This window comes from Ochotona curzoniae, unplaced genomic scaffold, assembly GCF_017591425.1.
Source record: "Ochotona curzoniae isolate NIBS_2020 unplaced genomic scaffold, NIBS_Ocur_1.0 contig_64, whole genome shotgun sequence".
Classification (NCBI taxonomy): Eukaryota; Metazoa; Chordata; class Mammalia; order Lagomorpha; family Ochotonidae; genus Ochotona; species Ochotona curzoniae.
In genome coordinates this window covers 25,199,680-25,271,768 of record NW_024466502.1, presented here as the reverse complement: position 1 = coordinate 25,271,768, position 72,089 = coordinate 25,199,680, and the positions used below count along the sequence as shown (strand labels likewise).

Sequence of the window (72,089 nt, the reverse complement as noted above, 5' to 3'; positions counted from 1 at the left end):
TCCCCTCTAATAGTAGACCCAGCATGCCTATCTTTCCATTCTATAAGTGCACAAAGTACAGAAATGGCAAAAGTCATTGGTGGGAAATACTAGTTCTTCATGCATACATGTTTTGGGGGAATGAAATTGGAAGTAAAATATTTAACATATTTTTCATAAAATTGAATGACTTTTACTGAACAATTATTTTACTGAACATTAAAATAGTAGAATATTAGAATGTATTTTCCCCCAACCAATAATTTCTTCCCATTGTTATCACTCTGTCAAATGGTGAATCTTCATACTTTGTATTCTTATGTATACATGCTCTTGTTTCAGGACAGTTGGACTGGACTATAACCTTCTGACGTTATGAATACAAAGAGATCTATGATACATTGTCTTTTCCAAGTTCTATCCTGTCCTCAATTGTACCAGAGTGTGGTACTAGTACCTGTCAGTGCTCAGATCATGTCCTGAGGTCACCTCTTAGGAAATACATTCCTTATAAAACTTTTTTTTTTTTTCAAAATTCCCAAATCTCGTCACAGTTGCATCTCAGAATGAGGATCAAAGAGGTTTCCTAGATCAAGCATAGAATCCCAAGCAGATTCCTCTTTGGTTTCTCTGACAGGCAACTTGGTCGACTAATGAGCTGTGCTTTACTCCATACTGATCCCGGTTCTGCTTCCTGCTGGCTGCCATGGGCATTGGGAGCACAAACCTAACGAGCTACAGTGAACTGCACTGCTGCTCTGTGATAAAGGCACAAGCTTTCAGGGTAGACCAGGGCCCCAAGGCCAAATAAATTCTGCATCAAAAAAGCAGGTCATCTCATATCATTTGGACGGTTTTTCACCTTACCCATACTGTTCTCCTTTCATGGAAATAATATTTCCACCTATTAGTCATTGTAACGCACTATTCACGTATTCACTCAGTTCTAGAGCAGGACTTTGTGGCCCTTCTCGCAATTGTGTTGTTTCTCTGCTGAGAATTTACAACACAAAAAGCACAAAATGATATTGAAATGTGGGAGTTTACCTCTTACGTGCCAACTGCCAGTATCAATTACTGCACCAAAACAATAACATGGGAAATTAGGGTGAAACAGGAAGATGAGTAATGTTTATATTATTCCGACTAATCATGAAAATTTGAATAAGGCTTATTTGAAATGAGCTATTTCACTGCAGTTATTAATTTGAGAAAAATGAGGGGAAGAAATGGGTGAACATATTTTCATATCAAATCTTGAGTTACAAAAAAACAGGAAACTATTTCACATGTAAGAAATTCTGTAAGATTTTACCAATTTCCCTGACAGCCAAAGTTCCATACTCATGTTTTAGGTGCATTCTCTGAGTCTGAGTTTTGATATTTATAGTTAGGGTGAAAGTGAAGGCATCTCCCGGACAGTTCAATCCATGTGCCTGGCAACGCGTTGTTCAACCTCCCCCTCCTCTCCATTCCTTTTTCCCAAGTAGTAGTAATTTTTCTAAATCTTGAAATCTCTGGATAATTATTTTCTGTCCCTTGACTTTCTGGACTACTTTGAGGCTGATATCATAAATTTTCCACATTTGTGGAGAATATCAGAGAGGGAAGAGAAAGAGTTACATTTCCATTGCTTGGATTAATTCTTTGAATTTCATTTTTAAAACACTCAACATTTCAAAATTTGCTATTTGTTCAACAATTTGCACATCCATACATTAAAGCTAGCTGTTTACCAATTTTAATTTAACTTGATACAACTCTTGAGTGAACTCAGATTCACTAAATTCATCTATGTTTAGATTTTTAAAAATTGCTTTTAGGCTCATTAAAATTTCAGAAAAATATAATCAGTGTTTCCTCTCTCTTTTAGGGTTAATTTCTGTGAGGGCAGAATCATATGCACTGTTGATAATAAATACTGAAACTTTATTCCACTGCTTACAATTCAGTGGTGCTCACTTAATGCTATCAACCAAATTCAGTGTCAACCTTTAAAAAGGAGTCTTTTCCATCTCCCTGAAAAGAGCTTTCTAGTAAAACTTGTTTGCTAAATGACTAGAGCTCCCTTAACAAATAAAACATAAAACTGTTTGCTGCTCTTTTCCTCTGAGGTGATGATAAATTGCTCAAGAGTCAGAGCCTTCGCAGTAATAGCAGAGGAAAATTGACTCTGAGATCCCATCATTTTGTTTACCAGCTGTCTTTACAATTCTATAATAACCCAGCCCACGTTTAAAAAAAAAAACTGTTCAGAGGTAGTAAACTAGACTACAAACAAATGAGCTCTCTGCTAAAATTAGTTTAAGCAGAGGAACAGGCTGGAAAGAAAGATTTGATCCAGAAACTTACCTAGTTCTCAGGCATGACCACACACTCGGTGCTGGAACACAACTCAGGAGCATTACATCATCGTGACAAACTTTCATTGGCTGCAGTAACCCCAAGGATGAGGCAGGCTGTTAAGGTGCTGTGTGAAAACCCATGTTGGTTCCTTCTCAGAGTATGGCCAAAATATTAAAATGAAGACTTTTGCTACATTAATCTATCCATAGCTGAGCTGACGAAACACTGTTAACCATTTCTTAGACGTGTTTATCTCTACTTAATGCAGTAGTTTCATATTTAACTTGTTGAGAAATTTTTTTTTCTTTTTGAAATAAAAAAGCATTGCTTTTTTTCTGATTTGTTCTTACTAAAGGGTGCACAGTGGCTCTCTGTAAATGGCACTATTTCCAATGCTGCTCTGCAGGTCATCTTTCTTATTTTTAAAACTATATTTGAATCAATACTTTCATTTTCCTCTCTATGACTTATTTTTTCCCTTTTAATTTCTAAATAAAGAGGATCAGCACCCACAGATTAAAAAGAGCTCAAGTGTATTTATTTGTTTTGAGAAATTTATTTGGAGCCAGTGCACAAAGTCCTTACTCCCTAATTACTAATTTTCATTGTTAGATTTCTTGTCTCGTAAATCCTATGAGTTATTTACATCGTGCGTATTGCCATGGTGACTTACAAACCAAAACCACGCATAATCTGGGTGTTTGTGGAGCTATAAGTGTCAGACTGCATGTGATAGAGTGAGTATCACCTTGTACCACCTCTGAATCCATTCCCTTTACTTGTGTGGGAAATCATCTGATGTCTTGGAAAAAAGCTCGTATTACTTAAATGGGAACATTTGGACAGTTAGAATCATTGATTAGGAAACGACAGTATTTTCACATTAGGAGTGAGTATCAACATTTTTTTCCTCCCTCTCTGAGCCATACTGTCTCTAAGTCTCTTGTAAATTGCAAACAGCAATAAGCATGATGAAGACAGTGATTGAATCTGAGTCTTTCTAAAGAACTCCATGCTTGTTGTTTCCTGAGGACTTAACTCTAGTGTCTCAAAGACAAGCAGATACAAGGGTACTTCAAAAAGTTTATGGAAATGGGAATTTATTATTTGGAAGCAAAATTTTTGAAATCCAGGTATATGAGTAAGGTCTTTAATAAGTTTAGAAAAAGGCACATTATGAAAAAGAAAAAGAAATTGCAAAGATTCCAAAACTCTTACGCCTATATTTTATTTAATTGGTTGGTTTATTTATTTTAGAAGCTGAGAGAGAGAGGGAGCAGAAGCCATTGAGCTGCTATCTGCTTCACTCCTCAAATGCCTGTAGCAATTATGGCTGAGTAGAGACCAAATACAGGAGGTGGGCATTCTGTCCAGGTCTCTGAGAGGGGCAAGACTTGGAACATTACCAATGCTTGCCAGAATCTTCAGTAGCAGAATACTGGGAGCAGGACAAAGAGCCAGGTACACAAAGAACCCAGTTATTATGATGTGGGTGTCAGGTGACCCAATAGAGGTCATACGTGCAAAGTTGAAAATCTTCCCTGAAGCTCATCCTTTACTGCATTTTTTTTTTCATGAACTTTTCGGATTGCCTTGTACAAACAAATAACCCATAACGTTCTCACTGCTAGGAATGATAAAAATGCTTCTAGTGCATGTTGTACTGCTCAGCTCTGCTGCACATATGCTCTTTTTTTTTTATTTTTTTTTTATTTTTTAAAGATTTATTTTTATTATTTTTTATTGGAAAGGCGGATATACAGAGAGGAGATACAGAGAGGAAGATCTTCCGTCCGATGATTCACTCCCCAAGTGAGCCGCAACGGGCCGATACTATGCCGATCCGAAGCCAGGAGCCTCTTCCGGGTCTCCCACGCGGGTGCAGGGTCCCAAAGCTTTGGGCCGTCCTCAGCTGCTTTCCCAGGCCACAGGCAGGGAGCTGGAAGGGAAGTGGGGCTGCCGGGATTAGAACCGGCGCCCATATGGGATCCCGGGCGTGCAAGGCGAGGACCTAACCACTTGCGCCACCGCGCCGGGCCCCACATATGCTCTTACTCCCCTCATCCTCCAACTCTCAGCCATGTTCCTTGAAGGAGGCCGATCAATCTACTGTACAAGGAGAGGCTTCTAAGACAGCGCAACCTCCAGAGAGTGGTCTATTATTGTCCCTTTGACTCTGGCTTGTGACAAGTAACTGGTGATCATATTTTTCCAACAGATAAAGTAACACTCAAGAGTCAAATCCTGAGATTAGAGTTTTAGATACTTAGGAGCATTTTCTAACAGCAACCAGAAAGCAAAAAGAGAGAAGGGGAGACCTCTTTCTTACTTTGTTGACACTAGGAGAACAGAAATGTTGGGAGAATATATCTCTGCTTAGGATATAAGATATACAAAGTAAAATAAGTCAGCTTCCTGTTCTTAAGATGCTTCATAACTAGGATGAGGTCACATATTAAACTATAGTTACTGTCAAAGTCTATAAAATATGATCCATATATACAAGGATAGTACAAAAATTTCATGGAAAATCAAATTCTAAAATTAAGTCTATTTTGGGATCCAGCACGGTGGCCTTGTTTTAAATCCCCAATCTTGTAAGCACCAGGATACCCAAAGGGGATCAGTTTGTATCTCAGCTGCTCTGCTTCCCATCCAGCTCCCTGCTTGTGGCCTGGGAAAGCAGCCGAGGACGACCCAAAGCTTTGGGACCCTGCACCTGTGTGGTAGACTCGGAAAAGCTCCTGGCTTCTAACTTTGCATGGGCTCAGTGCCAGCCATTGTGGCCACTTAGGGAGTCAACCAGTGGATGGAAGAACTTCCTTTCCGTCTCTCTCCCTGTAAATCGGCCTTTCCAATATAAATAAACAAATAAACAAATCTTTAAAAATTTACTCCCTTTTGATATATATCAAATATATATTCATAGGATATCAATATTATGTGTCTCATATATGTATATATCTATGTATGGAGGCAGGGAGAGAGAGAGTGAAACTTACTAATACGATGGTAAGAGTGGAAAGATTCTATCCTAAGATTCTCTGAGCGCCTCTTACTGGGATTGTATAAGCAGATACCACATACATACCGTATTCATCATAATATATGCTTTCTATGATTGCGTGAAAGTGCTCTCGTAGAAATGATGAACATCTATAAGAGATTGGAAAGGTTCAAGAGGAGGAGCATTTGAGCTGAACTCAGAAAAAGTAAGAGTTACAAGAAGAGAGGAAAGTGAAAACAATACAAAGGCGAAGAATGAATAGCATAGTGTGTTTCAGAAATGGCAAATAGTTTTCTATTTGTAGAAGAAAAGAGTGGTGTGGAAGATAAAGTTAGATCAAGTGATATGATCAAAGCTTGCAGGGTCTTGTCAACGAAACCAAGAAATATAGGTTTTAACCTGAAAGCTACTCTAGGTCATTTGAGGAGCTATAATCAGATTAGTAATTAACCGCATCAGTCTTGCAGTGGCCTGGAATGATTGAGAATGGACTAGAACTAAGGATATTGGTTAGATTATATTTCAGTTAGAATCCTGTCAGGAAACAAATGGATCATTCAAAGGGCTTAATTGCAGAGTTTAATCAAAGGCGTGTGGACAGGACTTAAGAGAATCAATAAAGAATTGTAAAGTGACCAAGAACTCATGGCAGCTAAGAGCTATGACTGCCCTAGGTCTGCTACCAGAAATGGAGCCCAAATGGAAGCCACAGGGAAGGAAACATGAGTATGATAGTAGTCAGTAGATTTTGGCATCGTGTAATACAGAGAAGGGTAGAGACATATGAAGAAAGCACTTGGTGGTAGAAGGACATAGTCTTAAGAGTATGTGTGTGTCAGAGAGAGAGAGAGAGAAGGGAAGAAAGGGGATGAAATAAAATGGAAGTATCTAAGTGTATAATGTATTAACTGACTTTTTGGTCTGAACAAATGGATGAACAGTTGTTCATCAGTGGAAAAGGCTTCCTGGCTTCGGCCTAGGGAAAGTTCTATTTGAAATGTTTTGAGGTACCAAAAAGTAAACGTCAGTTACACATCTGTGTAAAGTTCAAAGAACAGATCAAGAATCCTTCAAGCTTGTCTATTTGGGAGACATCTGCAAAGTCACTGAGGCCACGTGTATAGAGGAAACCACTCAGTGGGTAGTGTGAAGAGAAGGTGGTTGACATGTGGACCTTGGAACAGTAACAGTGAATGGGGCAGTTGGAGTAGAGGGGTGTGAAAGGATGAGTGAGAGAAAGATGGCAGAAGTACCTGTTGATTTGTATGTACTATGAGATTAGGAGTAGTGCTGAAAAAAGTAATTTTAAGAATCAAAAAACTACAACCCATGGGCCAATCAGGCCTGCCACTTTGTTTTTATGTGGTCATTAAGCTGACACATTTAAAAAATACTTCTAAGTAGTTGAGAGAAAAATAGTAGTTAATTACCTATGAAATTATATTAATTTCCTATGTTACAGGGACAAAGAAGAACTCTCACGCACTACTGGTGTGAATGCAGATAAGAACAGTCACTGTGGGGAATAGCGTGAGCGTTACTCAACAAATCAAATCAGAAGTAGAATTACCATAGGATCTGCCAAATCTACTACGGGATATTTGTCTGAATGAATTTAAATCAGGATCTGAAAGAGATCATCATACTTTTATTTTTTATAGTAGCACTACTCACTACAGCCAAAATACAGTCTCAACCATTGTGTTCATTGATAGATGCATGGATAAAGAAGGTATGGTTTACAAACACAGTGGCATATCGATTCAGTTATAACAAAAACACGACCCAACCATTTGTAGCAACCTAGATGGAGCTGGAAATCATAATATTAAGTGAAATAAATCTTGCAGGGAGAGACAGTACATGACTTCACTCACAGTTGAAAGCTTAAAAGGATGATCTTGTGATACCTGTGAGCAGAACAATGGTTCCAAGATACCAGGACTTGGAGGGGCGTGGCAGATGGACTACACAATCACAGCCGTGCAGAAGGAGTGTTGGGATTCTACTATGGAGGGTAATCATGTCTAACAGTATTTTATCATTTAATCTGAAATAGCAGTAAGAGAAGCTTTTTTTTTTTTAGATTTCTATTTATTTTTATTGGAAAGGCAGATATACAGAGAGGAGGAGAGACTGAAAGGAAGATCTTCTGTCTGATGGTTCACTCCCCAAGTGGCCGTAATGGTCAGATCTAAGCTCATGATTTCTCGGGCCACAAGCAGGTAGCTGGATGGGAAGCGGAACAGCTGAAATTAGATCCGGTGACCATATGAGATCCCAGCGTATGCAAGGCGAGGACTTTAACCACTACGCTATCGCAACAGGCCCAAGAGAAGCTTTTAAATGTTCTTATCACAAGGAAATGATAAATACTTGAGAGGTAACTTGTCATTGTGATCAACAGACAACAAATGTATCAAACTATCATACTGCATTCCATAAAGATGTGAAATTATTGCCTGCTAATAGTTTCATACTAAATCAAAATTTCTGGGTTTATAACAAGTTTTATTGAAATATAGTTAATTATAATTTGTTTATGTGTTGCTGGCCTTTATTGAGTATGATAAAACGGAATGCTTTCACATAAATTACATAGCTTATAAAAATCTGGAAAGCCAGGCCCAGTACGATGGCTCAGTGGCTAAATCCTTACCTGACACTTGTGGGGATCTGATATGGGTACCAGTTTGTGTTCTGGATGCTCCATTTCCCATCAAAATCCCTGGTTATGGCTTTGGAAATGGGAGGACGGCCTAAAGCCTTGGTACCCTGCACCCATGTGGGAGACCTGTAATAAGCTCCTGGTACCTGGCTTCAGATCTGTTCAGCTCCGGCCATCATGGCCACTTGAGCAAACCAGTGGTTGGAGGATATCTCTGTATCTCCTTCTCTCTATAAATCTGCCTTTCCAATAAAAATAATAAATAAATCTTTTTAAAAATCCAAGAAACCCCTTTTAGAAAAGGCTTATTGACTCTAGGTTGTTATAATAGTAGTGGTGATACGAATTTTTAGTGGAGGGCATCATGAATAAGTGATAATGAATTAAAGAGATCAAGGATAAATGTCTTTCACAGATCCTTGCTATGAAGAAAATAATCAGGACTAGAGCCTTTGTTGTGGCTTGGCAATTAAAGCCAACACCTGGGACTCTGGCATCCCTTATGGGCAGCAGTTTGAGTCCCATTTGCTCCTCTCTGATCAAGCTTACTGTTAATGTGTCTGGGGAAAAAATGTATGTTGGGCCAAGTCCTCATACCCTTGTCTCTCACTGGGAAAGGCAGATGATTTTTTTTTACTGGCCCCTGGCTTCAGCTGGGCCCATCTATGGACATTGCCACTATTGTGGGAATGAGCCAGTGGCTGAAAAATATGTCTGTCTCTCTCCTTATCTCTGTTCTTCCCCCATCCCTTGGCCCCTCCCTCCTTCTTTCTCTGTAATTCTGCATTTTAAAGAAATAAAAATAAATCTTAAGAAAAACAGAGGGAATTATGACAGTTACTGGTTTTGTGTGTGTGTGTGTGTGTGTACATGCACTATTTTTTCAGTGGAAAAGACTCTCATTTGGTATAGTGTATAAAGCAAGATATTTCAACAGTCAACAAAACAGGAGAGAGCAGGGACAAAGGATGTTTGTAAATTTCCTTTAGGAAACAGGAGTGGGCTGGGAAATTTGGTCCTTCAAATGTGATGTGGAAGAGAAATGATTGAGTAGTGGGTTTTCCTAGAGAGGTAAGAGGCAAAGTCATTTGCAGAAAGATGATGGCACTTGTAGAGCTTGAAACGGGAAGTCAGATGCCTGAAAGCGAGGAAAATGGGAGAGAAACTGAGCAGACACTGAGGAAGTATTACTCCATGCTGACGCCAAATTCAACTGGATTGTCTTTACAGTGCTTGGTGCAGCTGGAGTAGAGACAGGAAACAATCCCATGAATTCAGACTTCAGAATTTTTAAGGTGGGTACTCTCAGGGTCAAATATTAAACAGGCTAAGAAAAAAATGATCACAAATACATGAAAATCTATTTTAAAATTGGAATAATTTGAGATTTCAGAAGCTTAAACGGTGTAAAAAGGCAATGACTGTGTAAGAAAGAAGGAAAGTTTATAAAACACATCAAGAGCTCTGAAATCTAGTGTCAAAGAATCTTTTTTAAAAAAAGTTTTGAAGATTACATTACTAGATCTTAAGAATATGTAATGTAAAAATAAGATCATCCAAAAATTCTTGAACTGGACTCTGGGCAACATGGTCAAGAAAATACGAAACACTCACAGGACCTTAGCAACTAGTGTTTCTTGGCTCCAGCTGTAACCAACATTGAGCAGTACTAAGTTTATATCAGAGACATACTGTTTATGAAAATTCCTAAGTACAAAATTTCCTATGAGGCCAAGAATGTATATGCTTTAAGAGCCTTGAAGGAAAGAGATTGGAAAAAGAATAAGACAGTACTATCACTTCAAGCAGGTGTCTGGATTAACAAATGTGATTCTAATTTCATATGTCAACTTGGCTGGGCATTGATACAGAAACTTCATTTAACCTTATTCTAGGTGTTTCTGAGAATTTTTTTACATGAAATTAACATTTAAATAAGCAGTAACTGAGTAAAGCAGATCAGCCTCTATAACATGGCTAGAAAGAACATATACAATCAGATGAAGACCTTAGCAGAAACAAGTGGATTTTTTTAAGAGGAGAAGGGATTTTAATAGATGACCTTTGAGCTTGATGCACTAAATTGGCTTTTCCTTGAGCTTCCAGCATGCTGCCTAACCTGCACATCTTGAACTTGTCAGTTTCCATAAACATATGTACCCGAATAAAGCATCCCACCATCTCCTATCATTTCTCTCCCTGCCTCATCTCCCATTCCTCTGCTCCCCTCTCCGGCCTCTCTATTTTTACTCTCCACATCGTGTTAGTTTTGTCTCTATGGATAACCCTGAAGCTTGTGTATTTCTCTGTGTGTGTGTGTGTTCCCTCTGGAAAATATAAAGGAATGGAAAAAATGTTTTTCAAGTCAATGGCAAAGAATTTGGAGCTCTATAAAATCTGGAATAGTAAAGAACAATCCTAGAACTGCAGAACTGATTTAAAAATTTTAACTATCATAACATAAATAAATTATAAAAAACTGTTTATATATTTTACCCATTTTCAGAAAAAAACATTTCATTGAAAGACAAAATTATTTTTAAAACACAGTAAATTTCATGCTTTTGGGGAGGACACTGAATATGGCATTCTTCCTTTCCATTCTACTGTCTGAATGAGGATCCCAGTTAGCAAAAAAAAGAGGCACCAACTAGTCACCCATCTTTCTTTTCTTGCATACATGTGTAAAGAGCTGGGAATTCGTGAATACTTGCTTGCCTTTTCTATTACCTGCCTATGTAGAAAATATGTATAAAACATGTTATCATTCTTACTACTATATAATTCTTAGCAGATTTTAGAATAAATTTGGTCAAGTATTTTTGTGCAAAAAAGAACTTCTTTATTGAACTCAAGGAATGCTAAATTTTGAGACTTACCCCAGTTAATTTTCAAACATGCCTTCTGCAATTTCTCCAAAAAATTTCTGTGAGTTTGGAATCAGTTGTTCAATATTTCCAAAATCACTTAGTGTATAAAATCGTCAATTCCACACTTGGCATTAGGTAAAATTATACAAGATGTTTCAAACGTTGCAATTGCAGTTACTCCTTGAATTTGGCTTGGCACTTGTGTTCTGTAGAGGAAGTCTTGTTATTAATTTCAGATGAATATTTTAAAACGGGTATTTTTAGGGTAAATTTGCATTTTTTTCCAGAAAGGTTTGCCTATTTCTCCAGCTTTGCCACCCAATATTCCACTTTTATTTTTCAGTTGCAGATACAATATACATGAGAAAATCGACTATATTTGAAGGTATGAATTTCACTAGCAGTGGAGATGCACACAAAACAGAGGCTTGTTTTACCTAGGAATTACCTCTTTTTAGTGATGGGCTCCTATATGTGGAAAGTTTCCCTGTGTGGAAAGTAGATTTCCAGAATTCATTTCTATAGCTCATTTATTTGAGGACACAATATTTTTAAACTCACCACATATCATATTCTCCCTCACACAGCATCCAAAGATAGTTAAAGAAAAGACATAGGTAGTGGGGTGGTGAGGGGAACCAGCCATATTACTCATAGTCTACATAGACAAAGCTCATGCAATATGAGACAATTTGCACAGGAGCGGTCTATATTGCATATCCACAGGAGCATTAGTGTTTATATATAAATTGCAGTAATAACTAAGTAATCTATAACTTAGAACTTAATGTTTTAATGTAATTTTGCTGTTTATTGAGCATAACAATAGCTTCTATCATATATATTAGGAATAACTGCATTAAAAATGCTTGACCTGGAAGAAAACAGCATTGTAACTGTATGGGAATTTAGCAGGAGACTTGTTAGCTTATTTTGTAAGACCTCAATATTAACTTCAAATACATTCTCCATTTACCATATACAGACTGGCTGAATGAATTAAGTGGATTAAAAAACATGATCTATTTAATTGATGCCTTTAAGAAACACACCTTACCAAAAAAGAAACACACAGAATGAAAGTTAAAGGATAAAAGAACACACTTTATGTTAAAGGAGAGCAAAAACTTAAACAGGCATAGCCATTCTAATATCAGACAAAACAGACTTTAATAAAAAAAATGGTTAAAGTCAAGGAATAGCATTATGCAATGATTAAAGGAACTATTCCATAGGAAGATGTGACTATTCTAATTGTATGTGTTTCTAAAGCCAGGGCATCTGGCTATTTAAACAAATGGCAATGGGCCTAAAGGGAGGCATAGGCTACAATACAATAATTCCAGGAGACACTTCAACATAGTATTTTCATCAATGGATGGATCCACTGGACCAAAAATTAATGAAACAACAGAATGAATCTATACTATAGAACAAATGTACCCAATCAATATCAATAGAGCATTTCATCCCACATCTGCAGAATATACATCCTTTTCATCAGTGTGTGGAACTTTATCAAGGATGGACCACATGATCTGCCATTAAGCATATCTCCACACATTAAAAAAAATAAGATAATATCATGTATCTTTTCTGAGGACAATGGAATGATGCTGAAAATTAGCAATTGAGGAAACAAGAAAATGTGTAAATACATGGAGACAGCACAATGCAACTCTGAATGAACAGCTAGTCACAGAAGCAACCAAAAGGAAATCACTCCTAGGCATAAATGAAGGTGATACACAGCATAACAAAATTTATGGAATCTAACAAAAGATGAAAGCTTATTGCAAACAGGGCCTATATTAGGATATTGAAAAGGCATCAAGTAAATGATTTAACACAGAAATGTGAAACATGACCCTATGTTATATCTTATATAAATATCAACACAAAATGAATCAAATATTTAAATCTATGATCTGATACTATCAGTTTACTAGAGGTAAATATAAGGTAAACATTGCAAGACATTGGCATAGGCAAACTCTTATTGGAAAAGACACCAAAAGTGCAGGTAATAAAGACAGAAACAGCCAAGGGGATTATATTAAACTAAAAGCTTATGTACTGCAAAGGACACACTCAACAAAGTGTAGGCAACCAACAGAGAGGGTAAAAATACTTGCAAACTATGCAACTGAGAAAGTATTAACATTCAGAGTCTATGAAGACCTCAAGAAACTCAATGACAAGAAAACAAAAAATCCACTTAAGAAATGGACAAAACACTTGAAGAGGCATTTTTTTTATTATTAATTACGTTGCATTATGTGATAGTTTCATAGGCTCTGGGATTCCCCCAACCCCTTCTTGTGCCCTCCCCCCATGGTGGATTCCTCCACCTTGTTGCAATATTACAGTTCAAATTCAGTCAAGATTCTTTCATTACAAACATATACCAAGCATAGAGTCCAGCATCTGACTGTCCAGATAAATTCAACAGTTTCTTTGGGAGACCATCTCTGGTCTGAAGGCAGAGCTGGCAGAATATCATCCCGATCAATTAAAAGCCCCAACACAACATCAACAATAATTTACAACATTATGGAATTAATTGACATGGTATTGAGTAACCAATACGTTAAAAAAAACCAAGTTCTTAACCATATCCTGTGACTACTTCATTGACATTTGAAGAGGCATTTTTAAAAGGAGAAAATACAAATGGCCAACAGACAGATTTAAAAAAAAAAAAAAAAAGTTCAGGATCACCAGCCAGCCATCAGGGAAATGAAAATCAACACAACAATGATTTTTTACCTCATTACAGTTAAAACGGCTACCATTCCAACGTTATTTTAAAAAGCTCTAGTCAATGCTGGTAGGGTTGGGAAGGAAGTGGTGCCCTAATCCACGTTTGGTGGGAACATGATCTACTACAACTATTGTGGGACACATTACGGACTTCCTCAGAGATTTGAAAGTGCAATTACCATATGACCCAGCTGTCTCACTCCAGGAATTTACCCAAATGGAATGGAATCAGCATGGGTTATGTTGATATCCTTATGATAGCAGTCCAACCGACAACAGCTAAGACAAGGAATCGACCCAAATGTTCCTGACGGCAAGATGAAAAAAACAATGTGACACTGTGGAATACTACCCAGCCATAACAGAAGAAAATGCTGTCTTTTGCAATAAAACAACAGGACACAGCTGTAAATCATCATATTTAGTGATGAGACAGTCTCAAAAAGACAAATACCATGTTGTCTATGATATGTGGCAGTTAATAGAAGGTACAAAAATGTATAAAAATGAAAAGAAATTTTTGTGACATGATTATTGTTTTTAGCCCTGCTTACACTGATGTGAAACTGTACCCTTTCTTTTTTTTTATTGGATATGTTGTTTAGTGGTGAAGTAAGTCTGTGAATGCAGAGTAGTTAAATTATATTTTTGTGGAAATGGATGTAAGGAAAAGAGGGCTGGTACATAGGAGGTTTGAAGTGGAGGGAGCAAAGTGTGGTTGTCTTCTTAAAGTTGTCCCTATGCAATGGATGAAATGAGTCTCCTTTACACTAATACAAAATAAACATGATAAGATATATGGGTTAGAAAAAATATATGGGATGGAGCTATCATTCCATAGGAAAAGAAAAAAAAGACTACATGTTTGAGTCATTGTTTTTTGGGTACAACATGCTAGGTCTTCAAAAAGCTCCAGTAGGGGAAGGGGAATACTACGCAAAGACTTAAACATTTTTGCAGTGATATCAAGTTTATGTCTAAATTCTGTTTCTCCATAAGTGTTTTGAAGTACCGTAGTATGCATGTGAGATAACACTTAGTTCCCTCAGGGGTTTCTGTCCTATCCAGCGTAGGATAAAACATGATACAAAGCTATTATTGCTTCTTGTGAATGTAGTTACTTCCATAGTGATGTAGGATTGTGCATTGTATTCATTGGGATGTATGGAATCTAAGAAGATGCAGAAGATAAAAACGAGAGAAAAATGCTAAGTGAAATTATTTAAGGTTTTTGAGATAATTATCAAAATGTAATTTAACATTAATACGAACAGTAAAATCAGCTTAGGAGGGAGACATGTTTGGGAAAGTAAAACACCTGTGTGGCAAAGTTGAATAGTGATATGATCCACCTCATGTAAAATAAATGAAAGGAAAACTTACTGAATAATTACTACAATGAAGATGGACTGTCGCGTGGTGTTTGGGTGTCACTGAAGCTCATGTTTTCTGAAACACTGATGGGCAAAGAGCAGGCGCAGGCTGGGCAGTCAAAGAAGCAGGATTTACTCAGACCCCTTCCCCTGCCTTTTTCTTTCCCTGAAAGCTGCATGGTATTGCTTCACAATTTAAATACACCAGAAGCCACTTAAAGATCATAAAGTTGGTTAAAAGCTGTAAGAAAAATGAATGCTTCCTTCTTACTGCATATTTTTGAATATTTTCAGTAGTAATGCTAGAAGCTGAATGTAGCTCACTGGTTGAACATACTATGTAATTTGCTTCTTCTTACAGAGCACATTTCGTTTTGTGTCTTCTCTAACTAATTATAATATGAGATTTATCTATTAATTTCTCCCCCCAAAAGTAAATACAATTATAAGGAGCATATGTAAATGCCAGCTTACTCAGTCCTAAAGGAGCTGGCCCTAAATATACAAAGCATTTTATATCCACTACTATTCAGGTCCAGGAATGCTTCAGTCTCCATTTTTTTTTTTTTTTTACTTCTGGAGCTCTCCTTTGTCCCACTGGGAGCCTTTTCTTTTGTTTATTTTTTTAAGGTATTCCACTTCCAGGCATCGCTTATGAGCTTTGCAATCTCACAACTAATTCATTACAGCTACACACAGCATATGATCTTACAGGATATGACTGGATAAAACACTTGTAGAAGTACATATTTATGGATACGAGAGTATATGTTGTCTCAGTTCCAGATTCCCTGAATGTGTGACAATGGGCGTCTCTTTTTTACCTGTCTTTCCCGATAGATGACTGATTGATTCATTTACTCAACAAAGAACTCTTTAGTGCTATGTAAAAGATCTAAACTGGATGTTGTAGAAGAAATATACTGGACTGTTAACTCATGCTTCTTCTGCAGAAAGCTATGCAGTGTTTAATGGGGGAATGCATACATTGAAAAAACAAACATACATCCTGACTGTTACAGTCTTGAAAATATTTTCTGGTGTGATTTTATGCAAAACTGCTGTTCCATTATTTATATATCCGCCAAGAGTTCCTTGGAATTGACTTTTTTTTTTTTCATGTTGTATTGCTATTAAGTACGAGGACTTTTCTAACTTGCCTGTTAGAGTTCATTTTACCCACTGCTCTGTTTGGTGGCATCTTCTGTGTCTTTCTTCAGCAATGGAGAGGTGGCATCTCCTCCCTCAAGGAAGAAAAACCCATAGCTTGTTGCTTTTGCCAATAACAAAAGATGCTGGTGAGAAAGCTTTTGCCACTGGCATTTTTTTTTTTTTTTACCTAAAACACATCAAGAGAGCCAGGGTGCCTCTCTGTTGGGGACCACAATTCTTCCCAGGTTGATACTCCAGTCATCAGGTTCAGTGTTACACTTGATGAAATAAGCTATCTTGACAATCTTCCCATCAGCCTGAATGATGTCATTCACCTTGATGAGGCCATCAGGCTAGCAAATGGTGCAGTTACTTATGGTCACCAGATGAGGGAATCGTTCAAACCTACAAAGATCTTCCTGACTTTATACACCATGCTCTCGGGTATAATATAATTCACATTAAATAACTTGCTGTCACAGATAACACAATTTCTTTCCAGACTTACCAATGCTGATGACATCATAAAATTGTTAGTGTAGACTATATGAGTTCAGACATTGACATCAAGTTGAAGGAATCCCTACATGCAAATTTTCTTTAATTCTTTGATACATTTTGTCTTCATTTGACAAACTCATTTTTTTTTAACCCATCCAAGAAACCTCGAAGACTTAAATCATTCTGCTCTGCTCATCTTGGTTATCAGCACTTTGGGTACTAAAGATGGAAAGTACCCTGAAATGGAGCCAGTATTGTTATGTGTAATTTGATACAGGTTGATAGAGATAAAAATGGTAACTGCCAAGTATTACAAAAACAAAGCATTAGATTAAACTTATGTCTAGGCTACAGCATGGTTGCTTGGAAAAACTTGGCTGTAATTTCTACATAGAAAAAGCATCCCAGGTATCTTTTCACAGTGTATGAGGTACCCTGGACTCTCAGGGGCAGGGAATAGCGATCTGGGTGGCTGAGAAAGGGCCACATCGTCATTTCATCTGCCCCTGGCAGCTAGAGGTGAGACTCAAAATTTGATAAATCTATACCAGGCTAATTATTAGGCTGACATTTTGAATGACCTATGAATAATATTGCCAAATGATCATTGGAAGGAAAAAAAAAGGGTTCCCCACTATTAATTCCTATTTTCTCTTCTACTCTCTGTTCATATTTTTTTATGTTTTCTTTCTCTCCCCTTAGATTCCATCCTCTTCTTCCCTTCATTTAGTTCATTAGTTCAGCACGTTGACCCCGGTGGTGTAGGAGACAAACCTTAGACCTTCTTTTTTTTAAATGTCAGGTTGAATAGTGATTTAAAGTACTACTTAACATGTTGCTTGGAAGATTTTACTTTCCTCTAAGTGCTTCTCTTTTGTTACTTTTTAATTCACTGTTTACTGTAAATAGAAGTACTATTTGCTGTTTACTACTTACTGTTCTGTTCCTTCTTTTTTCTCTGTTGATAAACTTTTGAGAATTGACAAATTATTTCTTTTGGTTTTAGTAGTTTTGCACTTGTTGGAGAAACCATTCTTTAACTTAGAAAAAGGAGTTTTTTTTTTTTAAAAGATATATTTATTTTTATTGGAAAGTCAGATATTCAGAGAGGAGACAGAGAGGAAGATATTCTGTCCGCTGATTCACTTCCCAAGTGGCCTTAATAGCTGGAACTGCGCAGATCCAAAGCCAGGAGCCAGGAGCTTCTTCTGCATCTTCCACATGGATGCATGGACCTAAGCCTTTGGGCTGCCCTCTCCTGCTTTCCCAGGTCACAAGCAGGGAGCTGGGTGGGAAGCAGGGCCTTTGGGACATGAACCACTGATATAGGATCCCAGGTGTGTTCAAGGCAAGGCTTTTAGGCACTAGTCTACCACACCAGGCTCATACTTTTTTTTTTTTTTTTTTAGTCCTATCCAGATAGGGACCAAGAAATGCATTTTCATTAATGTTATACTTTAAACATTCTGCTTAAATTGAAATGGATATGTAGAAGTATTTACAGAGTATCTCAAGTTCTAGAAAAACCTTTATAGCAAACAAGGAAATACCATTTCTGAGGTATGAAAGATAACCGTCTATCATAAATGAGTGAAGTGCATTGTTGCTACGAGACTATGACCTTGAGAATCTTAAAACCCTCATGTCTTTAGCTTGTTACCGTGTTTAGAGGCATTAAAGAATAAATGTGTTTTAGCTCTTAGGACAAAGGTAATCAGTATGATCTGACACTTGATTTTACTCAACTATTAGAGCACAAATGGTATAATCAGTTCAAAGCTCAGTGAGCATGGCTATTGGTGATTCTTAAGCAACCTAAATATATTTTTTATTTTAAGCAATGGCTGGAACATATATGAGCAGAATAAAATTAAGTGGATGCAATGCTCACTGAACTATGGAGGCTTTGGAGAAAATTTTATGGAAAGCTGCCTACTTCCAGAAAGTCAAACTAAAGCTGATACTTTTGAGCCTTATTAATAATGTTCAGTTTACAGAAACAAGGTTGCTCTGCACATTAACTTACTTATTTATTCTGGAAGCACTAAGTCATAATGTTAGTTTTGTAGATGCTACAACAAATGATCACAATCTTAGTGGTTTAAAATAATGGAAACCTGTTATGTCACAGGCCTCTACATTAGAAATATGACATGTCTCACTAAGTAAAAAAAAATCACGAGGTCTGCATTGATCCATTGCTTTCTTATGCTTCCTCAGGAAAAAAAATGTTTTCTTGCCTTTCCAACATCTCAAGGCCACATGTTTCTTTCCTTTAGAGTTCTTTATCTATATGCAGAACCACAAACAATGCATCTTGCTCTAATTCTTTTTTTTTTTTATGTTCTCGTTTCTCTTTGACCAACAAAAAGATCCTCTGCTTTAAAAATTCACGTGATCATGAGGATTCGGTTGTTCAGCATCTAAGATGGTCTTCTGATCTCAAAATGCACACCCTCAAACCATATCCCCGAAGCACCTTTTACCATATAAGATAATATCTGCACAGGTTTTAAGAAGGAGGATGTGAGGACAATTTGAAGGGACTATCACTGCTTAGTATAACCTCTGTCATCTTTCTCACTTGCCAGGGAAAACACACTAAGCACACCATGCATGTGAAGTAATCAAAGTTCCTACTTCATGGAGATTTTATTATTCACAGGTGCATGATTAACCTGGGTCTTCAAGTGTCTGTGAAGGACGTCTGGAATCCGTACAGGTAACTTATTTATCCATGGACCAAGTTGAACTACACAGCATGAATAAAGACCATGGTTAAGAAGCAGGCACAGCTGGATTTATTACTTAACTGAGACTTGAGATCCACCTGGTCTACTGTTTCTTTACCCAAAGACTGAGAATACTATCAATTGCACAGTGCAGGGCTGTTGTTAGAGATTGAACGACATTGTGGGTGCAAAGCTCACAGAACAGAGTAGGTGCTAAAGAAATATCACTACCCTTCACTAAACATCATATGTCGTATTTTGGCAACATAACTCCAAGACCAAACAAGAAAGCCATTTTCAGTTGGTGTTATTTAGAGGCATAAGGAACATTTCCTTTGTTTTAACTTATCCTTTATAGCACTTCTGGACATTTCAAAACTTCAAATATATTCTTTTGGCTTACGATACTCATTTTTCAACTATCCTCATTAAGTATAAAGCAGTTATCCAAGGAAGAAAAGCATGAAGTTGTTACAAGTAATTGCCACTGTAATTTTGAGTTTGTTTGTCAGAAGAGGCCTGATTGAATCAAAGTCAGGAGCCATTTTCCTGCTTATTTGTTTTGAATGAAATACAGAAGAGAAAATAAGTTTATGCTGTTATACAATTTGCAAGCAGGGCAGGCCTCCAAAAGTGCCAACTTTGGCAGTGTTTAGATTTCTTTTCAGTGTGGGGAGGAAACCTAATGGAGGAAGAAAGTGATGAAGAGGAAATCCAGAGAGATCTGCGGTCACATCTCACTGCTGCACACACATACACAAGCATGGTCCTGCTGTCTTCTCTCACTAGAATTCACTGGTTTAGGGAACTCACCAGATGATAAGGAAAGATAGGTAATTCTATTACCAATGTGGGCACAAACTCTTAGTTTTATTCTAGAATAATACTCCACTGGTGGGAATATTGAATTTGAAAGTATTATTCACACAGGATTTGGAGCCAGATTTCTGAAAGTTTCAGGTTTCTGACGCCATGCCAGACTTAGACACCGACTTTCCTGTCTATAAAATAGAAGCTAAGAAAAGAGAATGGGAACAATCCAGCAGGATTGAACCCCGATTAGATTAAAACCTAGAATTTAGTTCTGAGAATGAGACAGGCAGGTTGTTTATGTTATAACAAAATTCAGACAGTGGAGTGTCATTTCAGTTAAAAAAGAGAAGTTCAAAGACCCAAACTCCTGTTTGATAATGTGATTCCTGTATTATCAGAAGATTTAAAAATTTCACAGGGGAAGACAGTGAGTATGGGCAACACAAAAAGGCCTAATGAATGATCTCACGTAAATCAGTTTCAGCAGGAGTTTTTGGAAGCTTGGTCACTAGAAGTTCAGATATAGACCATAACATACATAATAGTATCAGTGCTAAGACAGGTCCCTCAGAGAGAAATTATTTTGTGGCCAGAGGGTGAAGTCACTAAGATGCAATAGGAGAGAAAGTCACCTGTGAAGGCTGATGGTTAATGCCCCAAGGCTCCTGGGTCTTCAGCAGCAGCATGGACATACATCACTTACATAGATCTCTGATGAAGTTCAGATGAGACATTGACCAAAAAGGATTTAGTGCAGTGGCTGACTCATGGTAAGCAATACATCTTAAGGACTATCATTTATCTTCATGTATCATTCATCAATGTGTCTTAGGGAATATCACTTATTGCAATGATGGTGAGTCACAGAATTATCTCTGGCTTCTTCTAGAAGCTTAGATCTGGGGCTGCCCATTGTTGGTACTCAGGCATATCAGAGTTGAGAAGAGTACAATAGGGCATTTATAATCTCATCACTCTACCGAATTTCTCAGTGCTTTGAGGAGTGAAGCTGGGAAATGCATGAATACCTTCCTACCAAATATTCGGTTGAGGAAATATCTGTTCCTAACATTTATATTGTGTTGGACTGTGGTCCTCACTGTGTGAACCAGCATCTACCTCTTCATGCAGTCATGCATTTGATTGCTTTCTATAAACCATAGTTTTCTGTAGTAATGATCAATTATATATCAATTATTGAATGATCATTCACTATGCAATGGGGCCTGCATTTACTTGGTTATAAAACTGGCAAAAGATAGGGTTAGTATTGTGACATAATAGGTTAAGCTACCAGCTGCAATGTTGGTATCTTATATTACTGCCTCTTGGATTTCCACTGGCTCCACTTCAGACATAATTTCCTATTAATGATCCTGAGAAAGCAGAGACCAACAGCCCAAGTCTTTGGAACCCTGCAACCAAGTGTGAAATCTCAATGAAGCTACTGCTCCTGGCTTCAGCCCGGGTGAGCATTGGCTATTACAGCTATTCGGGGAGTAAGCTAACTGATGGAAGAGCCCTCTTTATATAACTGCCTCTTATTCTATTGTAGCCAAAAGACCGAGAAGGGATCTGTAGCTATCTTTCAAATAAATAAAAACTAATATGTAAAAAAATTGGCAAAAGAGCCACTGGACAATTTGCCTCATTAGAAGGCTTTGGGGAATAGTTTTGAATTGGATTTGAATGCAAATACTGGCTTTCTGCACACTTTTGGAAAATTATTTAACATGTCAACTTTAAGTTTCATCTATAAATGGATCATAGTTACCTTCCATATTTACTTATAAAATTAAATTAGATTTTTCTTTGCTAAATTCCCTCTTGAACTCACTTAAAACAGCCTAGCATATGTAATTAAGTACAGGGATGTGATTTAGCACTGATGAATTTTAAATTGAGATATGGCTGGATGCCTATTTTATTCATCTTCCCCTTCATACATGGACTTTCTCTTTGTGGCTAATGTATAGGTACATAAACAATGTCTCATTTATAATCATGAGCTTAACAACTGCTCTTTTTAATAGCTTCAAAATACTCTTTTATTGCATCAGGACTCTTCAGTTAACCATCACTACATGAGACAACAATGTAATAAAATTGTAATAATTATTTAAGACATGTAAAGATGACTTAAGGAGGTTAAAATTCTGGTTGGAAAAAAGTAATAATTTGCTGTGTTGGCTCTGGGGTGAGGGGAGAAACTTCTGGCTTAATTCTCCCAGAAACTTGCATTACAAAGGAAATAATCTGTCCTACTCTACATTTTGCATCTAGAGACAGAATTTTGCTCATGCTGCCTGTAACAAGCCAAATGAGACTTGTAAAAACAAGAGCATAATACTTTGGTAAATCACAATTAGGCATAATTTGGGAAATTAAGAATGTAAAAATTAAAAATCATGAATATTCAAAAAGAGAATTTCTTACAGTTCTACAAAGAGAGGAGAGTGGTAACTTTTAAAGTGTTATTTCCTGGAGGAAAAAAAAATCCTGTTTTTATCAAAAAGGAAAACTGTGAGGCTTGCACAATGACTTAGTGCAACTATCATAGAAGCACCTATTGATCCCGAGAGTACCACTGAAAACACCATCCTCTGAGTATTCATCATAGCAATCTTGTAAGCCAAATACAGAAAAGCCGATATGAATTCCATTTTCTAAGTGAGCAAATATATGCAAAGACTCATTCCTGCATTTCAGGTGTGAAGTGTACTCCAGGAATTTGATCAGAGAGAGTTGTAAATTTTTATTTGGTTATGTTGGCAAGGGACTATAATGAGCTGTTTTGCTATTACTGCAGAATACTAGTTGTTTCCTATAATCGATTTCTCACTTTTTCAGGGCTCATGACTGTACAGCTAATGAGTGTTTCACGACAGCTATGAGTGACTTTGTGTCTTTGTGCTAACGGGATATCAACAAATGTCACTGTCTTCATCATTAACTCTTTTGTGTTTTCTGGTATTTTTGTTTGTTTTTGTAAAATGGACCTAATCTTGGTTTGCCAACACAAGGGCAGTTTGATGCAGTTTTAAGATAGAAAGAGCCCGAGTCAAGGTCAGTGTTGTGGTGCAGCACGTTAATCCCAATGCCTACAAAATCTGCATCCCGTGAGCACCAGTTTGGGCCACGGCTGCTTTTAGTTCCTTGCTAATGTGCTAGGGAAATCAATAGACAATGTGCCAAATGTTTGGGCCCCTGTTACCCATGAGGGAAACCCAAATGGAGTTCTTGGTATTAGCCTGGCCCTGTCCCATTGCAGCATTTGAGGAGTTAATCAGAGGATAGAAAGACTCTCTTCTCTCTCTCTCTATCTCTCCCCCTTTCTCTCTCTCTCTCTGTAGCCCTGCCTTTCAAATAAGTAAATATTGAAAGACAGGAAGACAGGAAGGAAGGAAGCAAGGGAGGAAGGGTGGGAAGAAGGAAGATGGGAAAGGAGGAAGGGAGTGAGAAGCGGGGCAGGGGAGGGGAGGGCAGGGAAGGGTGGCACAGGGAAGGGAAAGGAAGGAAAGTGAAGGGAAAAGAAAGGGAAGGGAAGGGAAGGGAAGGGAAGTGAAGGGAAGGAAGGAGAAGAGAAGAGAAGAGAAGGGAAGGGAAAAATTTGGACCTATGGAAGACAATGAAACTGACCTACTCTGTTCATTTCTCCTGGACAATTATTTTGTGTTGAAATATAAACTTGCCTTTAGTCAATCAATGTTCTTTCGTTTTTGCTATGTCTACTTAGCTTTTACCTCTAGTAAATGTAATGATTAAATGCATTTTTCTCTGTGATTATTAGAAGGTCTAGGCAACTGAGAAGTCAGAAAACTCAGAACAAGTTATTGAAGTCAATATGTCTAGAGGCACAGGAAAAATAAAACATATAACTAATGTCTTCCTTTGAAGTTTGTTTGTTGGTAGTTAATTCATTAGTAAGTTTTAAAACCAATAGTTGTATAGTTCGGTGGCTAGATTGCATTCCTAGAGTTTTTAAAATATCATTTAAAAATTTTCTGATCTTAAGAGCCATATATTCTAGGAAAGAGACAATAAACAAATAAATTGAAAAAGTGCAAAGAAATTTCTACAGAGTCAGGCCCTTATAATATGTCTCCCCTTGAGTGGGGAAGGAATGGGAGGAAAGGAGGGAGGGGTGGAGAGGGAGTGTTTGTGTCAGGAGAGAAAGAAGAAGCAAGCAACTACACAGGAAACAAACAGGACTAATTAGCATTTACATCCAGTCTCCTAAAGGTATGAAGACATGGAAAGGCTTACAAAATCTGTTCATTAAAGTAGCAGCAGAAAATGTCCCCAATTTGCAGAAAGGTGTGGACATCCACACAAGGAAATAGGTAGAATCCCTAATAGACATGGTCAGAAAAGGTCATCGCCATGACATGGTATAGTCAAACGCTCAGAAGAAAAACATGAACACAATATTCCAAAATTTGCAAGAGACAAATTCCAGATCATCTTTAAATGAATTCACATTAGACTGACCATAAATATTTAAACAGAATTACACAGGCCAAGAGATAAGGGATAGATATAGTACAAGTGCTTACTCAAAAACAACTGCCAACTTAAAATATTTTATTTTAGTAAAGCTCTTATTTATGACTGAAGGTGATATAAGACCATCCAAAATCAGCAAGAACTGAAATTTGTCATAGCATGGACAATCTTACAAATGATATTTAAGTGTGCTGGCATTGTCATAGCAGGTACAGCTGCCTATGACTCCAGCCTGTCATGTAGGTACCATTTCCTATGCCAGCAGCTGCACTTCCAACCCAGCTTCATGCTAATGTTCCCAAGAAAAGTAACAGAAACTGATTCAAGTGTTTGGGCCAGCCCCTACCACCCACATGACAGACCCAGAAAGAAGCTCCTGGCTTTGACCTGTTTCAGCCCTGGGTGTTGTGGAAACTTGGAGAATTAACCAGCAGATGGAAGATATCGCTCTTTGCCTCTCCTTGTAAATCTTACTCAAATAAATGTATATATTTTAAAATGATATTTAAGGATATATTACACACAGAGAGACAATTAGCATGGTGAAAGAATATAAACACAATACTTGCTTAGCACATACACTAAAATTGGAGTCATTCAGAGAAGATTAACATGGCTCTTGCTGAAGAATGACATATATAATCTTGAAGCATTCCATATTGTTATTTTGAAAGTATATTAGATGATGTGAATATTTCAAAGTTCTTACAAGGGATGGATGTCTTGTCCCTAGGGGACATGGCCTGGACTCAAACAGTATGCTGTTAAGAAGCTTGCTGAGGCATTTGAAGCTATTCCCTGGGCACTGGCAGAAAACTTGAGTGTTGACTCCAATGAAGCAAACTGTAAACTTTATAAAGTACATCAAGAAGGGAAGAAAAATTATTGGATTATACATCGAGGCTTAAGTTCCTGCTGTAAAGGACATATTGGAAGCTAATGTTCTGAATACTTACCTAGGAAAATATCCTGCTATCAAAGTGCTTATCAATGCCAGTCACTGTGCTTGTTACAATGGATATGGTTTGGACCAACATGCCAAAACCAGGTGGCAGAACTAAGCCTCTACATGAAAATGAAGACTGGAATGGTGGCCAAAATAGTTGACAGAGTGGCTCCCTGTTCACCATAGATGGAGACTGTATGTGCAGTAGAGATTTATGAACTGTCCAATGTTCCCTTTTCTTAAAGTGAGACATATTTTTTGTTTATATCATCAATGAGATGATGTAATAAAGGTTTTATTATATAAAAGAATGTGAAGGCATAAAACTGCCTAGTAAAAAACAAACAAGAACTCAAAACAAATAGGAGTAATTATAGATAAATGGCATATCCAAGTGAGATCATTATTATAATCAATAATAATAAAAATGAATGTAAACTGCCTACGTCTACAATTAAAAGATACAGACTGGTGGAATGACTGAAACAAGAGACATCTATATATTATCTATAAGATACACACTTCGCCAAAAAGGTACACAAATAATGATAGTTTAAAAATAGAAAGATGATCCATGGAATCAAATTTAAAAATGAGTGGGAATAGCTACAGCCGTATCAGACAAAATAGACCATAAAGCAAAATCATAAAGCAGATACATATGGAAGATGAAGATATGTATGTATATATTTTCTCTCTCTGAAATTGTCTCTCAAATAAGTAAATAAATCTTTTTAAAAAGTCTTACATATAATACAAAAAATGTAAATACCTTGAGTAAATGTAATGAAGGATGTGAAGGATCATTAGAATAAAAATTACAAAAATTTTATGAATGATATGAAAGACACAAAAAAACTTCCATGCATTAAAAGAATAAATGCCACCTTCAAAACGTCCATACTATCCAAGGGGATTGATAGATCCCATGCATTTCCAATCAAAATACCAAGGACACTCATCACAGAGCCAGAAAAAACAATTCTAAAATTCATATGAAAACATGAAAGAACCCTACATATCCCAAAATCTTAAACAATAAAAACAAAGCCAGGCACATCAAAAGACAAGATTTCAAGATTTACCTACAGTGCTGCTATAATTAAAACAACCTGGTACTGGCACAAAAATAGACACGTAGACTCAAGGAACAGAATAGAAACCCCAGAAATTAATCCATGTATCAACAAGCAATTATTCCCAGGGGAAAGAACAGTCTCTTCAACAAGAAAATTGGAACAAGATGTCTACTTATACACTATATAGAAATCCATTCATGATGGACCAGGCATCTAAACTTAAGGTCTGAAATCATCAAATTATTAGAGAAAAATACAGGGGAAATGCTGCAAGAAACTAGCCCAGGGAAAAACCTCTGAGCTAAGACCCCACAAGTACAGGCTTTTAAAGTTAAAGTAGACAAATGGCATCACACCAAGCTTGAATCTGCTGCACAACAAAGGGCATATCAACGAAGAAGCAACTGAAGGGATGGGAGAAGATATCTACAAACTATGCATCTGATGCAGGATTAATATCCTGAATACAAAGACCATATTTTCAAAAAATATCCTAAATATGTAAGGAGCTCAAGAAACTCTACAACAGCAAAACAAACAATCCAGGTAAGAAATTGGTAAAGCATATCAACATTTTTTAAAGGATGAAATATAAATGACCAACATACACATGAAAAAAAGACTCAGGTTCCCTAGCAATCAGAGAAATGCAAATAAAAATCACAATGAGGTATCACCTTGCTCCAGCTAAAATGGCAAGCATCCTATAATCAAAAAGTAATAAATGCTGGTGTACAGAAAAGGGAATCTAATATACTGTTGGTCAGAATGAAAAACGATATAGCCACTATGGAAAACAGGATGGAGACTCAGCAGAAAAGTAATAAATGCTCTACATATTACCTATCACTCCCTCTCCTAGGAATATATCCACAAAAAATGGAATCAGCATATGAAAGAGATATCTTGCTCCCATCTTTATAGCAACTCTCTAATTCAATATAGCTAAGATATAGAATCAATTCAGATGTCCCTCAACTGATGACTGGGTAAAGAAAAGGTGGTATATATATATATTGTGATAAGGTGATGTCATATATATATGATGGATTATTACAGTGCCATAAAACAATCAAATCCTAGATGCATCCAGACGTCATTATGTTAAGTAAAATAACCTAGATACATTTTTTTTCAATTTGTGGGCGTTATTATAAAACATAAAAACTGTGTGAATTTCATATCATTTGGTATGTGGCTATAAATATTTCTTTGCTAAATCATATCATATAAATGAAAATACACTCCTCTAGTCCATGTTGAAAAGGAAATGGAGAGGTGATAGGACTGTTGGAGTATTAGTGACATTTTGTTCTTAATTTAGGTGTCAGTCGTGAGTGTGATCAGAACTTTCATTTTCATACAAAAACTTCATTTATCTTTAAATGTACATGCATTTCTTGGTATGCATCTAATGTTTCAACAAAATGCTGGGAAAAAGTATACATAGGCCTGATACACAGACCTGATAGGCAGCAGAGAGAGGGTCTAAGGCAGAGTGTCGAAAGGCCAGGCCATGCACACCGTTTTAGATAAACTACGGGATATCACACCCAGATTCTATGTGACTTCTGTCTTCCAAGTGTCTCGGGATTGCAATGGATTTTGGTGATCTTTGACATACATCAATTTGCCAAAAGATGGAAATAATGAAATATGCCTCAGCCCTTTAAAATAATTGTAAGCATTGGTTCATAGTTAATAGCTAAGTTTTGGAATAGAATCACAGACATATAAGGGTGTAGAACTACAAGAGAGAACAGCTGAGTGAATGACACAAAAACGAGTAGAAATTTATCCAGCAACAGGCTCAACAAAGAGGTGAAATAGACAAATCTGAGTGTAACTGGTGATTACTCCATCTTTGATCATCACAGCCTACATCTGGTTTTCTTACCCCTTGAGCAGTTATTGCCATTCATGTATTAAGGACCAATCATACCAAAATGAATAAAAGACAGTTCTTTAGAATAAGAAAGAAAGACAAACATTAGGGATTTAAATGAATGCTGTTACAAATATTTTTGGTGGTTCCATCTGTGGAGGACTCAAATACCCGACAACAAGAACTGTTGAGATGATGGAGATTAGGGAGCAAAGGGCGGGTACAAAGAGAAGTCTTCAAATTCCAGTTCTGGGGATGAGAATGAAGCTTAAGTCCACTTGCCACTGGATTTTGATATAAGGCTTTGACATATTTCATACCTTGACTGATACCGTAGGTCAGAAACTGAATAGGACCCATTAAACCAGTTAGTGCATGAAGTGAGGGTATGGGCAGTCTTGGCTGCGGGCTGGGGGTGGTGCTGAAGCAAGCAAAGGAACAAAGACAGAATGACAACTCTTCTGTCGTTTCTTCCATAAAGCCTTTACCAACCACTCATCCTGGTATGGTGGCTTATCATGCTTTGCTTACATTTAACGCTTGTTTTATTCTACTTTGACTCAAACAAGCATGTTTTTTAGTATTAAAAGGTCAACAGGTGGGAGGGCTTCATGGAAATTCATTTTCCTAACTGGTTTTGGGAAAATTCACTTGATTTAAAAGAACAGTTCTTACAGGTAATCAGGTAGGTTAGAACCAATGCACAATTGAAACAAATATAGATGTTGTTTATACAGCATCCCCAAAAAAGTGAGGCATGGAAGAAATGGATGTACCAGAAAAGGAGAAGTTATTTTCCTGAGATATTTATTTAATGAAATAAGGCCCTCAGATAGAGTTTATGGTTCAGGAAAAAGGAAGTAAGAGCCAATCAAGATATCTGAATAACAAGTGAGCTATGTAGAATCGAAAAGTCTCTTATTTTAAAGAATATTTAAAAATGTGTGTGTCTCTGTGTGTGGATGTTTTACCTTTTGCACATATTTATTTCTCTTCTATGCTGACTTCGTTCTTTCAAAACTGCATTCTATGTGGGAAAAGTGAATTAGAGAATTACAGTTACTGAATCTGGGCTGGTATTGGTGGTCTACCTGTAAATTTGCATTCCTTGACATACATCATATGTATTCAGGCTTCATTTGCTTCTAGAGCTGAACATTTACAGCCTTGCCTTTGCTGAGCTCTATACTGATAGCAAATACACTGCTGTTTGTTGAAGCACTAGCCTCAGAACAACCATGCTTCCATTAAGGCCTTTGCATTTATTTCCCTTGCCAGAAAATTCTTCCAGAAAGTGACCATGTATTTATTTTGTTTCTTTGCTCAAGACATTGCTCCAAGTGAGTAGGATCTGTTTTAGAAAAAAGGAAGAAAGGAAGAAAGGAAGAAAGGAAGAAAGGAAGAAAGGAAGAAAGAAAGAAAGAAAGAAAGAAAGAAAGAAAGAAAGAAAGAAAGAAAGAAAGAAAGAAAGGCAAACTTGTTGCCATTTTCTTAGAGGCCAGAACTCTGCCTGGCATGTAGAGAGTGATCAATAAATATTGAATGTATACATACCCGCTGGCCAATAAAATTGAGATCTATGATGCAACTATTCATGTTGGCAAAACTGTTGTATCTACTTTAGAATCTTCTCAGAATCATAACAGGCTGGAGTCTATTTTGTGGGTTCTGATATTGGATACACTAACGAGTCCCTTGGGTAAAGGCAGGAGAATGAACTGGGGAGTACTAGATTGCAACATTTCTGACCATTCCTGTGCAAGTTTGGTCTTTTCATTGCTACAGTATAAGGTTCTATGAAGGTACTTATGTCACATTCAAGTAATTTCAATAGTAAATAGTCCAAGTTTACACATTCATCAATATTCAATTCTATTTATTTAATGAGTAACTTGATACTGATATCATACAATTCTAATATAAAAAATTAGAATATCTGTGATGATTGTCCCATAATTATCATTTAAATGTAGATTGCTATATTGCCAATTGTAGTGTTTCAGAAATCAGAAAATCTTACTGCTAAACTGAAATTTACATAAATGAGCATAACATTGAATCAGGTAAATGGAATGATCTATCATTGTACTGTGAGAATGAGTTAACATATGCTGCACATTTAAAACAGCTGGGTATATAATAAGATCCCAATGTTCAGTAGCAATTATGATTAGTGGTATCAGTAAAAATGGCACTAGACTATTCTCTCTCATTCTGTCAAAGAGAGAACAAATCCTTATTGGCATCAACTATGTATTGTATTTCTATGTATAAGGAAGAGATACAATGCCAATATATCGGGTAAATGAATAAGTCATTTCATTGGAAGCTATCTGAAAAAAAGGAAATAATTGTGGGGTTCTGGAGTGCTGCTGTTACGATCCGCAGGGATTGAACAAAGGCTTCATCATGACAGTGCTGGGCTTCTGTCCTTCCTGCTATGTAAGAGTGAAAATTAACCTTTGTAAGGCTCAGCTTTTCTCCGAAAAATGGGAATAACAATAATCAGGTCTTGGGGATTAAATAAGAAATAAAATACAGAAACATTTCTTACCCATCATTTGTCCATTTTAGTAATTATTATACCCATTTAAGTTAGTGATAACATCGCAGTCATTGCTTCTTGTTACAAGAAGTACAGAAACTTAACAGCCTTAACATATGACACACCTCTTCCTTCCTAATACATGGAGCCAAGCACTTTGACATGACAGGGTGATTCAGTGAGCATATCTGCTTCAATCAGTTGGAAATGCATCAAGCTGTGTTTGGGGACCACTCATGAATTCCTGTCTTCTATTACTGTGAGGATTCTCCCTTGTTTGGCTGATAAACTACAAATCAGATCTGGAGTTGGTGAGAGGCTTAGTCTCTGATTGTGCTACTGTTACAGACTATTCTTTGTGTTGGTTAGGCTGGTATTACAAATATATGAACAACTGAACTCTAGGCTGCAGATTGTAAATCTATCCAACTCCATTAGCCATGGACCCACAGACCGGTCTCCAACTCCCTTGTGAGGCTATTTGCTTAAATGTTAAGTGAAAACAATAATCTGGGCATTCTCAAAAACTTGTGAGAACAAAATGGGTTAATGTACATGCAAGTGCTTCATAGGCTGTGTGAGTAATAACTCAACAATGACTTACTGATTGAGGCCATACTGAGGGGCTAGTTTCATCCCAACATAAGATTCATCAAGTTACATTTGTATAGTAGTTTCAAAATTCCAAGTACTTGTAGCCCTTGAACCTTTTTTACCCTAATTAACTATGTAAAGATTGTCAAAATAGAAAAAAAATTCCAAGTACCTGAATCAGAATACATTCCAAAACATGATTAATTTGGGTAAGTGTTCTTGAAGATACCTTATGTTCCCTTATGTTAAGTCTCACACTTAGATTCTATTTTTCGGTTATTCGTCATGTCTGGAATTTCTACTTATTTAAATGTTAACATTAATAAAAAAGTAACTAGCATGTGGTTTCATTCCATCACCCATTTGAGAGGTGTGAGAGGATATTTATCGAGTGTTTCATCCACTTTTCCTTACTTCAACCAAAATATCTGAGAGGAGTTTCTTGGGAAAGAAAGGGTTGACCCCAGTCTGTCATTTGGAGATTACAGATTATGATCAACCGGCCCATAGTCCAGCAGCCTGTGGAGGCTGATCATGGTAATGGGGAGCCATGAAACAGAAAACGTAGGCTGACATGAACTTCAGTAATGATCAACTCTCTCATGGGAACTACTTTCCACCAGCATGCGTCAAATAACCTCAGATATCTGCCACAGGTCCTACATCCTAGCTGCTTCGTTATATCAAGTATCCACCCTCATCCAAAAACTGCTAAGACATCAGAGCTTAATCATCTTGCATAAATTCTGGTGAGATGAGTTCTAATCAACCCGTAACACTAGACATGCATTTTGGTTCTTTATCAAGATTCACATTGGCTGAGATAGTCACTTTGTTTGCAATCATTTTCAAGTTGCCATATTGTTGCCAGGAATTGAGTCCCTCATATAGAAGAGGGATCACACAGAATTGAGTATTCTCAATTGATAATTAAGAAAATGCTGATTCAGTAAATATAGGAGCAACTCCATCGATGAATTTTTAAGGTCCACCTGTTTTTTCTTATTCTTCATCTTTATGAAATTTCTACTGTTGTTCTCTGAATTTAACAAGGATCAATGTAGGCTGAGTGTCATGCTTTGCTAAGTTAACTAAGTAAACAGCCTTAAAATATTGCTTAAATGCAGAATATCACATACTATTGAAATGAGAAAGTCCTCCAAAAAGGAAATCCACAAGAAGGTCAGCATCTGCTTTTCTAGATATGACTCTTAATTCATTAAGGTCTACAGCAAGCCACGGTTTTTTCCTGTGGACAATCTCAAGCACACATGGCAGGTAGAAGTATCAAATGAGCTGCAATGCATTACTGTTAAGACTCAAAATTTCCAGGACTTTGCCTTTTGGGCTTGTCTTTTCCCTTCTTGCCAGTCTCTTATCCTCATTCCCTTGCTATCTTCCTTCTTTTACTTTGACAATGAATTTTTTTTTTAAAGATTTATTTTTTAAATTTTGATTGGAAAGGCGGATATACAGAGAGGAGAGACAGATCTTCCATCTGATGATTCACTCCCCAGGTGACCGCAATGGCTGGAGCTGAGCCAATCAGAAGCCAGGAGCCTCTTCCGGGTCTCCCACGCGGGTGCAGGGTCCCAAAGCTTTGGGCCGTCCTCGACTGCTTTCCCGGGCCACAGGCAGGGAGCTGGATGGGAAGTGGGGCTGCTGGGATTAGAACCAATGCCCATATGGGTTCCCAGGCGTGCAAGGCGAGGACTTTAACCACTGCGCCATCGTGCCAGGCCCTTGACAATGAATTTTGAAGGAGATCCAAGCTCTTACACCATTTACCCCTTTAATATCTCAGTATGAATCTTCACACAATGTGAGCACAGTGTGGTGTTAACACAATGAAATTATAACATACATAGTATTTTCTTGGCATTAGATAATAATAGGTCCATACTACATTCCAAAGACTTTTTAAAAAATGTGTTTGCATTTGATTTGAATTGGAATTCAAACAATGTCCTAATGTATGGTAGTAATACAAATATTACTGCTAAGAATTAGATTAATGAACAAAGTTTTGAGTATTTCTGGAGGTCATTTTCTCTATAGAAAATCTTCTAAAGGAATACAGAATCAAATACCAGCTCCATTATTATTGCCAAACATATTCTTTGTATCCTGTTGGTTTTAACTATTAGAGGATGTTTTTTGGAATTGTTTCTCAGAAATACACTGTTTATGTATTCAAAAAGCTGAACTCACAAACAAACGTATAGTCAAAGAACTATTTATATTTGAGTATCCTTCACTTTTCCCTATCTCACTGAATAGGTAATCATTTCTATTTGCTTATTTTTAGGTTTTTTTAAAATCAAGATTTATTGATTGATTTGAAAGAGTTGCAGAGAGGCAAGGAAAGACAGAGAGAATGAGAGAAATCTTTTCCCTATTGGTTCATCAATCAAAAAGCCGCCACATTTGGAGCTGGGCTAGAAAGAAGAAAGTGGCAGGAGCTTCGTCCAGATCTCCCAACTATTTGGGCCATCTTCCTCTGCATTGCCCGGACCATGAGCAGGGAGCTGGTCGGAAATGGAGCATCTGGGATTCAAACCAGCAGACAGAAGTTTTACCTGCTATGCCACACCACAGGTCCCTGCTTTTTGCTTCTCCTTCCAGTATTTCCTTTGACAAATTGTACCTTTTTCTTAAACTTAAAAATGTACATCAGAGATTACCTCATAGGTCCCTACAACTTCCTTATTCCTTTTACATAGTACAAAACACTTCCTTGCCTGCATGTGCCATGATTCATTCAATTGATCTTCTCTTAGTGAATATTTGGACTCTTGCCAATATTTTTAGCATTACAAACAATGTCATGATGAATAATCCTATGCATTTGTCATTCTGTATTTTTGTTAGTGTACTTGCCATCTTTCATTGTGAAACAGGGATAGCAAAAGTACTTCATAGATTTGTTGAGAACATAAAATGTGATGAGGTGTATAATATGCTTAGCGTAATGTCTGGTGCATAGTCATTGTAACTGCAAGTATAATTGTTATTAAATTCAGTGTGCTACAATTCAGGCTGCAGAATACTGTGAAAACAAACTAGGGAGGGATTAAGTCCCGACTGTGTGTGTGTGTGTGTGTGAGAGAGAGAGAGAGAGAGAGAGAGAGAGAGAGAGAGAGAGAGGAGATACAATGAGTATGAAAGGCAGGTAGGCAAAGTTGACTAAAAAGAGCAACACTTTAGCTGAGGCTTGCAAGTGATAGCATGTTTGGAGCAGTGGAGGTTGCTCCAAGAGAAAGGAGATCAGGTCATAAGAGCTAAGAGACACATCTGAGAATTGAAGTATAACTCAGGGTGTAAAACAGATGATGGCACAAAGCATGGAAGGTGTAAGCAGGCGGCAGTTCCTGAAGGGATTTTCCTGTTATTCCAAGGCTTGATTTTGAAAGCAGTGAGAAGCTAGTAAAGCAGGGGCAAGACAGAATTATTATAAAAGTCTCATACTAGCATTTGCTCTGGCAATTAGGAGAGAATTATGAAGAACTGAACTATAGCAGTGCCTATGGACACAGAACGATTATACCAAATTCATATTTGAGACTAGTAGACTAGTTTGTCTTTGATTTTGTTACTGATTTTCCCTGTGCTCCCTTTTGGAATTTTTTTCTTATTCTTCCGGTTACTCTCCTTTGCTGAACTAATATACTAAGGCTTGATAGGAGCCTTCTACTCTCTTCCAAGGTGACCTCATTTAGTCTCACTCTCATGGTTTTAGATGTGACTACAGACAACCAACACAAATGCACCTCCATTTACATCCTAACTCTTTCTAGAGTTCCACTTTGGCATATTCAACTGTTAGCTAGACATTTCCACATAGTTTTCTTTCAGCACTATGAACTTTGAACATCTCAAATCAACATCATCTAATCTCTCGCAGCTTCCTACTTCTCTAAACACTCCTTCTTGCTTATCTATTTCACTATCTACTTGCAAAGACACTCCCTGCAGCCTGTGGAAGCAGGACAGGATGTTTGTGCCTCAGAGTTTGTCATATCTGTGGTCAAGGCCTCCACTTCCACTACCACACCCTTGGCTTTGACTCCCATTGCTCTTGAAGTTTACCATTGTTATAACTTCACTGGTTCTTCTTCCTTATTTTTCCTTCTTCCCTCTGTTTATCTTTCACGATCAGAATGGAGCTTCTAAAAGCTGCAATGAATTCTGATTGTCTTTGGGGTCAGAGGCTGCCGGTCCTTTAGTAGAACATTTTGGAGTCTGTGGCCGTTTATCAACCTTCTTTTCTGCTTCCAACTGCTACTTTGCTCCATGAAGAGAAGGTTCAACAAATACTCCCTGGATTTTCCTCGGGACTTTTCTTGTTTGATTCCTAAGATGGCAATGCCACTCACCCTTTTTTCTTTTTCTAAATTCTTGTTACTCTTTAAGCTCTACGCCTCCGTAAAGTGTTGTTTGAATCATCCTCCTACCATCTCTGCATGAACCGTTTCCCTTTTCCTAGGAACTGTCACCGCACTTCCAAGAATCTTAGTTTTGAAAACTATTGCTACAACTCTCCTTCATATACCTACCATGTAGATAAAACTAAGTTAAAAAAAAATCTACTTAAACTGTCGGTACCATACAGGATGCTAAGAAAAGCATTATGGGAATACCCACATATGCCCCTTTGTGATTTGTTTTCTTGAAGTCAAGAAGGTGCAATCAACATAATTCAAAAATGGTTAAACTTTGGTAATTGTCATCAAATATTTGAACAATATATATTTCAACAATATGTGGAGGGTTGAGGAGGAATCTGACAACATACCCAGTGCTTTATAATTATTCATCCAAACTACCCTTTGGCATAGGTTCTTTAAGTATCTTAATTTTATCCAGGAGAAAAGAAATATTTAGAGAAATTTAGGAGAACTGTCAATCTCATAAACCAACAAATAGAAGAACTAGAACTCAAACCCGGCTGAAAACGGCTTTCCTCTTCAACACTACCTCAAATGCTATCCTGCTCCAAGATTACAAAGTGGAAGAATTTGTGTGGATTAAAAAAGCAACTACATGTCAATAGCTTGGAATGAGTTTGATAAAGTCCAGGACAAGTCACCTCAAACATGATAGTTGGCACGTGACAATGAAGAAAAGGAAGGAAGTCACCTTCACCTTTTCCTACTCTTTGCCCCTGAACCAAGCTATCAGCTCCCATACTAGAAGTGCAGTCCCTATGGCTGGAAGACAAAGTGACACAAAGCAGAAAAAGACTTGGAGAAGAATCAGAACAGACCTTGACAATCTCCCCATCCACTTCTGCTAGATCTTGCTTGCTTTGCTCAGTCATACATCCCTATGAATACCTATTTCTTCAAGCACAATGCAAACGCACACATAAACAAGCACAGGTTTTCTCTGTTTCTTTGGGCCTTCATTTCTGAAGGCTTCCTTCTCATTTAAAATTTATATTAAACAGATTTGTTGTTTTTTCTCTCATTATTCTTCTGGCCTAATAGTTTTAGTCATGAACTTAGTGACTGTTGAGAAAAGATGTTTTTCTATCATTTACAAGTTCTGTAAGTACACAACAAAATTCTCCACAATCACAGTCTAACTAAGGACAATAATTTCAACACTGGACTTATTGAAAATGTTTCAAGGAGTAATACAAAATGGAAATGAAGTAAAACTTGGAAGACTATTTAAAAGAAAACGGCACAAGATTTTTAACGACCTTGTTAATTTTTACACCAAGACATTGACAGTACATCACCTGAACAAAATGAAGCAGCAATTCCAAGACAGAAGCTGCACAGACTTCAAAAGTTGTGCATATTTATCCAATCAACATGTTAATTAATGTCTAGTCTAGGCCCAGGAACTATGAAGAGATACAAGGTTGTGGCTCGTCATTTAAGGGGATGTATGAGAGCTGTGTAATGGAGACTGTCATATCTAGTAACATGTCATTTAACTTCATGGCAATGTAAATTTCTATTTTTCTTTCTATTGTTGATTTTGTATCATGACTTTTCATTTAAGGGGATGTACAATAGCTGTGAAATGGAGACTAAGATCCAGATGTGAGGATGCAGTATAGTAAGCATTTCTGCTTCCAGACAAAGATGGACTTACAATGAAACTGTTACTCTATCTCGACAATAGGATGCTGGACTCTCTGCCATTGTCCAGCCCGCAATGATGGACATATGACTGAGTATGAAGAACTATATGTTAGTAATGATACAGAGGAACTAGGCTGGGAATTGGGGAGGGAATTGGGGAGGGAATAAGGGAATATGGAACTGTTAAAAAAAGAAATAAATTATTCTACCAGTTTTTATTTCCTCCTTAAAACACACACACACAAGATGGCAAGAAATATCCAGCTATTGGTTATGATTTAATGCAGTGAGAAATATTCTTAGTAGTGTGAAAAAGCACGGACCCATCTCTGCTATACAAGGGATTCAGTCGCAGTCTGATTTGATGTTGGAATTCTGTGGGAGGAGATAAATCTCTCCATGCCACCTGATAGATAATAAATGTATTTTGTCAAAGTCCACAGCAACTAGCGATAAGGTTATAGAAATGCAGACAGCTTGCCTATAACCAGTCTTATGTCTTAAGTATTTTAAAGCAGTTGAATAAAGAAGCTTTTGTGAACTTCCGGCTTAGTCAATATGACCGGCTAGGTTGGAACGGCATGAGAACCTTATATGCTTTCAAAACATCTCCACTATTCCAATAAAATCACACAAGATAGAGTCTATCAAGGAAGAGTATTTTATCATTTTGAATCAAGACCTCAACTGGATTTGGCATGGTTTAGATAATGCCATGTGTTTAAAGACAGAAGCATCTGGTTGAACTGAGAGCCATTTTATGGTTCTTGACAAGAACTAGGCATTCCTGGGATTCATTCAATCTCTTATTTAAAGTATGGAGCAAGATTATGTTTAAAACCTCCTCTGTCAGTTAAATTTTTGGAGTTAACACCATCCCTTTCAAGTCTGTGCTAACAATGCAGACAGTGCAGAGTTCTCTAATTAGTTCAAATCCAGTATGAAGGCTCATCACTGTGTGGCAAACAGCAATAGAACCATCTCATTCCTATAGTCAGACTTTACTGCTGATAATTTGGACTTGATGCAGTCATGTCAAGAAAAGAGAACAACTCCTTTTTTTCTCAGTAAATGAATGGCTAGCGCAAGATTCATTCACCTAGTGAGTATGCCTTGAGTACTTACTGTGTACCAAGCACTGTGTCTGGCTCTGAGGAACCTATAGACTATGGCAGATGCTGGACCGATGGGTCAGGAGGAGAGGATTTCCTGCATGTCCAAGGGCTACTTGAAACAAATCCCCAGCGCCTGGTCTGAAAACTGAATTGCCTTCAATAAAGAGGGGAAGTAGACTGTGGGGGTCCCAGAAACACAAAGAAGGGAACTCTGAGTGGGCAGAAGCGAAGCAAGCCACCATAGAGAGCCACCATGTGGTTCCTGCCCTCTCAGCCCACACGATGCTCCCAGAAGGATGCTCTATGCAGCCAAAGGGTGACAGCACAGTGGACCTCCTTTCCGGAAGGAGCTGGTAGCATACCACCAGCGCCTTCATGCCCCTTGGCTCTCTCCATGGCCCCATGGCCCCAGGGCTGCACATCCCATGACAACCATGAGGCCTGCATCTCCACCCTCACTCTTCTCCCGGCTGTGGGGTAACCTCATGACAAACATCACGACTCCCCCTGCAGCCCACGCCAAGTATTACAACTGTGCCTGCGTTTTGTGGCAAAGCCCACCATCGTAGCATAAGGCAACCGCTCTCAACTTGCAAGGTGTTGAAACGTATCCTTGCGTGTCTGGTGTGGCAGTTTTCAATTCTGCAATCATAGAAGCACAAATACATCCATGTTTCTAAATTACCAAAAAATCACTACCTTGAAAGTACTAAATAGATGAAAATCGGCAACTAGGAATGTGATATATCACTTCCTTAAGAAATGGAAAACAGCGAAGACATCAAACTGCTTTAATGAAGTCTTCCCTCCGCCATCACTCCTCTACTCCATCCCCTCTTTCATCTAGCACTTGAGAACATTGTAGTTTGGCTGTTTCAGAATGAGACCCACAGCAGGGCAACACGGAGATCAGCATGCTGTGAGTCAAAAATAACAACCAGAAAGGCTATTTGTCACATCGTTTTGTTCTGTCACTCTCCGTTAGAAGGTAGTACTGCAAAAGTGGAATTACCCTCGGCACATAGTTCCCTTCTTGGCATGGCATTTGATGTTAAATCTTTGGTAATATTGTTTTGTGGGAAACACTGTTTATTTTTTGTATTACTTTCGACGGCAGTTAAATAAGAATAGATAAGCTGAAGAACTCTGAATGTGAAAGTTTCATTTTTCATAAAAGTTAAGTAGGCAATGCCAGCACCTAAGCATCAGTACGCTTTTCTCTTAGTTCTTTCTTTTCTTTTTGTCTTTTTTGCAAAGTTACACAGAGCGGGGGAGACGGAATGAGAGATCTTCTCTCGGCTGTTTCACTCGGGTTTGAAGCCAGCAGGCAGGAGCTGCTTCCAGATCTCGCATGTCAGTGGTAGGCGTGGGGGCACTTGAGCTTTCGTCCACTGCTTTCCCAGCACATTAGCAAAAAGCTGAGTCAGAAACAGTGTAGCTGGTGGTGACTTTACAGCCGTGGCGCAGTGCTGACCCCATTGCTCTTGGTTTTATACGCTGAAACACTACAAGGAGGCACTGGATTGAGAAAGCACGTAAAACTTGGATGTCCAGTAATGATTAAGGTTCTAACTCTTACTAGGATTTTAGGGTTTCTCAGACGCAGCTCCCCCTCTGTTCACTCACTATGCTGAGTAGGGAGAGTCGTGTTCATACTCATGGTCAGAGGGCTGGCGTCCCCTTCCGCCTCAGCATCTCGTCGGAGACCTTAACTCTATGAGCAAGTCCACCTGTTTTCTCCAGACTCATTGCCTCCTAGCCTCCTAACCTCCTATGGCTCCTGTTAGGCCTGCAAAATTTGATTAAACCCCCTTCACTGCCTGAAGGAACCAAACCCCTTGACTTAATATCCTTGTGTAGCAAATGATGTCCCATGTTAGCAGCCATCTCCTAAATTCATCTGATGATTTTTAATTCTTACTCTATTGATAATAATATTTATTCTACTAATAAATAATCTGGCTCATTTTAGAACCTGAACAGAATAATTTCTTGCCCACAGGATTAGCTGATAGAATCTTAGTCGTGGGGAGTGTCTTTCTTCCAGGTTGTGGCTCAGGGACCCTGAATCCTTCCTTATTTTTTTAAAAGATTTATTTATTTTATTGGAAAGGCAGATATACAGAGAGGAGGAGAGATATAGAGGAAGATCTTCCATCTGATGGTTCACTCCCCAAGTGACCCAAACGGCCGGTGCTGCGGTGATCTGAAGCCAGGATCCAGGAGATCATCCGGTTCTCCCATGGGGGTGCAGGGTCCCAAAGCTTTGAGCCATCCTCCACTGCTTTCCTAGGCCACAGGCATGGAGCTGGATGGGAAGCAGGGCCGCCGGGAACAGAACCGGCAACCATCTGGGATCTTGGCACATGCAAAGCGAGGACTTTAACCACTATGCAATCGCACCAGGCCCATCCATCCTTATTTTTGCTTGGCCATTGTTTAGGGTCTGTAATTCTTGTGCTTCCAGCTATTAGAAGTATAGTTAAAGGGTGGAGATGACATATCAAATTGTCAATTGCTTTGGCACTCCCAATTCTACTGATGGAAACTGGTAAAACTGCATCAGCAAAATTCAAGTGAGGCTGTGAAACACAGGCCTGGCTGAACCAATAACAAGTTTCTTCTAAGGAAAGGAGCACAAATTTTCAATGGAAAGAGAGATGCTGTGTTGCTTCCTATTTCTAAGAAGTCCTTTATACTTTTAGATATTCCTCTGTATTCTTAGATTTCCCATCAGTGTGACATCTTTTCTGTTCCCTCCTCCTACACTTCACTGTGTGCCAGAACTTTCAACTATTGACACCGTATATTGTTGTCTTCGTATGAACTCACATATCTTCCTTGTCTCTAATCCTCAAGTCAAGCTCTCTTCTTTCATTAATTAGTGAATTCCATTGCCATATACTTACATTTAATGTCAGTCAGTAAAGAAATCTGGGCATCATCCCAAAATAGTTTTTGCTTCTCATAATTCATTTTTACCCTATGTCTCAATCATTATTAAAAACACAGAGTGAGGAATGGTAACAGATGCAGATAAATATAGGCTTCCCTATATAATTTTATTGATTCTTTATGCAGTATCATTATCAATAGCAAACTTATTCCTGGAATTCTGAATAATGTAGACTAATAAGAACGCTTCTGAGTATAAATTATTTTGAACTTCAAATCTCATCTCAACCAAAAAGACATTTTAGACAGATGCTGTTACTTTTTACAAAGGTTGCATCAATTTCATATTTTTATCAGTTCCCTAAGAGCAGTGGTAGGATAAAAATATAAAAGTAATAAAGACAATAGTAGTAGAAGTAGTAGTGAAGACTTAATTGAGTATGATATGACAAATATGCATTAAATCTGGGCTTATGTTTGCCTAGATTGTTTGTTTTTCATCCATATGTAAACTTATTGTTTACTGAGGGTATGCTGAAATAGAATCTAGAAAAGTTTCCAGAGTCTTAAATATATGCCACAAATCATATGTACTACGATTTATGTGCTTTTGTTTCTCTTTTTAAATTTTTAGAATAAAAATGGCCAGTTCAATTGATAGGCTAAAAGGAATAAGCAATATAAGACAAACAAAATCCAATGTCTTGGTTAAAGCAATGTTGTTTGTCCCAATATATAAATCTCTGTGGTCTAATATTCTAGACACATTGTTTGATTTGAACTGGAACATTTATAAAAGCAAAACAGAGAGCTTGTAATAAATACAGGGAACGGGAGCTGTCATCCAGGACTGCTCTGTGAGTGGTGGAACACACAGTCATTTTAATTCATACAACAGGTGCCTATTTCTGAACTGAAGAGGTATAGTATGGTGGCAGGCATTTTAACTCTGACCCAAACCATTATTTGAGTTCAGGCTCACAGGGATCTTTTTTTATCCTCCACATGTGATTTTTCAAGAATGCACTGCATGTTTCCATAGAGGAGGGAAATCTATAAATTGGACCATGGGTGGAAACGAGGCAATCATTTTCTCCTACATTGTACTGGGAAAAGTCAGTTCTTTGGCTGCATCTAAATCCAAGAGTACCTTCAAATCATAGCTTCGCTAAATGCCCAGGAAGAAAGGAAAAATGGTTTATAGTAACAAGCGGTTATTTCATTGCCTGAGATAGAACATTTTAAATCATATGTAAATTCTTTAGAAACTTAAGCTTTTTCTAATCCAGGGGAAAGAAAAACAAATATTGATGTTGCATCTTGTTTATTGAACATTGGGATCCCAGTATTGCTAAATTAAGCCTAAATGAGAATACATTAAAATATTTTAGAAATCATCTTCTATTGGATTGCACGATTTATAAATTCCATCACCTATTATTTTTTTCAGAACATATGTACCTAATTCCTTTTTATTTCATCAGTTTTATGTAATATAAAGAATAGAGAATACAGAATCACTATACCAATTATTATTCACTAGGTACAGGATCTTGAAGAAGCTGCTGAACCTTTCTGGGCCTCAGTTTCTTTTCTTGTAAAATGGAGATAAATGGTTCTTCTGCAGGCTTTTTGTGAGAATTAATTAAGATGAGTGTTGAACACGCCAAATTTCATGTTTTACCGACAAAAGCTTTACCATAATGTTGATACCTTTCTTTCAGAGCACTTAACTTCTTTGGGAGACACTTAAATAATTGCTTCTCCAGATAACCTTTTACTCTAATTAGTACAACACGTCAACTGGAAAGAAATAATTTCAATCCTGCAGTGCAGAAATTATGGTTGCAAAAGTGTTTGCTAAAGTAACTTTTCTTCAAATAAATTAGAAAATAATGTAATGCAACAAACCCTAGTTCTTCTTACCTCTAAATCTGAAGGAGATGATATATTACAATGAGTTCACTATTCAGAACCTTTCTGAAATGCCATGTGGGTGCATGAAGGAAGAGCAGTAATTTTGATTCAAAGTTTAATTTGTCATTGGAGGATTTAAGAGACTGTTTTAGAGATTATAATTCATTAAAAGATAAATGAGAGCAGTGAAATTACATAGAAGGTGAACCATTGGTACATAATCATGTACCACCAGGCTAGTAGGCTTTCTCATATCAGCCAGCATTGGCCACAAACCAGTCCATTCTTCAGGAGGCAAAAGACACCATACATGCCTTGCAATCTCCACACCTATGTGGGTTCTTTGGCTTTATCCTAGTTTTGGAGGTTTGGTGACATTTGAAAAATATTTTTTAACCAATGTATCAAAAGTAATAGACAAACCTCAAAATTTAAAGTTAGCTACTGAAGGAGCAGTGCTGTGGTGTACTGGGTAAAGCTTCTATGCAGCACAAGCATTACATGTAACCTGTTCCACTTGTGACTCAGTTCTCTGGGAATTTGTCTGGGAAAGCTGTGGAGAATGGTCTACCTAGGTGCCTAGGCCCCTTCACCCCTGGGAAATACTTGGAAGATGCTTTTGGCTACTAGATTTGACTTTTCCCAATCCTGTCAGTCATTTGGGGTGTGAACCAGCAAATGGAAGATATCTCTGTGCATTCAAAACTCTGTTTTTTTAAAAGAGCCTATAATGCCATCTGAGTCTCCCATAGCAATGGCGCATCAGTGGCAGAGTCAGAAATCCAACATTAAAGTTGGTCAGAAATGAATTACACACCTTAAACAATGATTTAAGGTGTTATGCTAAATGTCCCCCCTATACATTCACTTAATCTAGATTTGGACAAATTTACTTCATGCTTATTCTTCATTTTTATTATTATATTTAAATTTAGCCATTAATACTATTCAAGCAAGATTTTATGTGACTTCATGCATTTTAGGATAATCAAAACAGCCTTATAACTCTAACAAGCCATATATTAACAATTGAAGACTGAACAAGATTTAACAGCAAATTTTCATTTGCTATCTCAAGTGCTTGTTAAACAAAGACCTAGCAATTGGAAAATATCCTCTTGGGAGGTGAGCACCTCTCAGGACAGACTAGGAAATTCACCTGTGGTCCTGTCACTCGAAAATCTTCTCTGAGACAAATGCCTTGGCAGGAGGAATGGGCTTCACAAACGTTGCCTTTTGCAATGACACTCTTTCTATTCCTCATTCTTCACAGTGGACTTGTGCCTGATTTTCACTCCTTTCATCACTTTTCACGTTTTGCCACAGGACATCTTCCATATTCTGCTCAGGTCAAGGGTGCTGCTGAGCAGTTCAAGGCACATTGAGCCTAAACTAAATGCAGATGTCAATTTTGCAAGTTTGCCTCTAGAATGGAAAACTCACAAAGGTCATAGCAAAATTGTTTTTCATTTGTTACTTAATTTAAAATATTTTTAGTTTAGTAAGCCCAGAGTTCAATGTTATCCAACCTACTCTGCCATTCATAGTTCTCCAAAATGTTAACTAGCATTGGCTCTAGAAGAAAAGACTAGAAAGTATTCTAATGTTTGAAAAGCAAAAGATAAACACAACCTTTTGTTCTTATCAAACAAAGAATGATGAGATAGTAACAGCTTCTATGGCAGAGTGGGTGGCTTTGTGTAGCCAAGAGTGGATCAGGGGACTCAATTCTGTACTTTGGTGTTGGGTGGGCACACCATTAAGTTGAGATGGCTGCCTCTATAATGGATTCCTCATATTCTCCAGAGTCATAAAATCAGCTCTCTTACATAAATTAGACTTGTTAAAACTAGTTTTAAAATGTATTTGAAATATCTTTGCTGAAAATGTAGAAATGATAATAGCTGGGCAGGTAGAGAAGAGATCCCCTTGTGCTTTTATTCCCCATGTGTTTACAACAATCAGGATTGAGTCAGGCCAACACCCGAGTCAGGATCTCAGTCCTGATTTGTCATGTGGCTGGCAGGGATCCAAACACTGGAGCCGTTCATTATCTGTTGCCTTTCTGTGGTGTGCATTAGCAGGAAGATGGAATCAAGTGAGCAGTCAGGGATTGAACTCAGGCACTGTCTTACAGGATGCTGGTCTCCCAAGCGGCATCCACATCTACCCTGGAAACAAAATGCGCACACACACACACACACACACACACACACACACACACACACACATATAGTATATATTATATGAATATACAAAAATAAGTTACAAATGATATCTCATACATGAAGGATATAAGGTTCTTATCTCCATAGCTTTGCACTATTCATGGTAACGCAGACCTACAATTCCCAAAACCCCAATGGTGTTGAAATGTAACATTTGCAACATGATATCTCTACAATTGTATTTCATATAGTACAGAAATAATATATAATATGTGAGTGGTGAAATAAGGGTAAGGCTGACTTGAAATTTTCTCTGAGTAGTTCAGGATCTAGGTTTTCAGACACTGTTGATTTGAATGCTAATATTATTGGCAAAACCAAAAATGAATATATAAAACTATATAAAATAAATAAAAACAATATAGAAAATATATAAAATCATATACACATATATAAATAGATAAAATGCTAATATTATGACACCCACTAAAATCAGCACTAGCTTTTCCATTCTGTGTGTGTGTGTGTGTGTGTGTGTGTGTGTGTGTGTGTGTGTGTGTGAAATATTGGCCAAGGATAGCAGGTAGGAGCTTTTACTGGTAGGAGCTTTTACTTTGCCCACCTAGACCACAGGCTGTAGGATGTTTTAAATCCCTGATTTCTGGCATTCTATAATTTCTGTTGTCATGGAGGCAGGGTAAGGGCTTTTAATAATTTTTTGAGTTGGTCACAAAAGAGTTTTCTCAGATTTCCTCTTCAGCCAGAATGTTCTCATTCTCTTTCCTCGCAGGCCCCCATATCTTGTTTTCTGAGATAAATCATTCTCTTTCTTCCCCAAGCACAATGAAAGGGGCAATTATACCCTTGGTGATTTTTAATCGTCCTAATTAACGAAGTCAGTTTCTGGAGTCTGATCTGAAAATAAAGTTTAGAATGCACCTTCAATAGAAAGAATTTGTTAAGTCAACTTGAGACTTTTTTTTTCCCTGGAAATGCCAGCCATTTTACTCTCAAGCTGCTGTAGGCAAGTACCCTCAAAGTAGCTTGGAATAAAAATAGCATGCTCTCTCCCTGTACCCTTCAATGAGAAATAACAAACCCTAAGAAGCAAAACAAAACTGTATTGTTTCTCTAACTGTATGAAAGTCCTTGCTTATTTATTGTTCACCAGCGATGACATGAATTCATATACAACAGGCTGTATACAGCATATGTAGCAGCTCTAACTCTCTAACTTTGATTCTTTAAAAAAAAAAAAGATTTATTTTATTTTCATTGGAAAGTCAGATATACAGAGAGGAGGAGAGACAGAGAAAAAATTCTTCCATCTGATGATTCACTCCCCAAGTGGCAGCAACAGCCCAAGCTGAGCTGATGTGAAGCCAGGAGCCAGGAGCTTCTTCTGGGTCTCCCACGAGGGTACAGGGTCCTAAGGCTTTGGGCCATCCACAGCTGCTTTCTCAGGCCAAAAGCAAGAAGGTGGATGGGAAATGGAGCTGCCTGGATTAGAATCAACCCCATATAGGATCCCAAGTGCGTGCAAGGCAAGGACTTTAGCTATTAGGCTACCATGCTGAGCCCTAACTTTGGTTCTTACAAAGGTATTTCTCTGGGCACACTACGGTTGCCTTTGAACCCTTAATTTTCCTTACTTTTCCAGTCATTTGATGTCACACAGTTCAGGAAGTGATCTCATTTCTTACAGTTTCACTGTGGTCAGTATTCACATTCTTTTTCTTGGCAACAGTCTTGTCCTTAACTTCTTTATAGGATACCTATAGCATGCGGAATAACACTGCAGACTATTCTAGTACCACCAGGTTCTCTATGGAACATTCCTTGGTGAATGACGTCCAATACCCTCACATCTACAATGCCACATTTGTTGTTGTAGATTTGCATGTATGTGGTCTGGAGAATATACAGCAGGCATCTTTCCTCTTTCCATTTGTGCTTGTCATTTTGGCTAATTTCTGGAACATGGTGGTTCCAGTCAAAAGATTTAAACAGATTTTGCCTTGAACAGGAAAATTGCTTCCAAATATGTTCCCCTTACATCAAATCAGCAATTTAGTTGTCCTTGCATATATGCCAATTTCTTTGCCGATTACTATCACTATGCCAAATAACTAGTATAAAAAAAGCACTGTACTTGCCTAACAAAGAAATGAAAACTTTGGTTATGTTTGATTATTAAAAACCTAGATGTGTTCTTTTTCTTATATATAGGAAATGTAGAAGACTTAATTCATTGAATATTGTTATTAGGGTGAATTAATGCAATATCCATTTATCCAAGCTAAAACAATCAACATAACAATCAGAACGTCCAAGTAACACACACTCTTTATATTCTAAGAAGAGGAGTGAATCTTGGATAGACATAAAGTCCAACAGCTTATTGTTCATAAGAGGTATTCTCTAATGTCAAATAGACAAAACCAAAAATCTTCATTTTTTAAGGCAGCAATAAGACAAAATGTAGTATAGAAATTACAATTCTTTATTAAAATAACACATTTTAACACTTGAAATAAAAAATAAAAATGTAAGGTGAAATGAAGAGAAACTGTGTTATAAGAAATTATGGCTGCTTCTTTGGCATATTTTGGAATATAAATATATGTACTATTTGCTTAGGAAATTTTGGCAGAACATGATCTATCACTTTTTGGCTGGTCCTGAAGACACAGGGCGTGCTACAGTCTGCCTTATTTTAGACTTCTTCTAACATAACTAATGTTGTCCCTAGTTCTGGATTTTTACAAACCTAATTATATTCTTTAAAAAATCAGTTATCTTCTTTATAAACTTCTGTAGGTTTCCTTGACCTTAACTAAAGGTTCAAAATGTAATTCCTAAGATGGTTACAATGCCTTCAACAATTTGTTTTTTTCCCGAACATGCTTTCAGTTTTTTCTTTTCCCATTTCCTCTAATCATACATTCCTTTGAAATCTATGCTGTTGCCATGCTATTATGAGTTTATAGTTAACCCAAACACTAGGTCCACTGACAATCGTGCTTTCACCTGCTCTTCACTGCACTTGAAATAACTTTCACTGAGGCTCCTTTTATTCATTCTGTTTCATCTTTAAATTTTGATTCAAATGTTAACAAGTCTCTAAGACATACCCTCCTGGAAAATAGGCTCCTATGTCATCCTTTTACGTAAAAAGTACACTTGACAGTTATGTTGATGCTGGCATCCCATATGGGAGTGCTGCTTCAAATTTTGAGTTCTCCATTTCTGGCCCAGGATCTTGCTAATGTCAAGAGAAGGTAGCTGATAATTTGAGTACTTGGGCCACTGCCACCTCATGTTGGAGACTCAAATGGAGTTTCAGGCTCCTGGATTTGGCTTGCACCTATCATGGCTGTTTCAGCCATTTTGGAGAATGAGCCATAATGGATAGCATCTCAGCCTCTTTCTATTTTCTTATCTCTTTATATCTCTGCATATATATGCTATATATATTTAAATACATACATATATATATTTAAGTACATATATGTACATATATATGTATATATATATATATATTTAAAAGTCTGTCATTTGTGATTTTGGTAATCTTCATCAACATAGTTTCCACATATTTAGGGTAACACCAATATTTTGCACATTGCTCTTAAAATATCACAGCAAGAGAAGTTAATGTTTATTTCTGTAAGTAATACTAATTTTCCTTTGTCTCTGCAAAACTGTTTGACTTCTGCAAAGTGTAAGAAAAAAATAAGCAAGCATAGTTACAAAGAGTCAACATTTATTAGAAACTGTTGACCCCTCTTTGCCCACATCATTCCACCTCATTTTCCATCTTCCTGCCCTGTTTCCCACCCATTCCATGCTGGTAATGAATGTCTTTAGTTGATGATTTCATATTTATTTTGCATAAATGATATGTATTTTCTTATATCTATCTTGTTTCCTTCTTGATTTGATGCATTCAGTTTAGCTAATTTGTCACATGCCATAACATTTACTCACTTAAAGTGCATACATTATTAGTATCTTCATGGGGCTACACAATCATCACTACAGTGGGTAGGAAAACAGAAGGTAGGAAATGGCCATTAATAAATGCAGTGTTGCTTCCCAACCCTAGACAACCTCTAATTCGTACAGGGGGCTAAATCATCTAGCAGAATATTTTTGAGACTCACCAATGTTTTAGCATGGATCGGCACTTCATTCCTGCATATGGCTGAATAATATTCCATTGTTTGGATATTCCGATTATCATTCATCCTATTGTGACCTGATGGACTTTTTGGTTGTTTCTATTTTGAGGCTATTACATCTAATGCTACTATTCACATCTATACTCAAGTGAACATATGTCTCCCTACTTTTGGTTACATGATTAGCAGTGGCATTGCTGGCGTTTATGGTAACTCTATTTTTCTTTTTGGAGAAATTTCCAGACTGTTTTTCCAAACTGAATGGGTAATTTACATTACTATTAGCAGTGTGCGAGAGTTCTACTTTCCTCACATTCTCACCAACCTATCTTTTGAAAAATGTACATTTTTGCACAACTGAGGTAAATATTCATTTTAAGGAGTAAATAATATCTCTAACACGTCATTTGCTTTCTGAAAGAACAGGATTAGATCCATTGTTATTTTTCATTTGGATAATTGTTAGATACCAGAAAAATAAAATGGATTTATGTTTAATTATAAACACTGCTGGTTTGGGAATAATTATATATAATTCTTTGAAAAATATTAGTGTGGTATAAAATCAGTGCTTTTAATTCTTTCTATGGTGAATATTCTATATTCATTAGTTCTTACTTAAGGATTAATAGTTTAATAATATAGGGCTATTTATAGCTAGCTTAAAAAATTAACTGTTTCATTTTATTTGTATTTAAAACCAGTATAAGTGGTTTATGTTTGGGCAGCATTTGCATGCTATGAGTTCCTTTGTCCAAGATAAGTGTGGGGGAATTCACAAAGAATGTGGAAAATGTGTGGATTTGTGAAATAATTGGCTAAGAATGATATATTTACAGCTTTAATGATCTGAGATGATAAAATTTACTGTATGTAACTGAAATTGACATTTGATTATTATTTATAGCTCTTGCATATATTCCTGCTGAATGAGGGCCTTAATATTTGTTGAACTTTTTATTTAGTGGAGCATTGAACTTTTTTTTTCATTACATTGCGTTATGTGACACAGTTTTAGGCACTGGGATTCCTCCTACCCCTCCCGCAATCCTCCCCCCCATGGTGGATTCCTCCAACTTGCTGCATTGCCACAGTTCAAGTTCAGCTGGGGTTCTTTCATTGCAAGCATATATCAAGCATAGAGTCCAGCATCTTATTGTCCAGATAAGTTCAATGGCTTCTTGTGGAGACAGAGTGTCATCCCGACCAATCAGAAGACCCAACATAACATCAGCAACAATCCACAACGTTATGGAATTAGTGAACATAGTATTGAGTAACCAATATGTTAGAAAAAAATTATATTTTACAGGTACTATTTTTCATGCTAACATCCCTTCATCTTAAATTAAGGCAAACATGTGGTATCTAACGTTTTGGGATTCACTCATTTCCCTTAGCATTATCGTTTCCAGTTGGGCCCATATAGCTACAAATAATTGCATTTTATTTTTTTTAATAGCTGAGTAGTATTCCATGGAGTAGATGAACCAGAGCTTTCTTATCCAATGTTCTGCTGATGGGCATTTCGGTTGCTTCCATGTTTTTGCAATTATTGATTGTGCTGCAATAAACATAGGGGTACATGTTGGTTTCTCGTGAAACAGGTGTTTTGGATATATTCCTAAGAGTGCTATTGCTGGATCATATGGTATGCAGATTTTGAGTTGTTTGAGTGTTCTCCATACTGCTTTCCATAGAGGTTGTATCAGCCTGCAGCCCCACCAGCAGTGGAGTAGGGTTCCCTTTGCCCCACATCCTCGCCAACAAGTGTTGTTGGTTTTTTTTTTTTATTTATTTTTTTTTAATGTGGGCCAATCTTACTGGCATTAGGTGGTACCTCATCGATTTCTTAATTTGAATTTCCCTTATTGCCAGGGAACTTGAGCATTTTTTTATATTTTTGTTTGCCATTTGGGTTAGTTCCTTTGTGAAATGTTTGCCCATTTCTTGAGTGGCTTATTTGCTTTGGTGTTTTGGTTGTTTTGTAGTTCTTTGTGTATTCTGGAGATTAGCCCTCTATCAACTACATAGTGCGCGAAGATCTCCCATTCTGTGGGTTGCTTTTTTGCTTTGTTGATTGTTTCCCTTGCTGTACAGAAGCTTCTTAGTCTGATGAGGTCCCATTTGTTTATTCTGGTCTTGATTGCTATTGCTTTTGGTGTCCTTTTTAGGAAGTCAGGACCTACTCCTAGATCTTGCAGGGCATTTCCAACATTTTCTTGCAAGAGTTTGAAGGTTTCTGGATGTAGGTTTAGGTCTTTTATCCATGAACATTTAATCTTAGTGTATGATGAGAGATGTGGATCTATCTTTTTGTTTCTGCAGGCTATCAACCAGTTGTTCCAACAACATTTATTGAAGAGACCTTCCCATTTGCCTAGATTATTGTTTGTCTTTTTGTCTAAGATTATTTGGCTGTATCTGTGTGGGTTTCCTTCTGGTGTTTCTATTCTGCTCCATTGATCTTCCTCCCTATCTTTGTGCCAGTACCAGGCTGTTTTGATAACCACTGCTCTATAGTATGTCCAGAGGTCTGGAACTGTGATTCCCCCCGCTAACTTCCTGTTCTTCAGGATGGTTCTAGTATTTGTGGTTTTTTGTGTTTCCAGATGAACTTTTGAATCATTGTGTCCAGTTCCATGAAAAATGTTTTGGGTAATTTGATTGGAATTGCATTGAAAATATATATTGTTTTTGGTAGTATAGACATTTTAATGATATTGATTTTACCTGCCCAGGAGCATGGGATGTTACTCCATCTTTTGAGGTCTTGTTCAATTTCTTTTTTGAGTAGTTTGTAGTTTTCTTTGAATAGGTCTCCTACATTTTTGGTTAGATTTATTCCCAGATACTTCATACTTTTCTCTGTTATTTTAACAGCAATGTGGATTAAAAACATATTATTTTACTCTTTGCACTATTTCAAATCCCATGGAAGACTGGTAGGAATGGAACTTCTAGAAGAGAAGTATATGTGGAAGATGGTGGTGCAAGGCTATCTTTGTTGGTCTATATGCAGGTTTTCAGAACCAAAGGGGACACATGGTGCCTCTGAGAATTGAAGATGCTTATGCTCAGGAAGAAATTAAATTCTACTTGAGCAAAAGATGTGCTTGTGTGGAAAAGGCAAAGAATAGCGTAGTGGCTCCTGGCTCAGGCCTAACCTAACAAGAATAACTTGGAGAAAGGTAATCATGGCAGCCATGGTCTGTTTGGTGCTAACCTGTGAAGCAACTTGTGGGAAGGGCATTGGATACAAACTTTTTGTGATGTTGTACCCCTCATAGACTTAATAAAAGGTAAGTGCAGAAAAATGGATTTGTAACCTAAAAAATTATAAAAGTAAGCAAAGGAAAGGATAGAGAGGGGGAGCAGGAGGGAGAAAGGCAAGTGTAACACACTTAGAATTGTATCTAATACATAGAATCTGTTCTCTTGTGTTGATGTCACATTGACATGAGACTTGAAGCAATTTTTGCACCAGATTCAACTTATCTTTTAAGTTCAATTTCCACAAACTTAAAAGAAAATCTCCTACCTTCTCTCTTCTTGTTAAATCTTCACCTCCCATGGGGAGATTTACATTTTTCTTTATCATCATTTCTGCAGGTCACAGGTCAGAAAAGGTACCATGTGAAACTACTAGGACAATGCTGGGTGTGCTAAAGTTAGCTGAAGCTTTGTTCTTCCCAGGCCCGGGTTGGCGGCAGGGGAGACAGACTTTATTTTCTATCATTTGTCATGTGGCAGAAGAAATAAAACTTTCTCCACTCGCTGCCAATGTGGTAAAGGAAAACAAAGCTTTTGAACTATTTATAATTTCTCTCCACAATTTGAAAGGTAGGCAGAATTCATAATGTTAATTTACTTTTCCTATTTAGACACTTGTTTCAGAGAGAGAGAAATAGAGAGAGTGCTCCCAGCTACTGATTCACACCTAGATGACCAAAATACAAGGGCTGGGCTGGATGCTACAGCTGGGAGCTAGGGACTCGTTGCAGGTCTCCCGCGAGGATGGGAAGAGCCAAACTATCTGCTCTTCACCAGGGACTGCCTGCATTAGCGGAAAGCCAAATTTAGGAGTTGGAGTAATCCAGTGCAGGACGTGGGCATCTTATGCTAAGCCCAACATCTGTCCCCTTAGCTTCAATTCAAAACACCTTTGAAGTAACTGAGCTGAGAAGATAGTTCCCCAAATTCATACAGTTTGCAAACAACAGTTCAACTCAAACCCAGGATGTCAAATGCATTGTTCATTTACCTTTGCACACAACTCCATTTACTTGTGTGATTACGGGTTTAAACTTGTAGTGAAGATCAGTATTTACATGGCACCTGATGGGCTGTTCTAGAATTTAAAAACAAACAAACAAACAATGAAATCCATAATAAAATTGTTGAAAGCATATATTTTTAGGTAAAAGAAAGAAGTGTTGTATTGGATAAGCTGAGAAGAAATGCAAAGAAGATACAAAGGAAAATGAAATATTCCTGTGTGTTCTGACTTTTTCTGCTTGGATCTTTAATTCTTGTTCCTGCAAAACATTGTTTTATAGTGTAATAATTTTCATGTTTACCATCTTGAAGCCAAATAATGTTTGTTTGCCACAGGTATATTTGCCTTGCTGTTCATGCATTTTATTGAGCTTTTGCTGAATCCTGCCTATATATGAATTGTTTTCTTTGGCCTGGGGATTAACAAATAAATAAATAAGCATTTCTTGCTTTAAGGAGCATGTAGCCCATTAACAAAAGAGAGAATTTACCAATAAGTATGTTTTTGTTTTGTATTGATTACAAAACCAAACCCAAACCAAACCCAAACAAAACAAAAACCCAAATGACCACAGCCTTGTTTCTGCCTCTCTCACTGTCCTTTCCCCTTGGCCCTTACTCAGGACCATGCCAATCTGCTCTCCTTCAGCTGTTGATGGTTCAGCTGACGCGAAGAGCGCCCACCTGCTTATTAGATAAATTAAGGAAGTTGTGTCTGTTCAGAGGCTTTGATCCTCTGCTTTAGAAAATATGTCACATACATTTCTGCACTCTCGTCCAGCATTACCTTGTAGAACATTTTATTGTTTTACAAGGAAATCATCTATGTTCACTACAACTATATATTTTTTTTAATCTTGAATATTTTCTTTATGCAGTTCGTTAAACCTTATGAGAAATAGAACTACAGTAGCTTTTCGAATTTTGGCTTTAAGTACACAACTCTCAAAGCATAGAACTGGCTGTGAAGCGCACCAAGATATATGATGGTTGCCTCAAAGAAGACATCATACTGTTGTCTGGGTTGTGAGATTGAGTGTGCAGGAAAAAGTGCTTACTTGGCATAATGTCTCATAAGCTACTTTTGGGGTGGGAGCATCGTTATTTAGTTGATATTTTCTGAAAAATGAATCAAGTGTGCAAGTCAAAAAACACAATGGCAGTATGTGTTGCCAATAATAAAATTCAGCAATTTGAGTAAACATCAGAGTGTTTTTAAGACTCGAATTTGCCACCATAAACTTGATATATTACCAACACTTGGAGACTTTTCTGATGAGATCAGTAATGATGTTAATAACTGTCTCCTTTTACCTATGTTCTAATTAGAAATTTTATCATTTAGGAAATTTGTAGAACAGTGAACTTTTCAAATGACTGATACATAATATAGAATTATATGTGGGCAAAAGATACATTCAAAGTGCAAGATAAGCCAATAAATGTTAATATAATAGGGTATAAAAGTTTTTTATAACTTCAGATTGACACTACAGTTAAGAAACCATTTGTTAAAATTTGGATTAGTTTCAAAGTATAACTGTGCTGAGAAAAATTGTAATTTCAAATTCCTCCCTCTTCTAACTATATGGCTCTGTAAAACTTTTATTTTCTTAGTTTACTTCAACAACAGTTGTGGATAGATTGAGGATAGAAAAAAAATCTGAGAATCTTTGTTGTATTAGGTAGATTTTAAAGGGATTCACAAAAGTTTTAAAATACTACTACTTTTCTAGGTGTTTTTATTTAAGTAAGCTATCATTTTTTCATGAGATTTTTATTCATGTTAACATCTACTTACTGCACTAAGGTGAATTAATAAATGCAAATCTCAGATATTACTCAGTTTTATATGTTTAAGATGGTACCATCAGTTTATGTAATTTACTAAAACAAAGGCATTTTGGTGTTCTTGATAATTTTTAAAAGCTTTATTTGGAATTTCCTTTAGATTTACAAAAAGGAAAAAATTTTTAAATATTCCTCATCAAACCTTCCATGATTTAAACATCTTTTTTAGAATTCCCCTTCTCTGGTCCACTGTGCAGACTAGTTTCTTGGTCTCCCTTCACTGTGTGTACAGAGCACGAGATTGAAGTTCTGGGAAAGGCTTAGAGTCAAATGACTTCTAAAGATTGAGTTTTGTGTATAAATGTGTTTTTAATGAATAAATACACATAGAACAAGAATTCTTCTGTGCTGATAACCTCCATGGAGAACTTTTTTTCAAATGGTGTTCAAAATAAGCCAAAGACCAAAACATATTAAGCTTGTTTATGTGAAATTTACTTTTGATGAAAAGTAGGAAGATTAAGGGTCCACTTAAAACGTAACAACTGAATTTAAAATAATTCCCACCAAAAAATGCACAGTAGTACTTTATGACTAGTTTCAAAATCTTACTGACCTGAGGCCTGTCCTGTGGTGAGGTAGGTTAGGCTTCTGTCTTGGCATTCGTCTTCTAAATGGATGTTTGTTCATGCCCTGCCTGTTCCACTTCCTAACCAGCTCCCTGTTTATGATCTGGGAAAGCAGCTGGCGATGGCCCAAGTCCTTGGACCCTGGCACTCACATGGGCGATGGCCCAAGTCCTTGGACCCTGGAAGGCTCTTGGTTCCTGACTTTGGATCAGCTCAGTTCCAGCCATTGTGGCCATTTAGGAAGTGAATCAGTGGATGAAATATCTCTGTCTCTTTCTTTCAAATAAGAATAAAATTAAATTAAAAAAAAATACCACTGGCCCATCTGTGCACAGTTAAATTTTTTATATATGTAAGTGGAATTATATTTTGTGATTGAACAACTAATACTGAGATTTAGTTCTGTGTAAAAGTAAATTTTATTTTTGTGTCTTAAAATAGACCGAAATGTTAAGTAAGAGGAAAACTGAGTTTTGATTTGAAATATTTCATTTCTGCCAAGGCTCTCTTAATGGCACACACAGGAGGGGATTCCATTTCCAGTTCTATTTGGCACAGCTGCAGAGATGACCTTGGTTTGCAGGTACTGACTGGTTAATGAAAGCATCACATTTCATAATTAAGAGATGGTATACTTCATTTGAGAAAAATTTTTGCAATACTTTTCTCCCACATGTAAGGGGACTTTATCAATGTTCACATTTGATGATGGGTCTAAGGTATTGTCAAAATTACTTGCTAGATTCTTTTTATTTTTTATTCTAAAATACTGCTTCAATCTGGAGTTTGGTTTATATATATTTACATATATACATATATATGTGTGTATCTATATACATATTTAAGTTGCTACAATAAGGTTTTAGTACATTATTCCTTTCTTATGTATACACATACTTTGTTTATCTTAACAGGGCTCAAGAATGCTTTATTTAGTCATTAGGTAAAGTGCTAGAAATAACTTTTAGGTAATAGAGAAAATGTTCTCCTGTGACTACGTTATTGAAGTTTTGGCAGTTGGTGTTCCATGTAAATTTTGTCTAGGAAGAGATTTAAGAACCTTCCTCACTAATTTGTGAGATTTAAGTTGGCTAACTATTTTACTGAATTTCATACAATGTTAAGTTATTTACATAAAAATGAAATTAGGACTGTAATAAGAACAGGAAAAAGTTACTCCCCACGGCAAAATTACCTTGGCATGGGCCTGATTGCTTAGCAATAAACCTTGAATGATCAAAGTGTATCAATTATATTTATCTAGGTGGTAGAAGATAAATCTGGAATTTTCCTTTACATTTGTTTTTGTGGTGATTGATAAGAGAGATAAATACAGAAAAAGTCAAGGGGGATTTACACTTAATATTTATCATAAATAAAAATGTAAGAAGATTGTAAAAATGTAAGAAGACTGTTTACTGAAAAATTCAGCTACTTTGAAAGATGAAAGAATATGCCCCAAAATTACATCAATCAATTCATTTATTCCCTCTCCTGCACAATATATATTCTGTTATTCATTCTAGGAAACATTTCTTCTGTGCCTTTTATATGTTATATAATGTATAAGTCAATGTGATCACAATTCCACTGATCTTGCCCTGTAAAGAAGGAGCTTACAGATATCTTACAATCATTCAGACAACATACAGCTGGTGGTAGAACACTGTGTTCATAATAAAAGAAACTGAGGAATTCAGGTCATTGCAAAGGAAATGATCCTGTCAACAGGAGCTGGAGCTTAATGTGGATTTCTCAGGAAGGACTGGCTCATGGGCAGGTGGGAAGGCAGAAGTTAGTCTTTACAGGAAGAGCAAACTGAGTAAAGTAATGTAAGAAAAATACTCATGTTTGTGTGATATCACAACAAGCTGAGAGCGATACACAACTTCTTCCTTTCTAGCTCCCATGTCCAAGATAGTCATCACTGTGCTGATTTCATTGACACGTTACATAATTCATAGTCTGCAATGCACACATTTTATATACTTACATTTCCTATCATCTCATTCCCCTTCACTTTGAATCTCCCTTACATTATTTTTTTAGCCTCTTTTTATTTATTTATTTTTACTGCCCCAAAAGGCATTATTCATGTGTGGTTTTGTAGTAGTTCTTGAGCCCCTTTTCTTTATTAGAGTACAAGTGAGAACTCTGGGGGAAGTGCTGAGAGGTGATGGTGATTACAAAATATCAAGAGCAGAACTTAGAATTTAGCATATGATTTCTTCCTCAAAAATGTATTATTTGTTAGGACTTGTACAAAAATATATCCTTCATACTGTATGAAAAATTAGTATCTTTAAAAAACACTTAATACGCACCAAAGCAGCATATAGTCAGAAGAAAAATTATTTTATTATGATATCAACTTTAGAAATTAACTATATGTATTACAATATATTATAATTACATATGTATACCTATATATCAACTCTTGGTATATATAAGATCAAATCAAGGGTTTATTTTCATACTAATATAAAAGACATTATCTCCTTTGTTTCTTGCTTGACTGTGTTGTGTAATCATAAAGTCAATTTTCCTAAAGTTCAATTGCTCTAAACAGCTCTTATCATTCTTTAGTCTTCATTCTTTCTTTTTAAGATTCTGACTGGAGACTGCCAATTAGCTAATCCTCCAACTGCAAGAGCCCGCATCTCATAAGGGTGCAGGCTTGTGTCCTGATAGCTTTAATTCCAATCCTGCTCCTTGCTCGTAACTTTGGAAAGCAGGAGAGGATGGTCTAAGGCCTCGGGACCCTGCAACCACATGGGAGACCTGGAGGAAGCTCCTGGCTCCTGGCTTCAGATCAGCTCAGTTCCAGCCATTATAGCCATTATAACCATTTGGAGAGTGAACCAGCAGATGGAAGATCTTTCTCTGTCTCTCCTGTATGTAAATCGTCCTTTACAATTAAAAACAAAAATCTTCAAAAAAATATCCTGCCTATTTTCTCTAGACTAGTATTCATCCATGTAACACTTCTCATCCTCTTCCTTTCCCCCCTCCTCTTGTTTCTCCTCTTTCTCCTTCTTCTTTATTTTTAAGATTTAGTTATTTTTATTATGAAGGCATATCAGAATTATGGAGAGAAGAGGCAAAGTAAGATCTTTCTGCTGTTAGTTCACTCTCCAAATGAGTATAATGGCTGGAACTGAGCTGATTTGAAGCCAGGAGTCAGGAACTTCTTCTGGATCATCCATGCAAGTGCAGGGTCCTGAGCCCTTGGGCTATAACTCCACTACCTTCCCAAGCCTTAAACAAGGAATTGGATGGGAAGTGGAACAGCCAGGACATGAAAAAATCTCCATATGTGAACCTGGTGCTTGTGAAGTAAAGATTTAGCCATTGAACCATAGAGCTGGACCCCGCTCAGGGGTCCTTCTGGTGGGGACCTGGACTTGAGGTATGATGCCCATTCCAAGAAGAAATTTGGGATACAGGAGATGCAAAGGCAAGATGAACTAATGCACACTTTACTGAATTTTACTGGGCAACTTATACCCTGATTTTGGCAGAGCAAGCAGGTGGATAAAAGTTACTAGTTAACTAAAAAATAGCACACAAGCTACGCTACCGAAAGGATTTGGAAAATAATCGCCAGGTCTCCGGCAACAGGATAAGGAAACATGAGCTACAGGAACCAATACTGGTGGACAAATAGATCTAATTAGAAAAGAAATCTAGCAAAAACTTTGTTGTACTCGGATATGTTCAGGCCACCGTTGCTAAATAAAGAAATGATAGTGAAGCGCCTCACATCTCCCCAGGCACGCTTAGCCAGCAAGGCGGCTGCAATCTCAGTAGGAAATTTGCTTCCTGTTGCTCTGAACATCTGAGACTTTGGGTTGCTTGGACATTTGGTAGTCTGATTCAGGGGGCAAATATCCCCAATTAGCAAATCTCAACAGGCCCCCAGTATAACACTTTTAAATATTATTTTGCCAAATGTTTTATGATTGTTACAAGCGCTCCTCTGATTTTGATTTCCCTTTGCAAGTTACCCTATGGTTTTATCAGATATTCCAAAGCAGTGACAGATCAGTGTTCAAAGGTACCACTAGCTTATAGATTCAAGTGGGGAACAATGTCGGTTTATCAGTGAAGGCTTTCAGATTAGGGACCCATGGAATTAATAACTCGATAAAAAAATTCAGGCTCCCGATTAAGCATAGAAATTCCCAAATATGCTTATTTCCATGGCAGGAATTTCTTTCAGGCATCCCCCGAGCCTTTTGTTCATGGGCAGATAAATAAACTCTTCATGTGGGGACAGCATAAACTGATGGATGATCTAACATGACAGAACACATGCTTCTCTGCTTAGCCATGGCTTAGGGACGGAGCTCATTATTTAGAGAAATGAAGAAATCAGGTCAACATGCATTTATTTGTTTGATTATTAAGTAAAGTAGTACATATTTATCATGTGCAGCCTGACGTTTTGCAATATGAACACATCATAGAACAGTTAAATTGAGCTAAGTGACACACATTACACTATGCATATTATTAAACAAAGAAAAAATAAAATATTGATAGAAAAAACTTCGGGAAAGTAGCTAGTGTACATGTAAAAAATACAAATATAATTTTATTAATTTTTCCATGAAGGAACAAAAATGACTAGACCTACTGTAGTTCTGTGTCTTCTAAAGCTAGAAAGATGCTTTCCATTTTTAAATAAATTGATTTCGTGACATTGTTAAGAATTTAAAGGGAAATGTTAATTACCCTGATGTGTCGGTGCATATTGCATACATTTATTGAAATGTCAAATTTATCACTATATATATGCATATATAGTTATTAACTAGGAACAAAAGTTTTTAAATTTTCATGGGGATGAAGGTACTATTGAGTTGCCACACTGAATTCCATAAGATGTAATATAAAAATGCAAAAGAGTTCAAAGGAATTCTATTATAATCCCCTTTATTTATTTTTAAAATTTTGTTTTAATTGACATACAATAATTGACATACAATTGACATACAATAATTGACATACAATTATTGACATACAATAATTTAATGACATACAATAATTCTACAAATGTATGGAATACTGTAGATGTTTCAATATATACATAATGTGTTGTAATTGGAATAGGGTATTTAACATACCGTTGTTTTGTGGTAAGAACATTCAAAATCTTTAGCAATTTTGAAATGTTCAACATACAGTATCGTTAAGCACAGCTTCCTTCTGGCCAGAACAGGAGCAATTTCTGCTCTTGCTTCGCTGTAGCTTTGAATGTCCTCCTCCAACCCACCCCTCAGCCTGCACTCTCCATTCGTAGTCTCTGCTGACATTCCAATTCTACTTCTTGGGGGGCGGCTTCCTTGGATTTCATGCACAAGAGAGATTAGGTGGTGTTTGTAAGTCTGACTTACTTCATTTCATAGCCCGTTCTCTGGATTCATCCATTTTGCCACAAATGATATGATTTCATTCTTTGTTATACCTAATGGCATTCTGTTATGCATAGGCACATTTTCTGCATCCATTCACCTACTGATGGACACCTAGGCTGATTCTATTTGTTGGTTATTGTGAATCTTGCTGTAATAAATGGGGGAGAACTGGCATGTCTTTTGTATTTGTGAGACACTTCAATCTATATTTTGCTTGAAATACTGACATAAGATTTATGTCACCAAATTTTTTTTGTGGTCATTAGCTTTTGATTTGTGGCAATCTCATTTAGTTTTCCCACTTAAAACCTCATTCTTATATTCTTAAGAGATTTCAAGAACAAAAAACTTTGAAAAAGAAATTCCTTTTTTTATCACTTTTTGCTATGAAAATAAGACATATTCTAATAAATATATAACGAATGCAAGAAGATAGGAAACAAATGCCATCAACACCACTGACATTTATATTTTCTTTCTGCTTTCCCCTAGTCTACGTAATTTTATAAATTTCAAATGAAATGGAAGGTGATATCTTTTCCTTTTCTATCTTTACAGTAAGAAGAGCATTAGAAAAACTCCCTGAGTGGGGCTCTTGTGGTAGTGTCAGGCTAGTCTTCTACCTGCGATCATGGCATCCTGTATTCATGCTCGTTGGAGTCCCAGATGCTTCACTTCTGATTCAGCTCTCTGCTTGTGATCTGGGAAAAGAGTGGAGGATGGCCCAAGGTTTTGGATCCCTGTGTTCACATGGGAGATCTGGAGGAAATTCCTGGCTCCTGCATTTGGACTGGCCCAGCTCTGGCAACTGCAGCCATTTGGGGGTGTGAAGCAATGGATGGAAGATTCTCTCTGTCTCTCTGTCTCTCTCTAGCTCGTGCTGTAGCTCTTTCAAATAAAATAAATAAATATAAAAACCAGCTATGAGATAAGTGAATGATTAGTATTTATGTGCAAGTCAATGGGAGGACAGAGACAACAGCTGTAGCCTGTGTCTGTTGAACGAGCACAGGGGGCAATGCCCTCGTAAGTCAGGTGGACAGACTTGTTGAGGAGTCAGGGGAGGAGGGAATGCAGGAACCTCCCCAGGTAAGGAGTGGATGGTGAGGAGTGGAGGGGCCAGTGTTCCAGGTGTTACGAGATTAACCAAAATGTATACAAAAAGTAAGTAAATCATTTTGATATATGGCTGCATTTTCTTCCATATATCTTGTCGCTTGGTGAAACTAGCTATAAATGCACTATATAATGTCATCCGATGGTATTCAAAGGTACTTCTCTCCTCGCATATATTAACAGATGCTACCTCCTTATACAGTTGAAGAGTTCGTTTTTAAATTTAGGAAAGTATTTGACAGAAATAGAAAGAAAGAATGAAGAAAGTGAGAGTCATAGAGTGAGAGAGAGTTCATCTGTTGCTTCACCTGCAAAATGTTTGCACCAGCTGGGGCTGGGACAGGTTCCCGGGACTCCGTCTGGGATTCCAATGCTGGTGTCAGGAACCTAACGACTTCAGCCACACCACTGCCTCCCAGGCTCTATGTTAGCAGGAACCTGGATTCAGATAGGGGACCCAGTATGTGTTGCGGGCATCCTATCAAATGTCTTAGTCTTAATCACGAGGCAAAATGCCTGCTACCAGGTAAAGTTTTTTTTTTTTAATATTTATTTATTTTTATTGGAAAGGCAGTTTATAGAGAGAAACAGAGACAAAAGTCTTCTGTCTGCTGGTTCACTCCCCAAGAGGTGGCAAATAAAGAATCATGTTGCTGCAAATAAAGAATTGTATCCTTTTAACGGCCAGTAGCATCCTATTGTTTAGCTATAACACAATGCCTTCATTCATTTGTGAAAGGACTCCTAGGTTGGTTCCATATCATTGCTGATATTAACAGTGCTGCAATTCACATGGGAGTGAAGATATCTAATTTATTTTGGATGTCTGTCCAGTAGTTGAATTTGCACTTTAGTATATTTAAAACATTTTAAGATATTCAGTTAAGTACACTAAAAAAAAAATGAATCAAAACAACATGATAATGGGCACAAGGATAAATATGTGGACCGATGGAAAATTAGAAACTCCAGAAAGTAATCTATGCATCTACAACCAATTAATTTTGACAAGCAAGGTAAGATCATTCCCTGCAGAAAGTGCATTCTCAACAAATGATGTTGGAAAAATTGGGTTTTCACAATTGTAAGTTTGAACCAAACTCTTACCTTACACCCTGGACTAAAATCAACTCATTGTGGACCAAACATCTAAGCTTCTGACCTGAAGCCATCAAATCAGTAGAGGAAAGAAGAGGGGAGCTGTTGCAAGACATTGACCTAAGCAAAGGCTTCTGGGAAGAGATCACAGCAACACGGGCAACAAAAGCAAATTCCTTAGAACATCCTAAAAGTTAAATTTGCAAACAAAATGTGCACATAAGAGTTTTAATAACAGGCCAACTTCTCTAATTAAGGCCTTAAAATTAATTAATATGGCCAAAATTTAAATCCTGCCAGAGAGGATTTCCCACAAATGTTTTGACACATGTTCGTGCCTAACTCGCCTATATAAAACCCAAAGTGAGTCTCCCAGGAATTACTGAAAGGCGTGAAATGCTCTTGATAATACATAATTTTACATAAGCAAATGTAGGGAGTGGACAAGGCTGTAAATCATTTAAACTCTTTATGTAACACACCAACCAAGGACACTAAGTAAGAACAGCTGCCCTGAAATTATAATAAAGTGTTTATTAGCTTTAAATATTAAAGAGAATGAAGAATGATCTGTTTGGTCATGTATTTTAACACCGGGTAGTCAAGTTAGTAACAGTAAAACACTGGAAGACTCAAGGATGGAATAATGCTGGCAGAGATGATCATAGACTGTACTGCCTGCTTCTACGATGAAAGCCTCACAAACATCTCCAACAGCCGCAGACAACATCCGACCTCTGGGCCTACTCTCGTGTCGGATTCATGATGAGTTAGCAGGTATCCTAAGTGAGTCTGTTATTGCAGGAGCTCAGGATTGATGCCTATGACAAGAACACTTTAGAAGTAAAACTTTGCACTCAGTTTGTGGTAAGGGAACTATAAGCACTACATTGAAGGGTCAAAAATTGGAAATAGCATAAAATGTCTAAAGAAAACTTAAGTAAGGCCAAAAATATTCTTTTCATAAACTGAGCATTTCAATATTCGTAAGAAATAAATTTCCCTCTTCCCTTGTGATTCTCAGATGTATAAATTCTTTCTGGCTTGAGCAGTGAATAATCAACTGAAAAAATGTGTAGAAATAAAGTCCTCATCTCTTTTTTGAGGAATGATACACCATTGTATTATGAGTGGGTGGTTGGTTAACATGCATCTGCATATGGCCAACTATTAAAGCAGCTCCCTGCAAAGCAGTTACTTCAAGCTTAGCAGGTAATACCTGGTACATGTAACTGAAAGTCAGAGCTTTTGAAACAATTATAAAAATAGAATGTGGCAGCCAATAAGCATGTGTTTTGTTTCAAGCAGAACAGTCATGCTCTTACATGAGGTGAATCATGAAAACGGCGTCTCACGAGTATTTGAATATTTACCTTCGCTCCTAGCCAAAAGGCCAAGAATTGAAGAATCGTTGGATTTTTAGAGTGTAATTTCATTAGAATTTAATTAGAAACTTCATTTTGAAAATAAATTTTACAAGTCCAAAATTTAACTCCCAGGACAAATGAAAAGAAACCCAATCTAAGACTGAAGTAGAACAGCTCCACAGTGTATCCCAGAGTTGCTGACCGGAACACTCATGGACACATCACTTCATAATGCTGTGATGAGTGCCCCAATTTACCGAAAAGTTGAAAATCGACAAATTTGATCTTGTTAATTTGCATTCTCAACCAAAGCATATTTTGTAATCAGTATAGTTATCTTAAAATGTTTATTTAACAAACTATCTTGTTAGTTGGTTAGAAGTGTTTCCGGTGTGTTCTGGCTCTTCAGAAGGAAGTTTCCCCAAGGAATTTGACCATTTACCCTTAGAAGACAAACATATCACACTTGTTTTTTTTAATCTGCCAGAAGATATTACAATATTCACCATGTTTCTCTTAAGCTTAAACACACAAACTCATAATTGAGTTGAACCATAAATGAGGTTGTGTAAATCTAAACACTTACATGAAACTTGGGTCCCTTTCCATGATACCCAAGAAGACACTTTTGCTGGAATATTCCAGTGGCATGCTTGCTTGATCTCTCTTCACTGGGTTGTGTCGTTTACAAGTTCCCTGAATTTTAATTTATTGACCAGGAGCACATGTACTGGTCAAGAAGCACATGTACTGGTAAGAAATAGAAACACAGTAATAAAAAAATAATAGTCAGGTGGAAATTATAGACTTTTTTTAATATAAAAACTTCAACATTTATGCAGAAATTAAAAAATACAAAATTTTCACGGACTTTTTAAAACTTCTTCATATTGTGTCAAACTTTCCTCTTCACTGTCATCCTTTGATACTAGTTTCCTTCATATCTACCTTCTGTATCAGCTGCAAATCTAACCAGGCCATCTTTTGCTAAATGATCTCCAAACTAATAATGCTTATGAACGAAACTAATAATGCTATGAACAATCTGCGAAACAAAATTTGAAGGTGAAAATTTGAACTAGAGGGCCTACTGGCTAAATCCTCTCCTTACATGAGCCAGGGTCTCATACAGGTGACAGTTGATATACTCGATGCCTCACATCCCATCTAGCTCCCTCTTGTGGCCTGGGAAAACAGTAGAGGATGGCCCAAAGCCTTGGGACCTTGCACCCATGTGGAAGACCTGGAAGAAGCTCCTGGCTCCTGGCTTCAGATTGGTTCAGCTCTGGCTGTTGGGCCTACTTGGGGAATGAGACAGTGAAAGGAAGATCTTTCTGCATCTCCTCTGTAAGTTTGACTTTCCAATTAAAAATAAATAAGTCTTAAAAAAATAACCTATAACACTGGCTATAATATACACTTTTCTAAGCTGAAAAGAGGTATACTGAAAGTGTTATCATTTTCTTTCCCCTGGTCCACATTCCTAAACTTTTTTCCCTAAAAGTTCAGTGAGTGAAACTGATTTACAAGTAAAGCAACAATAATGCAAATGTTTGCATCCACATTGGGCCAGTCCCTTTACAAGAGAGTCCTTTGTTCCATAAATACACAATCCTTCAAAAATTCAGATATGCAGAATCACTTATAAAAACATCATTTTGTCCTTGAGTGTTTCATTGTTGTCTAAATAACACTATTTTTAAATGACGTAAAATAAGCATTAGTTATCTGCAGATAATGTGTTAGTGATAATTCGGCATAAAATCTCATAAACCAGCAGATCAATTATTCTTTGAACCAAATTTTCCACCACCAATAATGGAATACCAACCATATTTTCTTAATTGGCTCATGAATATGTTAAAGGAGCTAGAGTTATGATCTTTTACATATTTATTAATTCTTTGTTTTCCCATTTATTTTGAAATATTAACTGTGGTAAAGGAGGAGCGTCTGTTGATTTGACTTGCTTATTCAATTCACAAAAATGCATTTTATGTTTCAATTTACTGCCTTCATAATGTATATAGAATAATAATGATTTTATTATTTAAAAAAATGCCAGATGGGTTAGTTCTAGACCTGCTCATTATTTCATACTAATGTAAAAACCTACTTTTCAATGGTTTGAAATATTACATGCACTGTGCCAGTGCAACCAGTTCTCCATCACGATTGTTTTCATCTTAAATTAAAACAGCTGTTTTATCAGCACTTTTCTCTATCAGCTCTGTAATGCTAAATATGTCCTTTGTGATAACTGCAGGCAAAAGAGATCAGCAGAGCGATAGAAGAAGGAGGCATTTCCGCGCTCCCCATATTCTTGTTATGATGCTTACCTGACCGGTTGCTGACCAAGAAGATCTGGAATAAGTTTATGGCATTTATTGTCCTGAAATAAACAAACAAGCTCAAATCAGAGAACAATTTAGTTACTGATAGAAATAGAGATTAAAAGCAAAGCAAGATTTTACCATATCCAAATCAAAGTAAGAAACTGCATAAACAAAAGGGCCTAGGCTGTGAAATTGTTCTTTGATTTCAAGTATTGTTATCAGGTCCACTTGTTAGAACTGAAGGCCCATTTTTGAGATGTAGTTCCAATCAGTTTGGATCAATGGGAATCTGGCCCAATATATATTGTGATTACATTTTTGCCTTTTCATAGGTGAGATTTAGGAGTCATTTCTTACCACAGAGCACCAGCACGGGGATTCATTTATTCCAGTCACACACATTTCTGAAGAATTGGAAGAAGTGTATAAATCTCAGAGCAATGTGTGCTGGCACAGTTTTACACACAATCTGAAACATCTCACAAATCTCTTGACACCTAACTCATTCTTCTTGGGGCCCAGGAATCCAGGCCAAGAATCTCCTTGCTAGGAAAAAAGGAAATACATTCCATGTGTGAGTTATCATAAACAGTCCTTTTTCACTGTTTTACTTAATCTTTATAGTAACTTTATGAGAGCTTTTGTTGCTTCCATCTTAAAAGAGCTGGTGATCACCAGGGACTTGTCTTGGGAGAGCAATCCATATGTGAAGACCTTAGAAAGTAACGGCTTTGTTCACAGACTTACTCTTATGTTCTCCTTTCCTCCATCACCTTTTTTCCTGTTTTCTCCCATTCCAAATTCTTCAGCAATAGTATAGATGTTGAGTTCTCAGTTCTACAGAGTACTGTTTCGCTCCTCCCTGTCATTAAGCAGTTAATGCTTATTCCTTCTTTTCTTCCCACTGGGAACTCTTATGATACCTCATGACTGGCTCTTGGTTGCATGTGTTCTCTTATTACACCAGCTGTCTAATAGTTCCATTTTTTGATGTACAACTTGGATGTATTCATCACCCTCCTCCACCAGTTACCTAACAGATATATCGTTCCTATCTGTCCCTAAGCCAGTGTGGAGGCAGGAAGCAGACCTTGGTGGCATTGGTGAACCTTGGAATCATGATACCTTAAGAAAATCCACTGCTCTGTTATCTAAGTTCTGGGTACCTAAACTTTCATTCTGCTAATCAGATGAAGAATCCCATGCATCTAGTATTGCCTTGTGTGCCTTTTGTGTTTTTTCTTTCATGATATTTGCTACTGCTGGCATGTGAAGGCTTTTCTTCCTTGGATGTTAAATAAAAGAATATTCTTCGAGTGTTAAGACTTTACCTAATAAATCAGAGCAGAGATAAGCAAAGTTATGGGAAAAGTAATGAATTACTCCCGTGTCAACAGGATTTGATTGCAACTTGAGCATTCTATTAATTCAGCTGAATAAAGACTATATTTATCAAAATAAGGGCTGGCAAGTGATGGAAATATAGATAAATGAGAGTTGTAGGAAGGTAAATGTTGGCAATAACACAAAAATAGTCAAGAGAATGTAAGCACCCACAACACCCATTTGAAGCTCAAGTGCTTCCTTTCTTCAGCAAAATATACTTTTTGGGAAGAGAAATGCAACAAAATGTAAGCATGAACACAGCATGTTCTGGATTCACTCACAAGAACATTTCTATACTCAACGGATGTGTTTTGTATTATGTTAGCCCAGTGTCATTAGATGACTTATGTATTAAATTGCCATTGTACAAATTCCATGCTTAGCAAGCTATCATCTAGTTATGATTTGATTTTCCATTTGGTTCTTGAGCAAACATTTATTGCTCATATGTATGTGGTACATATATCATTGGAGTGCTTGACAGTGATTTTTCAAGAAGGCTTAATGAAATGGTCCTTGAATGTGATTTGATTTATCTTAAAATCAGACTATAGCATAGTATTTGCCAATGCAACTCTTCAGCTCAGGATGGAAGTTACATTTCTCATTGGGTTTCTCATCTCAGGATTTATGTGTGTGCATTAGTCTTACATGCATTTTAGTTAGGATTACTTAACTCTCATAGCTTGTTTAGCTTATAACCATCAAGAAGGGAGAGAGCAATCACGCGCTGCAAGGAAAGAGTCTCTGCAGTGACTTAATGGTGGCAATTCTCAGGACACCCCACCCAGCATCTTGCTTCTTTGATAATGAAACCAGCATCATGCTTCTGAACAGATTTCCACATAGTCTTCTCCAGAGTGGGCCTGGGCTTGTCTTTATTCCCCACTCTTTGGTTGGTCTTTTACCTTGATTTATTGTGCCACTCCTAGTTCTTCTATCATTATTACCATTTAGGTGGTATCCAGATACTAAAAATCAAAGGTTGGCTTAATTAAACTAATGGAAAACCTGCTGAGTCTGATGCATGCCCGATGCTTTCATGTTCCATCCCTGTTGGCTTTTTTAAATATTAAATTTATTTATAAGGGAGATTTTATATAGAGAGAGGTCTTCCATCTGCTGTTTCATTCCTAAAATGGCTGCAGTTGAGCCAATCAGAGGCCCTGAGTCAGGAGCTTCTTCCATGTCCCCCAAGTAGGTGCAGGAGCCCAAGGACTTGGGCCATCTTTTGCTGCCTCTTTCCCTCTCCAGACCTGTATTAGAAGTGGAGCAGCCAGGACAAGAACCAGTGCCTTTAATGGGATGCCAGCACTTCAGGAGATGTGTTAGCATGCTATGCCACCGTACTGCCACCTCTGGCCTCTATCTGCCTCCCCTCACTTTTACTCTCTCTTTTTTTAAAGATTTATTTATTTTTATTGCAAGGCCAGATATACAGAAAGGAGACACAGAGAGGAAGATCATCCATCCGATGATTGACTCCCCAAGTGACCACAACAGCCGATGCTGCGCCAATCTGAAGCCAGGAGTCAGGAACTTCCTCCAGGTCTCCCAGGTGAGTGCAGGGTCCCAAGGCTCTGGACCATTCTCGTCTGCCTTCCCAGGCCACAAGCATGGAGCTGGATGGGAAGTGGGGCTGCTGGGATTAGAACTGGCACCCATACGGGATCCTGGTGTGTTCAAGACAAGGACTTCAGCCGCTAGACCACTGCACTGGGCCCTTAAATATTTTTTAAATGTGTTTTTTTTTTTTCCACAAAAAAATCACATATTTTGGCCCATATGATGATTATGGAAGAGGGGGTTAACAAAACATCTATCTAGATCTAGTAAGGTATATTTAAGTTCCTGATATTTCCAAACCTCCTTAGAAATTATATTCAGCATTTGGAGTAGTTTGGGCTGGGTGAGCTATTGGCACTTCCAAAGAACTAGCACGATGCAAATTCTGAGGTTTTAATTTGTTTGAAAGCAATATGTGATTCCTTTTATACCATTGCTAACCTTTCACGTGAAACTGATTTGAGGATTAAACAAAGTACTCCATTAATTCAATTAAAGGAAAAGCAGAATAATTCTAATAGTGAGAATAGAAAAAAAATCTTTCCAGTGTTTGCTGAAGTAGAGCTGCAAGCTAAGTCAGAAATATTGCAGAATTCAAAGGAATAAGAGCAAACAACATGCTTGGAATCCCCGGAGGGGGAAACAGTCTCCCAGGCAAGATGAATAGCTAAATAACAGATTTCTATTATGCTAACAGAACTTCTATCTACAATCCACACTCTTTCTCTTTTGGCTGTAACCTTTCCCCTATTAATTCATTAACACACACACTGTCTCAGGGGAGAGATTATGTAGAATGTGGAGGACAGAGTGCCAATACCCTCGCATCTGAGTTCCAAAATACGCTCTTGAGACTCATAGCAGGGACAAAGTCTGAAAAGCCAGGGCTTTTGACCTATGAGGGTCAGAACACTACTTCTCAGAGGATAAGCTCAGAAAACATCTAGTCTCTATTGTAAGTAATCT

The 72,089-nt window shown here is 37.3% G+C and overlaps 1 non-coding gene across 1 annotated transcript; it reads left to right on the top strand.

The window, feature by feature from the left end:
* The first annotated feature begins 25,271 nt into the window (after positions 1–25,271).
* LOC121163828 lies at positions 25,272–25,374 on the top strand. Its single transcript, XR_005884977.1, has one exon. It is a non-coding gene; the product is annotated as a U6 spliceosomal RNA (small nuclear RNA).
* Positions 25,375–72,089: the final 46,715 nt, after the last annotated feature.